We start from the raw sequence: 72,089 nt of genomic DNA on the forward strand, positions 1-72,089 counted from the left end.
CTTTCTTTTGGAGTTGATTTTTAACTCGAAAAATTTCACTCCCAACTCCCGAGTCCGTTAACTCCCTTAATTTTTTACAGTGTACTTACTTCAAGTATAAAATAGACTACCAATGCTAAAAAATAAAAAACTGGTAGTCTAAAATAGACTACCAGTAACGCTCCTGTATATAATTTGCTTGAATCTCACTCGCACTCATGCTTACTACTAATTCATAGTTTCTCTCTCTCTCTCTCTCCTCTCTCTATCTCTGCTCACTGGTCACTCAATAGACTGCCTACTGGTTGAAAGAAACCCTTCAAACAATAGACCAGGTACTCGAGCAGACCTTTCGTTTCTCTTTAAATTATATATATATATATATATATATATATATTTCAAATATCTTACTGTCTCCTTCTTTCTAGATACTAAATACCATTATCGGTCTCTGTTTATAACGCAGAAAATCTAACGCTATTGCTTTCTTCCTCTTTCGAAAGTAAATAACATTAGAATGTCTCTCTTTACCTAATTTGCATATCTACTGATTTCATATAAGGAATAATTTGGACAAAATTGCCTAATGGTCTGACCTTTTGCAGCACTTTTTTTTATCAAATTTTATAAAAATATAAATAAAAATCTGACTCCAAAATAAATTTTGTAAAATAGAAACTAAATTTTTAAAATTTATTTTAATGAATGAATAATTTGACTTTTTAGGACAAAAGTATATATTTCCGGTCTGAAAAACTTGTTAAAAAAAGTAAGAGACTTTAGAGGAAAATATTTCACTGTAATAGTTATAATTTTTTCGAAAATCAAAATTAATTGTTCTGCTCGTTGCGCGCTCATCACATAAACAATATTTTCTCGTATTAAGCGTCAATATTCAAAGCCTGCGCGCGCAACATTCGAAGAAGTAGGGATAGAGTCTTCCCCCACCATTCACTTCTTGCGCGCGCAACATTCGAAAAAGTGGGGATAGCGTCTTCCCCCACCGCTCCCTTCCTGCGCGCGCATTTTTCTCACATAATTCTCAAATTTTCGCATCATTCTCATCTCTCAGTAATTAATTGTCTTAATCATAAAAAAATGGCAAAATACACAAAGACCGTATAAATCCTTTCTTTCTCGAATATTGAGACGTTACTTGGAAATATATTTATTAGTCAGAATTGACGTCATTAAGTGAATCTTAAGTGAATTCTCCCCGAAATCCAGCAAAAAGGATTCTAATATATTAAAATCAGCTCACAGAAGGCCTATTTATATATCTCAGAATTGTATCTCGTATTGAAAATTGAATTAATAGCCGTATCTTTATATATTCTTTTTGTTAGAAGAGAACTTTCAGGCGGTTTATGTGCTTTGTATAATGGGTGGATAATTAAGTGGAAGAAACACGCCCAAAATGACATAGTTTGAAATATAAAAATGATACGGCAAAATGGAAATTTGCATATTTTTTTTCTCCACAAAAAAACAAAAAAAAAACGATATGAATTCTTATGATGAGCGAAAGATATTAAAATATAAACATGTATCGATATAATTTATCGACATTATATATACAAAGATATTGTTGATTTAAGAAAATTTCGCTTATATTATTTATGCAACTTATTGAATAATATATGTGTGTAATAAAAAAAAGAATATTCCCACAAAAAGGAGGTTTATTGGGGTTTAATATTTTAATTAAGATTTCATTAATTGATTATTTATGATATTTTTTGCTGAATTACTGGAATATATTTTGTCTATTTAATAAGCTATATGAAGAATGTGAGAGGACCAGTTAAAAAATCAAATTCAGATATTTCAATAGAAAATAAAATATATTTCAATCAAATTAATAAATATTTTATTATTATTAATATTTATTTAATAAAACATTGAATTTAGTTTTATTAAATATTTAAAACAACCGAGTGATAAAATCAAATATTTTTTTTATTAATTTTTATTGATTGATAATGATTATTAATTTCAATATTAAATCCTTCTATTTTTTATTTTCCATCTATTTAAATTTTCTATCCTCCTCTGATAAGAGAGTAAAAACCAAAACTTAATTTCTTAAAATTGGAATTAAAAATGGCGGAACTAATATGGCTGCAATTTTTATGTCCAAGGGGAAAAAAGGGGCCATTTTTGAACGGAGTAAAAATAATTTTGTTTAATAGAAAAAAAAGTAAAATAGTAAATAGTGCAGTGTAAGAAAGAGAAGAAAACTTTAAGAAAAAGGAGAAAAGAGAGAAAGAGATGAACGGGAATATATAAGACAGTTATTTATGAGGCAGTGTTGTGGTATAACGAGCGTCCACGAGGCCAAAAGACCACGAAGCGTCGCGCGGCGCGACACCGATCAGTTCAGGGCACTTCTCGTGAAATTCTGCGTAACAAATATGATTGCCTCAAAACATTCATGAGAGGGTCAAGTCTTTTGAAAAGATACTTTCGGTTCTTTCTCACGAACTTTACTTTCGACTTTTGTGTTCCTAAAACTTTTTTTTTTTTTTAAAGTTAGAAAATTCATATTTAATGCGCACAAAAAAAGGGAATATTTTTCTTCTAATAAAAGAAATAATTATAGAAGCTCTCTGTCTTTTATTTTTATATACAATATTTTCTCTCGCAACAACCCGCTTCTTTATTTCTATGAGATCCCAGATTGTGTTTAAGATTAAAACTTTTATGCTTTCCTGATTTTATGTCCGACGTGAATCTTACCTTTATAGTTCTTTGATATAAAGTTTAAGTGGCATAAAAAATATTTGTATTTTTTCGGAACTTTAAACTTTTCGAAGAATGAATATTAAATTCTAGAGGGGAATATTCGCATTTTTTTTGTTTATTTTTGAAAGAGAGAGAAATATTTTATGACTAGGAAGAGCAACTTCTGTGCTTGAATAATTTATTAAAGTTGATTATTTTACAGCAGCTATTTAAATTTATTTTATTTTAAATATTGCAGAAAACTTTTTGTATTATGAGAATTATTTTTCTCGCACTCCTGAGAAATGTGCGTGAGAAGCAAGAAATTTTAGGTTATGTTTATAATTTTTGGAATAAAAGTACAGAAAGAAAAACAATTGCTATTACAAAATATAGCGATGGTAAATTTTTTACTACATGGATAATATTCAAAAATCTATTTTTAAATTTAAATAATTAAAAATTAACTTTTAACGAAGATAATTCTAACACAAACATAACCTACAATTCATCTGCGCCTCACATATGTATAATGTATATTTATATAATTATTATTTATTTGTTAAAAATAAAAATTATAATTATTAAAAATATTTCTAACCTTTTTTTATGCAGTGGACTAACAATTTGCGGCTGCTAATTCGTCTTCAGAAAAATTGATGAAAACACTTCACACCTCACTTCGCACAATATCGAAACACTCGAAGATCACTTCTGAAATTTTAATAGAATCACTCAAAAAAATTTCGTCGATAAATTAAATTTAAATAAATAAATTAAACTTAAATAAATTAATTGAATTTAAATAAATAAATCAAATAAAATAAATCTAAAAATCGAATAAATTAAATCTAAAAATAAATTAAATTTAAAAATTAAATTAAATTAAAAGAAAATTAAAACCATAAATTTAATGGAAACTAAAGAGAAAAATATCTAACACTTAAAAGATAATTTTACAGAGAATTTACAAAATTTTCAAAATGATACCTAAATTTCTACTAAATAGACAAGTCTGAACATGTTTAATCGAAAAATACAACTGAGAATAATAGAATAAATTTTGTATTGATTTTGAGGGTAAAATATTTGTCTCTAAGTAAAAGGCCAAAGTTATGTTTATATCTGAAGGTAAATAATACTCAACTGTACAATTGCAGAAAATTACTCATAGAAATAATTTTTGAAAAAATTAGAAAAATAATATTTTCACTGATCACAAAAAAATTTTCTTATATACAAAATTTGAGAATTTTAAATTTATTTAAATTGATAATTAAAAATCTTATGAAAACAACAGACATATAAAAAGTTAAATTAATAAAAAGTAAATTAAAAACTAAAATAGAAACAGAAAATGTAATATAAAAGTAAAATAATTTAATAAAACGTAGTAGTGAAAAAATATGAATAATTAAATAACTATTCGTAAATAAATAAATAAATAAATAAATTTAGGCAAACACTACCAAAATTTAGAAATTCAACTGAGATTCGACGAAAATTTTTTGTTTTGAATTTGAGGGTAATTTTATACGACAAATTTCTAAGGAAGGACAAAACTATATGTTTATATCAGAATATAAACATACTCTGTATTGAAGGACATTATTTAAAAAAAATAATTTTAAATAAAAATTTTAGAAATATTCTCACTGCTGAAAAATAATTTGAAATTATAAAAATTTATAAATTTTAGATTTATTTAGATGAAAAGTTTAAAATCATAAAAATAACAAACAAATAGAATGTTAAATGAATTAACAAAAGTAAATTAAATAAAAAATAAAGTCAAGTATAATTTTAAAACATTAATAAAACTCTTGAACCAAAAAATTTACCTAAACTTTGAAATGAGTCAAATTCTGGTGCTGAAACTCTTGCGCCAAAAATTTGAACTCATACAGAAAAAACTCTTGAATTATACGAAATCAAGTATAATATAAAAAAATTAGTGAAACTCTTGCGCCAAAAAATTTGAACTTATACCGAAAGAGGCTTTGACACATTCGAAATCAAGTATTAATTTTTAAAAATTAGTAAAACTCTTGCGCCATAAAAACTTGTCTTGAACCAAAAATAAATTTTGAAACAAATAAAACTCTTGCACCTGAACTCTTGCGCCAAGAAAACTTATTGTCCTATTCGAAAAAAGATTGAAATATTCAAAATCAAGTAATTTTAAAACATTATTGAAAATTTTGCGCCAAAAAATTACCTTGTACAGAAATCAAACTTTGAAATGAGTTAAACTCTTGCGCCAAAAAGTTTTAACTCATAGGAGAAAAAACCTTGAAATGATTCGAAATCATGTATAATTTTAAAAAATTAGTTAAACTCTTGCGCCAAAAATTTTTGCCTTGGACCGAAACTAAACTTTGATATGAGTTTTGGTGCTGAAACTCTTGCACCAAAATAATTGAACTCATAAGGAAAAAGTCTTTGAAATATCCATCAAAGTATAATATTTTAAAAAATCAGTGAAAATCTTGCACCAAGAAAACTTGTCTTGTACCAAAAAAAATTTGAACTCTTGCGCCAAGAAATTGGCGCAAGAAATTGTCTCGAATATAAAAAAAAATTCGAAATATTAGAAATCAAGTAATTTCATAACTTTAGTGAAACTTGCAGCGAAAAAAAATTCTCGTACCATAACATTTTTCATGTCTGATACAAAAAAGAAATTATGATTATTAATTCAGAATAAATAAATTATTAATAATAAATAAATAGTTATATGATTATCAGTACCAGTTGTGTAATTAATTAACAGTAATAATTAACAACAAAACAAATTCAATAAAAATAAATAAAAAAAACTACAAATTCGAAAAAAAATTTCCTTGAATCGTCATCTCAGACCATACTGTTTCATTGATTCATTCTTTTGTCCTTACCTCTGGCTATATATCTATAATTATAAGTTAACGCAATATCCCATAAGAAATCGTCAGCGTTCAGGTAAGTTTGATGATTCCTTTTTTTGAAATTTATGATCTTTCATTTTATAATTTATTCACGGGAGTTGGTTAAGTTTATGCCCACTGGTGGCTAGAGTATAATTGATATAATTGATTGAATTAATTATATTTTCTAGATTATAATAATGACTACAATATAAATATATTTGATTAAGCACTCGTTAGATAAAAATCTTTCGATTTATATTATTTATATACTGCGTATTTGGGAATTTTTTGTTCTTGAATAAAATTATTTTCGTATTCTTTTAAATAAAGATGTTTAATTTTTTAAAATACAGAAGTTTTTTTTTAATTCTTTGATTCACTCGCATTTTTTTTTCTTTAAAGGAAATTGAACTTTTTTCCCACGGATCCGATCCGATTAAAATTCATAACCGATTTCGATGAAGAGCTGCGGTTTATTTTTTTCTTTTTCTAAATATCTCTCTTGGTATTATTTATGGACCACCGTGAAATACTTTTTCTACTGAAAACTATAGAATATTTCTTTTTTTCTCATCGTTACACAAATTTCTTTTTTCTGATTAAAATATTTTGATTGTATGATTTTTTTTCGGCCCATTTGCTTAAATTATTAAATTGTAACTAATAATTAAAAGTCATCAATTTATAACAATTATTTTATGTTTTCATTTTATTTTCTTTTTCGCAGCAATTGAAAATAATAATACTTTGAAAATAATTTTTATAAATGTAAAAAAATACTAACTTTTTGATATTTATAAAAATTATTTTTAAGGTTTGTAAATAATTTTTATAAATGTAAAAAAATAATTATTTTTTGACATTTATAAAAATTAGTTTCAAAGTTTTTTCATAAAAGACATGGAATGTTATAATGTGAAATTAAAAAAAAAAAAAAAAAAGAAGAAAGAGAGAAATGAACAAGTTGAAACTGGGCCCCAGTCGAATATTTATTATACGCGTCGATCGGATGAATCGCCAATCGATGCCATTCGAGTTGGGACACCCCGCGACGTTCGGTTTGACATGACCTAACAAATGGCTGTTTTACCGTCGAGAGAAAATGAAGCGAGCATGACGAGTTGATTTTCGTTCTATACACAGAACCGTCTGTAGATGAAACGAGAAAGAAAGGATATAAGGTGAACCACAAGGGGGACAAGAGATGTTTTTTTTTTTTATTTTTTTTTTTTGAGACTTTTGAAAAAAAGGGGTGGGAGAAAGAGAGTTCGTAAGAGAAGCAAGGAGACACTCCTACGCCAAGGGAACACGAGCCAAGAGGTGTTACTTGTCAGTCCTCAAGCCTCAGGCAATGACAGCCATATTCAGGAATTAGCATGGGATAATGAGACGAAGTTGGTACCCCTGCGGGGACCAGTGAGCACACATTTGATTTTTTTTTTCCCAACCAAGAAAACAGGAACAGTCACTCCGACAACAATCCCATTTCGAAATATCTCCAGACAGTCTTTTCTTCCCTTAATGAATAAATGACAGTCGGAAATATATTTACTATTCCCATACATTTGAGTCGTGTAATGAATAGAAATTTTGTTTAATAATAATTGTAGGTACTAATAGAAAATAACAATAAAAAAATAATAATTAATTATTTATAAAAAAAATAATCATAATGATAATGTTAATAATAATGATAATAGTAATAATAATAATAATGATAACGAAATATTAACTGCTAGTAGTAACAGTAGTAGTATAATTCCTATTTAAAAAAATTCTTTCCTGGTAGGGGGATCGAACCCTGGATGTTGGAGCAGAAGGTAAGTTACATTACCGCGCAGCTACTATACCTACTATTATTTATAATGATGAAAATAATAATACTAATTCTAAATTTAAATTAGTAAACATTTTTAATAGTCAGAATACTCTCTAAATCTGAATTAGTGCGGATTCGTTTACCAATTTGAATTAGTAACATTTTTTACTAATTTTTAGTAGTTTTTTTTACTAATTGCTAGTAGAAAATTAAACTAATTTAATTAGTAGAACGTATTTTTTACTATTTCAAATTAGTAAATTTTCTACTAATAATTAGTAAAAAAACTACTAAAAATTAGTAAAAACAGTTACTAATTCAATTGGTAAACGAATCCGCACTATTTCATTAGTAGAAAACTACTCATTCAGATTTAGAGAGTAAGTAACTGACTTTTTTCTTTGGAATTAGTAAATTTTACTAATAAATAGAAATTTCGATTAATTTATTTTTAAAATTTACTAATAAATAGAAATTTCTACTAATTTCTTTTTTAAATTTACTGATTCAAATGCAAAAAGTCTTTGCTTTTAAATTAGTAAATTTTACTAATAAATAGAAATTTCCATAATTTATTTTTAAAATTTACTAAAATTTAGAAATTTCTACTAATTTATTTAAAGAAGTTTACTAATAAATACCAACTATAATTTATTTTTTAAATTTACTATTTCAAAAGCAAAATTTTGTTTGCTTTTGAATTAGTTAATTTTACTAATAAATTGAAATTTCTGTTAATTTCTTTTTAAAATTTATCAATAAATATAAATTTCTACTGATTTATTTTTAAAATTTACTAAATTTCAAAAGCAACAAGTTTTTGCTTTTGAATTATAGTAAATTTGACTAATAATCAGAAATTTCCGTAATTTATTTTTAAAATTTACTAATAAATAGCAATTTCCATAATTTTATTTTAAAATTTACTAAAAATTAGAAATTTCCACAAATTTATTTTTAAAAATTTATTATTTCAAAAGCAGAAAGTTTTTGCTTTTTAATTTTAGTAAATTTGCCTAATAAATAGAAATTTCTATTAATTTATTTTTGAAATTTACTAATAAATAGAAATTCCTACTAATTTCTTTTATAAATTTACTCTGTCAAAAGCAGAAAGTTTTTGCGATTAAATTACTAAATTTGACAAATAAGTAGAAGTTTTTACTCATTTATTTTTTAAATTTACAAATTCAAAAGTAAAAACTCAGTCACTAATTCGAATTAGTAAACATTTTCAAAAATTAAAATTTAGAGAGTATACTTTTTCTTTTCCTGAAAAATACATTGCGAGAAATGGTCAATTATATAAAAAAATATCTGACTGTTTGTCAGAAATAATAATTTAATTATTATTATTGAAAATTAAATAATTTTTTATTTTTTATAAATAATTGAATATGGAAAAGTTGCAATTAGAAGTTCTATAATTATTTGTAATTTCACAAGAATTTAAATTGTAGGTATATATTTTTAAAAATAATTGAATTTCAAAATCCTTTGCATTCAAATTTTTTAAAATAATTGAATTTCAACAGGTTTTAATTAAAAATTTAAGTTTTGAAAATAATTGATTTTGGAGGAGTTAGAAATAGCACTTTTTATAAATAATTGAATTTCACAAGGTATAAAATTGATTTTTAAAAAATAAATTTGATAAGGATTGAAATTGAAATTTCTTAATATAATTAAATCTCGAAATGTTGAAGTTCGAAGTACTACAAGGAATTGAATTTCACAAGGTTTTAAATGGTATTTTTTTGAAAATAATTGAATTTTCTAAATACTTTGAGAAAATTTTAAATATATAATTGACTCCGCAGGAGTTAAAAATGTCAGTTTTTATAAATAATTGAATTTTTCAACGTTTTAAATTGTATTTTATAAATTTACTTTCACAAGGATTTGAATTTCTTAATATAATTGATTTTATATAAATAATTGAATTCCTTGAGGTTCAAAATTGAATTTTAAAAATGAGCTTTTAGGAGGTTTTAAATAGAAAATTTTAAGTATAATAAATAAATTGTTCTATATAAATTCTAAATAAATAAAAAAAAATAAGTGGCCGCGCGGTAATTTGCTTGCTTTAGGCATCCAACTTCTTGTGTTCGATTCCCCCTGGCTGGAAAAATTTTTTTTTTCTCTAAATCAAAAATTTTAAACTAAATTCAATGAAAAAAATAATAATCTACAAATTTCTACTTAATAATTATTCATTAACTAATTTATTAGTTATTTATTGACCAAATGAATAATTATTTATGAACTATTTAAATTAATCATTCTTTATATGATCTATAAAAGTTTTGAACGTTCAAATGACCAAAATATTTTTCATTAAAATTATTTCCACAAATTAGTCATTGCAATAAAAATTAAAAAATTTAGAAATTATAATCATAAAAAATTAACTTGAAGAGGAAATATATAAATTTCGTTCAGAACTTTAGGATCATTTCTTTACTATTACTAAATTATTAATTTCTTATTAACTGAACTGATAATTATTTAATTATTAAATTAATTATTATTTATTAACTAAATTAATAGTTATTTATTAACTGAATTCATAATTAATAAATATTCGAATTTATCACTCGGTTGAGCTTTAAAAATTCAACTTTTCTGCAGATATCAAATTGAGACAAAAAACGAATCGAAAGTGTTGCGAAGCAACGTTTTGATTCGCTTTTTGTCTCAATTTGATATCTGCAGAAAAACTGTGTTAATAATTATTTATATCAAACAAAAAGTTTTCTTATTCTTTTAGTTTGAAATGAGTGACAAAAAATAATTACTTTTTTTATGAAATGAATGATAAAAAATAATTACTTATTTTTTTAGATTTAAATGAGTGACAAAAAAAACTAAATAATAATCTAATTACATAATTAGGGTGAAAAATTTTGTGATGGAAAAAAAAATTGTGATTGAAGAAGATTGATGATTAAAAGATGTCAAAACTAAGCAATTCTAGTCGCATATGGACAAAATGTCATTCTTGTTGACGCCTTATCTAGACATACCTTGAGGCGCGAGATGCTGATGTTTTTCGTGCCCAGTATGCACTATCGAGATGAATAATCTGGGCTCGTCATTGGAGAATGTGGGAGTGTTGTACCCTCGAGTGTCGCTTTGACACAAAACTTCGTTCACAACAAGACGAATCATTCGCTACAAAATTGAAGCAAGTGTTGAAGGGGCGTTGACGATCGTCAGATGTCATCAAAAATGTCATCCTATCGAGTCCCCAGTGTCATTCTCCCCCCACAATGCACCAGCTCCTATAATGCCTCTCGCAACTCTTCCATTCTTCCAAGAACAAATGAATAATTTTTCAAATTTTTCAAATTTTTTCCAATTTTTTAATTTTTAAAAATTTAACTTTCAAAGAAAGTGTTGAAACTTTTGTTCTTTTCTTAACTTTCGCATATTTTGTTTCGACTTTTACTCTGGTCTGCGAATTAAGGAACTTGAAGGGGTGTTTAATGATACAAAAAGGGTTTTTTACTTAATAAAAAATAATAAATTTAAATATATTTATTATTTTTCTTCTTCTTTGGTTTCTAGTTGTTTTTTTATTCATTCACATTGAAACGAATTTATTATTTTTTATTAAGTAAATTTTTAAATTAAATAAATATTTTTTTTCTTGTTTGGTTTCTAGTTGTTTTTTTATTCATTCACTTTGAAACGAATTTATTATTTTCTATTAAGTAAATTTTTAAATTAAATTAAATAAATATTTTTTTTCTTTGTTTCTATTTATTTTTTTATTCATCCACTTTGAAACGAATTTATTATTTTTTATTAAGTAAATTCTTAAATTAAATAAATATTTTTTTCTTGTTTGGTTTCTAGTTGTTTTTTTATTTATTCACTACTTTGAAACAAATGGATAAAAAAAACAACTAAAAAGCAAAGAAGAAAAAAATATATTTAAAAAAAATGAAAATACTATTTTAAAGAAAATGAAAAAAAAAATAAAAAATAAAAATGAAAAAAGAAAAAAAGAAAAAAGTAAAATATTAAAAAAAATAAAAAGAGAGAATAACAAATAAAGGAACAATACAATAGAAAGTATTCTCATGAATAACATTGAGCACTTCTCTAGGTCATGGATTTGTATAATCTTCGCTAACAGCTTGTCACGTGAAAGCAGGTGTCAACGGTGGGCGACTGATTTATAAATCACACGATTAAAGGGAATTAGAACACACAACAGGACATGTGGGATCAGACGCATACCGTTGATGAATATAATACCTACGTGCTGATGGAATTATATCGGAATAGTCGAGCAGATGAAATCTATATTTTTTTCAAACTCTTGATCTCTCATTCAAAAGAGGGAATTCGAATTTTGGAAGCTGATTTCCTCCCGAAATTATAAAAATAAATATATCATTGTGGGCAGTTGTCAAAAAAAAGAAAATTTCCTAGAATATTTCAAGTTTTGTGGTCAACTTGCATTTACGTTTACCGTATTACGATGCGCGTAAGAAATTGAGTAATATGCGCATAAATCAACTCACTTTACACTCGCAATAAACAAGATATATTAATATTATTTGACCATAGGTGCAACACTTGGTTGGAAAGTATAAATATAAGAAAGTGAATTATTGTTATTTTAGAATTCGAATATCAAGGAAGTGTAATTACAAATTTTTTTTTTGTTTTGTTACCATTTTGGTAATTTTATTTCAATTTTAATTTTAATTTTAATTTTAATTTTAATTTTAATTTTAATTTTAATTTTAATTTTAATTTTAATTTTAAATTAATTTTTTATTTTAATTTTAATTTTAATTTAATTTTTTATTTTAATTTTATTTTATAGTATTTACGTATATATGAGACGAGTGTAACAAATTAAATACATTGAAAGTCTATAGATGAGGAGTGTATTAGGAGACAGAAAAGTGCGTATTGTTGGGCGCCGGTGTGCGCCTTTCATTCCGCGATAAATCATTGTTCACGCGGATTTTGCCGAGGCCGATCGTGAGCAGAGTGTATAAAGATCCTGATCGGCCGATCTGATAAGCAGAGTCATCGACTACAAAGAATCACAAATAGCCTCCAAAAAAGAAGAGACAAACAAAAAATATCTCATCTCTCTTATGCACACTATACAGAAATTTACAATTTCGCAATTCTTAAATTTACGGTAGGAACTTCCGGGTATAATAAATAAAATTTCGGTATTTATAAATTTTGAAAATTTGTACAAATTAACTATTCGCCCTTTTATATATAACCCCCTTTGCAAGGGGTACCCCTAGAAATCTTAAGAAACAAAATTTAATATATATGCAGTAGAGCTCGGATCGTATTTAAGACTCAAAAAAAGTCGCATTAATTTTTTTCTTTTAGTCGCATAAATTCAAAACAAAAGTCACGAAAAGTTGCATAAAATTTTCGAAAAATTCGGAAAAAAGTCGCATAAAATAATTTTAGAAAAGACGGTACAAGAAGAAACACACAAAATTATAAAAAAATTGTTTAAAAAATCACATTTTTCGAAAACACATATTTATTAATTTCAAACAATCCGGAGTACAATATTTAAATAAAATTCTTTGCAGAAATTCAATTATTTTCATAAATTTTTTTAAAAATCTTGTCAAAATTTCAATTATCTTTATAAATATTAAAATTCTTCTGCAAAATTCAATTGCTTCAAAAATTTTTTTTAAAAAGCTATTTAAAATTTCAATTATCTTTATAAATAATAAAATTCTTTGCAAAAAATTCAATTATTTTCAAAACTAATAAAATTCTTTGCAGAAATTCAATTATTTAAAAAAAATTTAATAAATTCTTGTCAAAATTTCAATTATCTTTATAAACAATAAAATTCATACTACAAATTCAATTATTTTCAAAAGTAATAAAATTCTTCGCAGAATTACAATTATTTTCAAAAACTTTTTTTTAATTTCTCGTCAAAATTTTAATTATCTTCATAAAGAACAAAATTCATCTCCTGGAAATTTAATTATTTTTAAAAGTTCTGATAAAATTCATTGCAAAATTCAATTATCTTTAAAAGTAATAAAATTCTTTGCAGAAATTCAATTATTTACAAAAATAATAAAATTCTTCACAGAAATTCAATTATTTTCATAATTTTTTTTTAAAATCTTGTCAAAATTTCAATTATCTTTATAAATATCAAAATTCTTCTGCAAAATTCAATTACTTTCAAAACTTTTCTTAAAAATCTGTTCAAAATTTCAATTATCTTTATAAATAATAAAATTCTTCTCCAAAATTCAATTATCTTCAAAAGTTCTGATAAAAATCTTTGCAAAATTCAATTATTTTCAAAAGTAATAAAATTTTTCTCTAAATTTCAATTATCTTCATAAATAATAAAATTCATCCTAGAAATTTAATTATTTTCAAAAGTAATAAAATTCTTCGCAAAAATTCAATTATTTTCAAAATTTTTTTAAATTTCTCGTCAAAATTTCAATTATCTTTATAAATAATAAAATTCTTCTCCAAAATTCAATTATCTTCAAAAGTTCTGATAAAAATCTTTGCAAAATTCAATTATTTTCAAAAGTAATAAAATTTTTCTCAAAATTTCAATTATCTTCATAAATAATAAAATTCATCCTAGAAATTCAATTATTTTCAAAAGTAATAAAATTCTTCGCAGAAATTCAATTATTTTCAATATTTTTTTTAATTTCTCGTCAAAATTTCAATTATCTATCTAAATATCAAAATTCTTCTGCAAAATTCAATTACTTTAAAAATTTTTTTAAAAATCTGTTTAAAATTTAAATTGTCTTTAGAAATAATAAAATTCTTCTCCAAAATTCAATTATCTTCAAAAGTTCTGATAAAATTCTTTGCTAAATTCAATTATTTTCAAAAGTAATAAAAATTTCACAGAATTTTCAATTACTTACTAACCTTTTTTATAAATTTCTTTGCAAGAATTCAATTATTTTCATAAAAAATAATAAAAAATTTTTTTTTATTTAAAGTCGTCGTATAATATAAATTAATGATTTTGTCACTCGCTCATCTTTAATTATTATAATACAAGAAGACATCGATTGCTCCGAGTCAAAGACTCGGAGTGATCGATTTCTTCATGTTGTATAACAATTTTTTATACAGTTCTTTAATTTTAAAAAGGTTTGATTTTTCATGTTTTAAAAATCTTAATTCCTACGAAAAAATAATTATAATTAAAATATTTATTTAAAAAAGAAATTATTATGATGTTATCGAAAAATTTGAAAGAAATTTGTAAATAAGTGTAACAGAATATTTTTTTGACTAAATTTTTTGCCTTTATTTTCTAAAAATTTAAAAAGTTTCAATTTCATTCTAAATTAAAATTTCTAATTGACAAATAGAATTTATAAACATTTTTTTTCATTTATTTTTAAAAAACTTTGAATTTTCATTAAAGCATCAATTGTACTTAAGAAATAGAAATGACACAAATTATTTCTTTATGTTTGAGAATTTCCTACAAAAATATTAAGAAACGGGAATATGTTATGTTTGTTTTCGCCCCGAAGAGAAGAATGATTTTGTGAACAATATTGTTTAGAAAAAAATATTTCTGCTATTTAAAATTTAAGACGAAAAGTATAATTGAAGAATGTGCAAAAAAGTCGTTTAGTCACATTTTACCAAAAAAAAATAATCTCGAAAAAGTCGATTAGTCACATTTTACTAAAGAAAAATCTCGAAAAAGTCGATTAGTAGCATTTTTTAACAAATTAGTCGTAAAAAGTCACATTTCCTTAGAATAGTTGAAAAAAAGTGGAAAAAGTCGTACAATCTGTGCCCTTTATATGACAATACGACCACAGCTAACGATTTCTGATTTTCTTAGTGAATTTCCCTTGGTATTCTTTAGCAATTAAAAACTTTAATTTTAAAGAGCAACATCCCAAAATAGAATTCCTAATGATTTAGAGGATTTCTTGAATTATTTTATTTTCACAGGAACGCAAATAAGACCGGAAGACCCAATGGCGTTTTGTTTCCAAAAAAAAAATAAAGAAAGAAAGAAAGAAAAAAAATTAAAAACTCGGAATCGATATAAAAATTGGTCCTTGACCGTCTTCCCTCCCGTGTGGGTGGACGTGTGAGAATCCGACGAGTGAGAGTTGAAGTCGTTGAAACATGTACAAGCAGCGTAATAAATTTTCTTTAAGGAACGAATATTGATGTTGCGAAGTAGTCGCGCCAGAATTGTTGGGTTGGAGGGGTTTTTATGAATACCAAAGGGGGGGGATACTAATCAGATTTGCATAAATATCGCTTGTAGCAACACTCTCTCAGTAGCCAAGATAAGTGTGCCAGATTCAACCAATTTTCTCAAATTTCTTCCTAAAGAATCTTCTTTTTTTTTTTTTTTTTTTTGTGTAAATCAGGGAAAATTTTTTCGCACGTGCCGCATAAAGGCGAGCATAAAGGCGATTACCTCGAGATGTAATGACATCTCTCCTACCGAAGGGATTCGTAAGTAGTAAAAAGAAAGGAAGAGATGAGAATAAGAGTTTTGAAGTACTTGTTTTCTCTCCCCTTTGGGTCGAGTGCGGTGCCAAGAAAATACCTTCCAAAGGGGCTTTAAATGTCAACGCCGATGGTCTACCGGCGTAAATAATTGTTATTATTAAAGTGGCAGTGCCTGGTAGGTGAGTCAGAATACTTGAGGCGAAGGCGGTCTTGCCTTGTAATTTATAGATCGAAACGAATCACTGAAGGAAAGAAGAAGAAGAAGACAACGAACGACGACGACGACAACAACGACGGGTTTTTCGTGGAGCCATTGCGGCGTCTCATCGGTTTAGATAACCGGCGGGTGCTATTTTTGCAGAATGTAATATGTAAATCCATGTCGTCGCTTTTGAATTGAGATCTGATATTTGTATTTATAGAAGGTCCTTCCAAAATCGCTTCATCTCAATTCATAAACATTCCCAATTTGTCAGCAATTTTCTTTTGTTATCTCATTTTTCCAAAGGGGGATCTTCAGAATCAGTTGGTACAATTTGAGGTGAAATTAATGATCCTCGACAGCAAAGGAAACGTATCCGGAAATTACGGGAGTTCCTAATTTCTACTTACTTTCGAAGCCTAATTAATGACCGTACCTTTCTAAATTTACTTTATTTATCTTTTATCAGGGTTGCCACGAATATTTAATTTTGTTTTGCCCTGATTTCCAAACTAAATTTTTATAATTAGAATCTTTATGTAAAATCTTTATAAAGAAACGAGAGACTATAAAAGAACAACATAAAGGAACGGGACAATATAAAGGAACGAGACATTATGAAGAAACGTTACACATATAAAAAGAACAAGACTACTATATATGACACGGGAGGAAATTGTCTTGACGTGGATAATAATTGTTCAGGAGTGTTGATCAGAAGTGATGCTGTAGGTAAAGTATAAGTATAAGCGATGATATTGTAGAAAATATATATATGTATATGCAAAGGCGAGAAGCAACAAGTATGCTTTCCTAAAGGTTATACTACCGCGGCATCATCGCCACGTCAAACTACCAGCTAGATTAGTCCCCTTTGGCGAACACGAGGTGTGTTTTACTCGACTGCTCTCTCACCCGCAGCACTTCATGATGTAGTAACTATGTTGCATTTGTTGGCTGCGGCTATATTAAATGATCCAGTCTAGAAATATGTATATACTCACACAGGGGAATATGCCCACACGGTTCGTTTCTTCAGAGATCTATGGAAGTGCCTTTCACCTAATTGTTCCTACAATATGCGAATATCCAAGATCAACGGTTCCCACCGACTTCTGGTCATTTCTCAAAAAAAGGAGAATGAAAAGAAGGACTACTACTGAGTTTGTAGGTTGTGTTCATTCATCAAGAGAGTATTCTGCATATCCTCTTGAAAATTCATTCCCCGCAGTTCTTTTATCAATACTTTTCTAAATGTAACTGTTTCCATGACAACTGGTGCTATGGTAATGGTTACCATACCAACTGGTTTGATTGCAACCGTTGCTATGGTTTTAGTTACCATAGCAACTGTTTTCTTATTAATCGTGGTTATGACAATGGTTACCATACTAACTGTTTCCATAGCAACTGTACCATAGCAACCGTTACCATGAAGATAGTAAACATAGTCCCTTTCTTCTTATTCATCTGTTTCTTCAGTTTTTGCTTCACCTCTTTCTACTCTTTCTTCAGCTCCTGCTTTTTCTTTTTCTTCTCTTTCTTCAGCTTCTGCTATTTGTTCCTTTTCTCTTTCTTCTTTTTTTCTTTTCTCTTTCTATACGGTTTCTCCTTTTAGTTTTACTACTTCTTCCATTTCTTCATATCTTTCTCCTTCTTCTTTTCTTTCTTCAGATTCTGCTGCTTCTCCTCTTTCTCTTTCTTCATCTCTTTCTCAGAGCTCGAAGCAGTGAAAGTACTTAAAAATACGGACTTTACAAACCAAAAATGAAAAATTACGGACATTGGTCAAAAATATAGCTAGTCTTGAATCAAATTAGAGAATTATTTTCATAAATAATAAATCGATTATTCGGAAATTCATTTTTAAATCAATTTTTATTAGAAAATTCTACGAGAATTCAATTATTTAAATTCAAAAATAAATGATATATTAAATAATTGAATTTTTGTTAAAATTATAAATTCTCATAAAGAATGTTATCAAACAAATTTTTAAATAATTTAATTCAATTAAATAATTGAATTCAATTAAACTTTTTTAAAAAAAATTAATTTCAAAATTCAATTGTTTCTAAAAACTTAAGCTATATTGCTGTTAATATTCAATTATTATATATAAAATTTTAACTGAAATTCATTTTTATACCAATTTCTATTAAAAAATTCTACGAGAATTCAATTATTTAAAACCAAACATAGAATGTTTTTTAAAATTCAACTCACATAAAGAATTTTATCAACAAATTTTTGAATAATTGAATTCTTTCAACGAAAATTCTATAGGGGAATTCAATTATTTAAAAAGTAACATATATAATTGATTAAATAATTGATTTTTTTAAAAATTCAATTCCCATAAAGAATTTTATCAACAAATTTTCAAATAATTGAATTCTTTCGACAAATTTTAATAAATTCTTGAAGCATAATTATATTTTTCGAGAAATTCGATTAAAATTGTATTAAAAATAATTGAAATTCTGCGATGAGTTTTATTATTTGTGAAAATAATTGAATACCGGCAGAAAAATTTTATTATTTTTCAACAATATTTAATTTTTGCGAAGAATATTATTACTCTTGAAAATAATTGAATTTCTGCAATAATTTGTAATTTTTCAAAAGTCATATTTTTGTTTCGTGTTTTTGACTAACATTTTTCTATAAATGCATTATTTTTAATAATTTTTTAAACAGTTCTTTGAGAATTTTCAAATTCATTTGTTTACAATTCAATTTTACAAAATTTCAATTATTCGCAAATTTTTTAATTAAATATAAATTAGAAAATAGAAATTTCAAATAATTCAAAAAAAAAAAAAATCCGTAATGAAACTTTCTCAAAAAAATTAATTCCACAGAATTGTTAGTTAAAAATATAAAAAATTTAAATTTTCTAAGATTTTAATTTGAACTATTTTCAAAATTCAATTATTTCTAAAACTTCAAGCTATATTGCTTCTAATATTCAATTATTATCTAAAATCCATTTTTAAATTAATTCTTTTATTAGAAAATTTTATTAGAATTCAATTAAAAATTTTGAAGAATAATTACATTTTTCGAGGAATTCGATTAAAATTGTATTAAGAATAATTGAAATTCTGCAATGAGTTTTATTATTTAAGTAAATAATTGAATGCTTAAAATGAATTTTATTATTTACGAAAATAATTGAAGAATTGCGAAGAAATTTATAAAAAATTTGTAAATAATTGAATTCTTGTGAAATTTTTATTATTTTGTGTAAATAATTTGTTTTTTCCTACCGATAAAATTACTAAAGTTTAGTAAAATCTTTATTAAATATATAATAATAATCCATAATAATTTGTATAGAATTAACTCTGTAATTCACACACTTTAATTAAGTATAGAAAACGATACTATTTCTTATTTAAAAAGTACAAAATAAAATTCTCAGGAAAATTGGAACGAAGAAAAATATGAACAGAATTTCTCTCGAATTTGACCTTATTTTGAAAAGAAAATTTTTTTTTCGTACTTGTTTCAATATCCGCTTGAATTATAATTTAGACTTATTTCGACCCCAATTAGAAGTGCCTTGAACTTTTATTACGGGAGTCGCGATTATATATTTATATACACGAGAAACTGTTCATTATAGATATAACTTTATAATCCGCGCACGTTTTATAATTAAAGGAAATAATTTACGAATGTATTGATAGAAAAATCGTACCTTATACTTGTATATATATGGAAATATTGCGCAAGACTTCATTTATTATGCAAATTAATATGAGCACAATTTTCACTCAACATCAGCTCCAATTACATTCTAAATGAAAACTGGTTCTTATTTTACTAAGTTCAAATTTTATTTATGATTTTTTTATTCAGTTTTTAATTTTTTTGGTTTTTTCATTTTTTATTTCTTTTGGATTTCATTTTTTTCGGCTTTCATTTGTTTCGGATTTTTATTTTGCTACTTTTTTATTTCTTTTGGATTTTATTTTTTTCGGCTTTCATTTGTTTTGGATTTTTATTTTGTTACATTTTTACTTCATTTGGATTTCATTTTTTTCGGTTTTCATTTGTTTTGGATTTTTATTTCTTTTGATTTTTTATTTTCTTTGGTTTTCATTTGTTTTGGATTTTTAATTCTTTTGGTTTTTTATTTTCTTCGGTTTTCACTTTTTCGGATTTTTATTTCTTTAGCTTCTTTATTTTTTTTGGTTTTTATTTTTACTTTTGATTTTCATATTTTTTGGATTTTTATTTTGTTACATTTTTATTACTTTTGATTTTTTATTTTTATGTTTTTTTTAATTCTATCGGTTTTTTATTTTCTTCGGTTTTCATTTTTTTTATTTTTATTTCTTTAACTTTTTAATTCTTTTTCGTTTTTATTTTTTTCGGTTTTCATATTTTTTTAATTTTCATTTTGATAGGTTTTTTTTTTTTTTTTTTTTTTTGAGGGAGAGGGTTTCCTATTCATTGGCTTTTATTTTTTTAATTTTTGCTTTCATTCGGTTTTTTATTTTTTTGGTTTTCATTTCTTGAGTTTTTTTATTTCTTTTGATTTTTTCGATTTTTATATTTTTTGGATTTTCATTTTGATAGATTTTTATTTCTTTTGGTTTTAAGTTTTATTTGGGTTTCATATTCTTTGGCTTTTATTTTTTTAATTTATTTTTTAACTTTATTTTAAAAAAACAAAAAGAAACAAAAAAACAAACAAACAAAAAATTTTTTGTTTGCATTCTTTTAGTTTTTTACTTTTCATATAGCTTCCTATTATTTCTTTTGTTTCATCCCTTCTTTTAATTTTTTTATCTATTTATTTTTGCAGTCTTTTTAGTCAATTTTTTTTCTTTAATATAGAAAATTATATTGAAGTAATTTGTTTTTTTTTATTAAAATAACGACCTTTGCGCCTAGCTGCGTATATGTATATGAAAGACGGCGATCTATTTTAATTCTTCCTTGAAGTGAAAGCGCGAGGCCCGTGGCATTGAAGCTATTTAGTAGCGATCGCTAAACAATTTTTTCTTCACCTTTCACCCTAAAATAATCGCACCCAGCATCCGCGCACATGTTGAAGTTCACTTTCCGCCCGCGGAGGTGAGAGTCCATGGGAAGCTTCTGCCCGCTACCTTAACTCTCACATATTTATAATTCTAGCATGATATTTTCTAGGAAACCTCGTCTCTGTGTTAGATATATCATTTATAATATTTTGACTCGATTCAACAATTGTTATCCACTTAATTTGTAATCTGAGAACAATTCAGTCACAATTGCGAAAACAAAAAAATGCTTCTCTTGTTATTTACTCGAAAAGAAAACAATTCTTCATATTTTTGTCATTTTTATTCTAATTTTCTCTTTAATCTCGATTTGTGACTTTATCGAAACAAATTCAAAATGGCGGATCCAATATGGCCACCAAAAACTTGAAAATGGACAAATCATTGACTTTTAGTTATTTATTTTTTATTTTTAGTCAGGATTGTCAACAAACGTTTCGAAAAATTCACTTTAGTGTTTTTTGTTGTTGTTATATATTGTGTTCTTTTTTATTTTTTTTTTATTATTATTATTGTTAACAAACGTTTCAAAAAATCCACTTCAGTTTATTTGTTATTGTTGTTATTCTATTTCTTTTTTATTTCTTCTATTATTATTTTTTTTTATTGTAAAATACTTTTTTATTATTATTTTTTTTATTGTAAAATACTTTTTTATTAATATTTTTTTATTGTAAATTACTTTTTTATTATTTTTTTTTATTGTAAAATACGTTTTTATTACTACTTTTTTATTATAAAATACTTTTTTATTAATATTTTTTTATTGTAAATTACTTTTTTATTATTTTTTTTTTATTGTAAAATACGTTTTTATTACTACGTTTTATTATAAAATACTTTATTATTATTATTTTTTATTGTAAAATACTTTTTATTACTATTTTTTTTATTGTAAAATACTTTTTTATTATTATTTTTTTTATTGTAAAATACTTTTTTTTATCCGCCGTATTTATGGTTTTCTTACACTTTCAATTTTACTAGCCCGAGGTAAAGGAGGAAGGAATAAAAAAATGGCAGGCAGGCAGGCAGGCAACACTTTTAGTGCTAGAAACAAATCGAGAAATCAAATCGTTAAGATTATGGAATATTCCCTCACAGTGGCATTAGGCTCACGACTTTTGCCCCAGGATGTGAGAGTGGCTCCCAGTTGAAGTTATAAAGTGAATAGATCGAATAGGATACATATGCATTTTGTTTGAAATGAGTATATCCTTCGTGCATCTCATTTGTCCGACCATTTAGAGAACACCTTTCTATAAAAGAAAAGGTAGCTTTTAAGTCGTTTCTTCAATAAAAAATATAAATATTTATACGAGAGAACAATAATAGATCAAATCGAGAGAAATAAATCATTACATATACTAACAAAAAAATATTACCTCAAAAATAAATAAAAAACCATTATTTTTCGTATATTAACAAATTCTTAAACTAAAATAAATTTCTTTAAATTTTAAATTTTTGAATTTGAAATTATTTTAATTTTGAATTTTTTAATTCGAAATTATTTGAATTTTGGATTTTTTAATTAGAAATTATTTGAATTTTTAATTTGTTAATTTAGTAAATTATTTATTTTGAATGTTTCAATTTGAAATATTTTTAATTTTACATGCTTTTAATTGAAATTGTTTTAATTTGGCGTTTTTTAATTAGAAATTATTTTAATTTTGAAATATTTTTGATTTTGAATATTTTAATTTGAAATATTTTTAATTTTACATTCTTTAAATTGAAATTATTTTAGTTTTAAGTTTTTTAATTCAAAATATTTTTGATTTTCAATATATATTTGAATTTGAAATGTTTTTGATTTTGAAATGTTTTTGATTTTGAATTTTGAAATTTTTTTGATTTTGAATGTTTTAATTTTAAATTGTTTTGGATTCTACATTTTTTTAGTTGAAATGTTTCGAATTTGAACTTTCTTAAATTTAAAATTAAAAATTTTTGCAATAATTATCAACAAAAATTTAAAATTAAAATTTATTCCAAAATTCGTGGAGAACAATATAATTATGATAAAAAATGATTATTTCTATTTATTCTCTATTTTAATTTTGAAAAATAAATGAAAAATTGAAAATTGAAAAAAACGCACAAGTTTCAACACTACCGTCGACAGACGTTAATTACAAATAAAGATAATTAAGTCACCGTGGCCGCACGTACGTCTCACTGTTGTGACAGGATGATATTTGAAAGCCAGCCACTTGACTTTCAACTCACGATACAACTCGTTCTCTACTACGGGGGGTCTTTCCCTTCTTCATATATATGTACATATTTAAAATCGTTTATACCAAAAAAATACAATTTTTTTATTTCCATTACTTAATAACTTATAATTATATAGTCACCAAGAAAAAAAAATTTTTTTTCTACAATTTTAATTTTCATATAGTAATAAATTGAAATATGCCAAAAAAATTGAAAATGACAAACAAAAAAATCTAAATGCCAAAAATATATTGAATTTGGCAAAAATAATTGAAAAAAATTGATGATGTAAACGAGGAAAAAAAATTGAACTGCAAAAAACAATAATTGAAATACGCAACAAAATTGAAGGAGAAAAATAAGGGAAAAAAATTAAAATGCAAAAAAAAAATTTGCAATAAAATTGAAGAAACAAACCAGGAAAAAAAAATTGAACTGTGAAAATAATTGAAATACTCTACAAAATTGAAGATAAAAACAAGGAAAAAAATTGAAATGCTCAAAAAAATAAAATGTGCAACAAAATTGAAGATACAAACAAGGAAAAAAAATTGAAATGCAAAATAGAATTGAAAATACTCAAAAAATTGAATTTACCAAAAGGGGAAAAAAAATTGAATGGCGAAAAAAATTGTAAATACAAAAAAACCGTTTTTTCAAAAAATAAAAAAAAAAGATGAAACATTTTGAAGAGAGGGAGAGAGAGAGAGAGAGAGAAATTATAACTGAGCGTAAATCAAAGTGATGAGCAAACGGTAAAAGTACTTGAAGATGAGAATAAAACGAAAAACAAGTTTTTAGGTCGTAATCATGAAAAGGTAGCTGAGGCTATTTGCATAAACGTGATAGTAACCAAATGCAGTATAAAATTTTTGATTACAAGTATAATTTGCATGCGACACTGATCCCTGGTGTGACTCGTCGAACAAGCTGTACCGTTTTTTGCGCTATAGAAATATTTTTTATTTACTTTTTTCCTTAAATAATATATTTTTTCTGTCAACTCCCATTCTCACATTACCTGTAATTTTTTGCGTCATTTGCTCTTCTTATTTCTTCTTTGGTATTCCTCAACTGCTGACACTAATATTGTAAAATTTACCATACCGCAGTCATCTCCATAAATATTTTTTTTTTGTCTGTTTTGAATAAAAAAAAATCTCAGTACGAGATTTGCATATTTAATTTTTTATCTACAAAAAAATAGAGTCAATTTTTTTATCTACAAAAAAAGGGTCAATTGTGTAATTTAATTTTTATTTTGACTTTCACTTTCATTTTGATAGATTTTTTATTTTTAGTTCTATTTTGGAAGACTTTTATTTTCTCTTTTAGTTTTACTCATATTGTAGAAGATTTTTATTTTTACTTTCATTTTTTACTTCTATTTTGGGAGATTTTTATTTTCACTTTCATTTTTACTTCTATTTTTGGTAGATTTTTATTTTCACTTTTATTTTCACTGTCACTTAGATAAATTTTTATTTTCATTTCTATTTTTACTTCTACTTTGGCAGATTTTTATTTTTACTTTTTTTTACTGTCACTTTGACAGAATTCTATTTTCACTTTTATTTTTGCTTCTATTTTGGTAAATTTTTATTTTCACTTTCACTTTTTTCACTTTCAGCTTGTTAGATTTTTATTTTCAGTTTCACTTCAACAGGAAGTTAAAATAAAAATCTATAAAAGTAAAAGTGAAAGTAGAGATAATAATCTTGTGTAAATGAAATAGAAGATACAAATTTATGAAAGTGAAAACGAAAGTGAAAATAAGTCTTTCAAAGTGAAAGTGAAAATAAAAATGAAAATCTATCAAAGTGACAGTGAAAATAAAAATCTACCAAAATAGAAGTAAAAGTGAAAGTGGAAATAAAAATATTTCAAAGTGAAAGTGAAAATGTAAGTCAAAGTAGAAGTGAAATTGCATAATCGATCCCCAGATGAACCTTATTTGTTAAAAAATAAATTTAGTGAAAATTTAATGAAGAAAAATGAAAAAAAAAAATTTTTTTACCATTTTTACGAATTCAGAAGAAGAAAATTAAGGATAAGGAAGGAAATAATAAACCAAATGTAACTAATTTTTTGTTCGACTGGAAAATTTATTGACAGGCCGATAAACACGACCGCAATTACAAATATTACATATTGACTGACCAAAAACGCACGCGGACATTTGTTACTTCTTTTTGAAAGTTTTCTAACAAAACATCATCATACAGCACGTGCATTCAATTCTCAATTTCTAAAAAATATATATAATATATCGCATATAAAATATTTATATAATATAAATATATTCTCGGTTCTCATGTGCGCAAAGTTAACGTACAACACACGATACGTTCATATATAATTAAAAAATGAAAATCGAATTTGAAAATAAAATTATTATCACTCCATAAGTACTATGTACTGAAAGAATCTCAAATCGTATGATTGAATTGAAATCCTAATTATCGAGTGCTAAAATAAATGACTAATTTCTATTATTTTATATATAAAATAATAATAATAATAATTAAAATAATAAAAATAATAATATATAATATATATTCATAGTGCTCGTAATATTTATAATATAATAATTATTATAATTATCAATTATCAATACACAATAATAATATTAAAAACACAGTAATACGTTAAGCTATTTACAAAGCGCGACTGCAGTCTCATTTTTTTGGAAGTTTTTTTTTAATAACATTTCTAAAAGGAAAGAAAGCGATTTTTTTCAATTAATAATTATAAACATTTTTTCTCCTGACGAAAAAAAAATCTGACAATAGATCACAATAATTTTTTTGTCATAAAAAAAAAATAATAGAAAGCGCGTTACGAGCAAAAGAAGGGAACTGATAAGCTTCTATCTCGATAGAATCGAGGCGCCATAGTTACTTCTTCTTCTTCTTCTTCTTCTTCTTCTTAATTTGCCAAATTAAAAAATTTCATTTTTCAAAAAAATGTGTCCATTTTGAAAAAAAATTTTTTTTTACCTTTTTCTTTACTTTTTCTTTACATTTTCTATTTCTATTTTATTTCTTTATATTTTCCCTCTTTTAAGGAAAATTCTGTGAGGAGAAGAAGAATTTTTTTCTTGAAAGGACGAAATATTTAAATTTGGCCAAATTTTTCTTTTTACTTCTTTGTGCTTTTCGAATTTTTTTTTTACATATTTTAATAATAAATATTCCACATTTTCAATGTTTTGGCTTTTTTCGAAGCAAAACGAGTATATATAAAGAAAAACGGATAAGAGGAACGAAAATTGAAAAATAATATAATCGCCGAGAAACGAAAAATAAATAATAGATTTTTAAGACTAATTTCTATGTATAGAATACAACTTTTTTTTTATTTTATTTACTTATAACGCAAATTTTCGAAACTGAAATATATTACAATAGTGGTGCAATATCAACATTTTGATATTTTTTTTATAACTGGAAAATATCAATTTTTTTTAATATCGAGAATAATAAAATATACAAAAGTATCACCGGGAAGAGTATATTCTCAATATTAGAAGATTCTTCTATTTTTTGTGTCATTTTTTTTTAAATCATTTTTTTCGATGTAAATAATAATATAATTAAGTGGGCAAATTTTCTAAAAAGAAATTTTTAATTTTCTAGTTATTATTATTTATTTTCTTCAAATCTAAAATTTTTTAATAAAATTCACTTTTTAATAAGTTTTTTGACTAAAAAAAGTTTCTCTCAAGTCTTTTCCATTTCATTCAAATTCAATTTCTGGAATTTTTTTTCAATAAATATTAATTTCTACTAATAAATATTTTCATTAGTATTAATATATATTAATTACAAAATTTTTAGTAATTTTTCTTAGAAAAATGGGTTCAAAAATATTTTCCCCGTTCAAATGAACGAAATTATGTTGTAAAAATATTTTCATTATAAATAGTTTCAAAAAATTAATGAAAATCCATAAAAAAATCAAAATTCTTTTAATATCGATAGTTTCAAAAAATTATTCACTGTAATGACAATGAAAAACATAAATTATTAATTTTGAAGATTTTATAAATTATTTTTTACTGCCTGGGATGCGATTTTGTAATTTTAATTTTTGACTATTGATCATTGCAAACAAAAATATAACTTTAAGAATAAATAAACTCCTTTATTTTTTTATTTACAAATTTTTTTGAATTAAATTTAATTTCTTTTAATTCAATTTTTATAAATTTTATTTTTTTTAATTTAAAATAATTCAATTTAATATTTTTTAAATTGTAATGTTTTAAATTTTGAAATTTTTATTTTAAAATGTTTTAGATTTTGAATCTTTTTATTTGAAAAATTTTTAATTTGGAAGTTTTTATTTTCAAATTTTTAATCTGAAATGTTTTTGACTTTCAATCATTTAATTTGAATCGTTTTTTAATATTTAATGTTTTTAATTTTATATTTTTTTATTTTGACTTTGACTTTCACGTTGACTTTCACGTTAACTTTGGCTTTCACTTAAAGTTTAAATTATTCAAAAATTATTTACAATAATATTTTTGAATTATGGAAAAGAAGGAATTAAATTTCGTTCATTAGAATGTTTACAAAAATAAATTTAAATTTAAAAATTTTACTCTGCTAGAGAAATTAATTTCAGAAATTGAAATTTTTACAAAAATACAATCAAAATTTGTTAAAAAAGTTTTAGAATTCACTTGTGAGAAAAAACCTTTTGAAAAACAAATTTTATTAAAGAAGATTTGAATATAAATTAAAATCCACCCATTTTAAGAAGCGGAATATTCCTCTCTCAAAAAAAAAAAACATAATTAAAAAAATTAAGAAAATAATTTTAAACACTGAGAGGAAATGTGACAATTTTCCGATATCGATATTGCATCACTGTCATTCATACACATTTCTATATATATTTATATGTTAATTGCATAAATACACTTTGTTGGATTTTTTCCTATCGCACAATATAAAGGGGAAAAAAAATAAAAATAAAACAGAATCATTGATATCCAGAACCTATTCGAATACAACAAGAAAGGGTTAAATAAGAAAAAAAAACCGGTTCTGCATTATCGAATCTTGTTCACTTTCTCCATGACAGTGGGAGGGCATATTAATTCACCGGTACAAAAATTCAAGTGCGTTGAAAGAAAAAAAAATTTTTTTTTTGTGCCTTGATAAGTGGGGGGCAGATTTTCGAAATCTAGAGGTCAAATATGAGAGAACCGTATGAATTCAAAAAAGAGGAGAAAAAAAATGAAAAAAAAAAAAAAAAAATGTCGCAAGATTAATCTGGGACCCACCGCGAACACGATCGGACGCGCGGTCATTTCTTGCTTGTGTGCTTTATAAATGCAATTAATTATTTGTGCCATTCCGCTTGATCGAGCTCGATGTCTACGCCGATCCTAGTGCTCGTCAGTTTATTGAGACCGGTCGAAATTGAAGTGACATTCTGCTCGCATGTTTATCCATTGGAAGCCAATGAGACACGGGACAATATGTGACTTTCGACGATGCTCTGTATGTTTCCAATTCTTCAAGGTCAATTTTTTCCCGTTTTGGAATTTTTGGTTTTGGAAAAATTTTCGTCTGCTTTCTTTTCCTTTTCTTCTTTCCCCCCTTTTTTTCTTTCCTCTCCTCTCAAAAAGGGGAGAAAGAAAATTAACCTCCCTTTCAAAAATAGAATAAGGAAAATATTCTTCCCCTAAAAAAAGGGGAAAAAGAAAATTCATCCCCCTAAAAAAGGGGAGAAAGAAAATTAATCCCCCTAAAAAATGGGAGAAAGGAAATTAATCTCCCTCTTAAAAATGGGGGAAAGAAAATTAATCTCCCCCTTAGAAATGGGAGAAAGAAAATTAATCCCCCCTAAAAAAGGGGAGAAAGAAAATTAATCTCCCCCTTAAAAATGGGAGAAAGGAAATTAATCTCCCTCTTAAAAATGGGGAAAAGAAAATTAATCTCCCCCTTAAAAATAGGAGAAAGAAAATTAATCCCCCCGAAAAATAGGGGGAAAGAAAATTATCTCCTCCTTAAAAATGGGAGAAAGAAAATTAATCGCCCTGAAAAAGGGGGGAAAGAAAATTAATCCCCCTAAAAAAGGGGGTGAAGAAAATTAATCTCCCCTTAAAAATGGAAAAATGAAAATTAATCCTCCTAAAAAAGGGGAGAAAGAAATTAATCTCCCCCTTAAAAATGGGAGAAGAAAAATTAAGCCCCCTGAAAAAGGTGGGGAGAGAATAATAACAAAAGGGAAAATTTATTTAGTACTTTTAATGAGGTATTAATTTCCTCCTTCTATTTTAAATTTTTTTGCTTTTAGACTTGATCTCACAGCTTCCGATAGATGGGTTATGGGTATCCGGTTGAAGAGAGCACGTCGCCTGGGGATTGGGCGTGGTTCACCAGTAGCTTAACATCACTAAACTTTGGTAGCATCTTCACCATCTCAACTGACCATTATTATGTAGTCCAATTTTGGACATGAGCCTCGAGGAGAACGTCCTTAATCTTCTTGTTTCTTCGGGGGACTTTAAAAAGATAGTCTTTGAGACTTTGTTCCTTTAAATATATATTTGTGTATTGTGGTTTTTTGTTTTGGAAATTTTTTTTATTTTTTAGTTCCTGTTGATTGTTTTTAAGTTTTTTTTTTTTTTTTTTTTTGGTTCGAAAGCTCTTCGTGTTCTTAGTAATGATTTTTGTGTCAATTTCAATTGAATTCAACAATTGAAAATTGTTTTTAGTGTTTGAATTTAGTTGGTATGAGGGATGAAGAAATTTAGCAATAGGTGCATCTCTTGTTCTTCTTTTTTTGCAACTAATTTCAAATTTTTAGTGATTTTTTAAACTCTTTTTCTCCTTTTGGTCCTTTTTCTCTTTTTTTTTTAAAGAAAAGAAGAGTTTTCTGAAAATTTTTGGATGGCTGATGATGATTGTAGCGAATGGTTAGAATCATAAATTTTAGGTGCATCCATTATTTGGTTTCATCTCGTTTTCCTTTCGCAATGTTCTTGGTGTTTCCTTTTTTTCTCTTGTTTACCTTTCTTCTCTTGTTCATCTTTTATCTCTTTTTTATCTTTCACCTCTCCTTTAGTTTTCTCCTCTTCCTTATTTTTCTCTTCTTCCTTATTTTTCTCCTCTTCTTTATTTTTCTCTTCTTCCTCATTTTTCTCTTCTTCCTTATTTTTCTCCTCTTCCTTATTTTTCTCTTCTTTATTTTTCTCCTTTTCTTTATTTTTTACTCCTCTTCTCCAGTTTTCTCCTCTTCTTCATGTTTCCTCTCTTCAACAACATTTTATCATGTTCCTCTTCTTTATTTTTCTCCTCTTCAATAATTGTCTCAAAATATTTGTAAATGATGATTTTAGAAAAGAAACTGAAACCAAAATTTTAGGTGCATCTACTATTTTTAATGATATCTTTTTAAAAATTTCTGAGTGCTTCTCTTTATTTTTCTCCTTCTTGTGTTTTTTCATCTTCTCAAATTTCTTTATCAAAGATTTTTAAAAATTTCTAAATAATGATTTTAAAAATGAAACTGGAACCAAAATTTTAGGTGCATCTACTATTTTTATTAATATCCTTTCAAAAATTTCTAAATGCTTCTTTTTATCCTTTTTGTTTTTTTCTCGTCTTCTTAAAAAAAACATTTCTTCATCAAAGATTTTTAAAAATTTCGAAATAATGATTATAGAAAAGAAAATGGAACCAAAATTTTAGGTGCATCTATTATTTTTATTGATATCCTTTCAAAAATTTCTAAATGCTTCTTCTTATTTTTCTTATATTTGTTTTTTTTTCGTCTTTTTAAAGAAAAAACATTTCATGATCAAAGATTTAAAAATTTCTAAATGATTTTGATAATTTTTTGCATACAAACTGAAACCAAAATTTTAGGTGCACCTCTATTTCGAATGATTTTCGTTCGTAATTTTTTTTTTTGTTTCTTTTTATTTTTCACCTTTTTGTTTTTCTCTTCACCTTCTTAAAAAAGTAATTCTTCATCATTCGAAAATTTTTACAGATTGGAACGAATAGTACATAGGTGCATCCATTATTTTTGATGATCTGGAACCAAATTTTAAGGTGCATCCATTAATTTTTCTTTCTTTTTGTAATATTTTTACTGCATCTACTTATTTCTTCAACTCTTCAACTTCAAAATTTTTAAGTGCATCCATTAATTTTTCTTTCTTTTCATAATATTTTTGCTGCATCCACTTATTTCTTCGGCTCTTCAACGAGTCAATTTTTTCCTCGTAGAAAATATTCAGAAAGGGTTTGAAAAAAAACTCAAAGTCCACTTTGCGATAATAGGTCCCAAAATTAATTAAACAAAAACTAAATAACAAAAAAAAATAAATCAACAAAAACAGATTTAAAAACTAATTTTTAATTCACCATGTCACTCGAATTTTAATAATTAAATTTCCATAAAGCTAAAAATATTTCACAACCGGTTCTCTCAATTTTTCCTTCAATTTCGATAATATTATAAATATAGTCGATTTTAAATAATTAATTTTCGAAAAAAATAAATTACAATTAATAAGTTATGCTTTCCTTATTAAAATTACACTTCATTTTTTCTCGGAAATTCCAATTTTTTTATTGAACTCAAGTTTACAAACGTCAAATCTGACGATTTACCATATGTAACAATATTGAAAATCGTCAGGTTTCACGTTGTAAACTTTCGTTCAATATTTTTCGAAATCAAATAGAAAAAAGAAAATAAAATTTAAAAAAGAATAATTTTTTTTTGGGCGAATAATTTTTGATGAATAGAAAATTGCACATTGGGATAAAATATATATATATATATATATATGTATAAATATAGTACAAAACATAGATACAAATCCAAGCGTTCGCAAAAAATCTTCCTCCATCCAAAATGAATATTATAATTGCTCGTAACGCATTTCCAAAATGGTTGTGATGTCTGCATTAATCCTTTGGACGTCGAACCTCACTGCATATGTTGATTCCCCGGGACTCGTTGAAGAAGGATCTTGGCTTTAGATTTATATAAACTGGTACGAAGCGGAGTGAATTGGTTTTTTCTTTTCAAGGAAATTACTAACGGAAATTGAATTAGGAATCAAAAATTATTTGAATAAGGATGAGGATATTATTTAAGGATGACAATTATTTTAGGATAATTATCTCAAAAAGTGAATCAATTCGAGGTACAATCTGAGAATCAAGAGAGCCGAATCCAAAGCAGAGGATTCAAAAATTTTGTTTCAAACAGGATTGAGTTAAAAAATGATTGATTCAGGCAGAATTGAATCGAAAATGATTGAGTCAAACAGGATTTAGTCAAAAACGATTGATTCAAACAGGATTGATTCAAAAACGATTGATTCTTACAGAATTGATTCGAAAACGATTGAATCTTACAGAATTGATTCGAAAACGATTGATTCAAACAAGATAGATTCAAAAAGGATTGATTCAAATAAGATTGATTCAAACAGGATTGATTCTGAAAGTATTGATTCAGAAAGGATTGATTTAAACAGTATTGATTCAGAAAGGATTGATTCAAAAATATTGATTGAAACATACTGATGGAAAATATTGATTCAAAGATATTGATTCAAAAATATTGAGTCAAAGATATTGAGTCAAAATATTGAGTCAAAGATATTGACTCAAAAATATTGAGTCAAATAGGAATCCACATAGCAAAAAGATTCTTTGCAAGGATTCTTTCTTTCGGATGATTCGTTCGAATGATTCGAATTTCACGACTCGAAAATGAGTCGAATCAATGATTCATATGGAGGATGACAAAAAGAAAAAAGGAAAATTGGAAACATTGATGGACTAGTGAGAAAGCTCAGGAGGACCTCGAAGAAAGAAGGAAACATCGAGGACAGAAGGAAGAATAGGGAAAGGAATATTAAAAATCTACATTTTCAAAAAAAAAAAAAAAATCTACGGAGTTTGTTGGAATGGCTGGATGGCTTCTAGTACCTAGAGTAGCCATTCGAATAGCCATTGGAGTAGCCGTTGGAGCCCTTGTAGGGAACGGAGTGTATACTTCTGGAACAAAGATTGACGAAAACGGAAGGTGAGGATGTGTGTTCAATTTTTTTCAAAATTTTTTTTTTTTTTTTTTTATAATCATAATAGTGCGTGTTAGTAAAACAGTGCAAAAAGGGCATGCTGGGAGGGATGCTGGGGGAGGAATCGAGGTGGCGGTTTCTTTTTCGATTCTTTTTCAAAATTTTTGTTTTCTTTGCTTTTTTTCTTTTTTTTTTGTTTGCTTTGCGGGAAAATTAGGGAGATCAGAGAAGAGTGCATTTTTTTGTGTGTGAAGACAGGAGGTTTCAGAGCTCCCGCTCACCGCCACCCACATCTACAACAGAACAGAAAACAAGACCGCCGCCATTACATATACAAGGTATCTATTAGTAACCACCATCAGAAATTTATTTTTTTTTTACTTTCTCTCTCTCTCCCTTAATTTCTACTATTACTGCCCATTTCCCGCAAAAAAAGTCTTTTTTTTTATTTAGCAATTATTTTTTAAGCGGAAAGAAAACAATTTTTTTAATTTATAGCAAATGTTCATTAAATGTAAAAAAAAAATTTTTTTATTTATAGCAAATGTTCTGTAAATGGAAAGAAAACGGTTTTCATTTGGCAAATAGTTTTTAAAGGGAAAGAAAACAATTTTTTTTTAAAAACAAATATTTTTTAAATGAAAAAAAAAACAATTTTCATTTGGCAAATATTTTTTAAATGGGAAGAAAATCATTTTCATTTGGCAAATATTTTTTAAAGGGAAAGAAAACAGTTTTTGTTTATAAAGATTAGAAAATTTGTTTTTAAGTCTTTTAGAGGAATGTGACAAATTTTCTTTTCTTTTCTTTCTCTTTTTTTATTTTTGGAATATTATTATGTACATAAAAAATATGCATATGAGATGAAATTCGAGACAGTGTGCTTGAAAGTGAAATGAACATTGGTTCGTGAAGGTTCGCGCGACTCAAAGGAAAGGATTCTCACAAAGTATTAAATGTAGTCATGTTATGAAGTTCCCATGCTGATCATTCCAGAAGAGACCGTTATTTTCCATTAAGAAGTAATTAATTGTGCAATGTTCGTGCATGTGCAATTCATTCTCAATGTACTCTTTCGATTGGTAGGCGTGCGAATCCATATACTCTTCTTTATTTTTTAAAAAATTTATTTAAAAAAAAGAAATTCTCTCCTTCTCCACTTTTAATGTCATCGAACGGACATAAAAAAGTCCGAAAGAATTATTAAGAAATAATTTTTAGAAAATAAAAAATTTTTTTTGAAAAAAACTTAAAAGTGAAGAAAATATGGAATCACAAACCTATAAACTAAATATTAATATTTTAAAGCAAAGCGTAGATCAAGTCACAGAATTCACTCGAAAAATGAGAAGATTATTCGTATTTACATTCTTTATTCTTCATTTTTTATTTTTTTATATTCTAAATAATAAAATACAAGTAAATATTTAATAACAATAATAATTTAATAATACTACTAATAATTTAATTATTATTTTAATTTTATTTGCCTTATTTTATAATTTAATAATAATAATAATAATAATAATAATAATAAAATCATAATTCAAAAATTTTGTAGAATTTTTTACATGTTAAATAATTGTTTGATTGTTAATTATTGAAATAAATTGATAAAATTATATTTTTACCAGTTCACCTTGAAAATAACAAATTTTTTCGATCGCGCACAGTAGGCAATGTGCAATAGTGCCTCTCTTTTTTTTTTGCAATAAATTATTTCAATCTAAACCGACAGGTTTTGTGTGCTCACGAATTGAACCGGAATTTATGATCCGATCTATCGTATTTTTATCTAGATTCGAATTAATATTCCATTGTCTTCTCTCAATTAAACACGTTATTCTAATTATGTAATATAAATCCTCCGATAAAAATTTCATTCAATGTAAATAATTCTTTAATAAATTTTTGTAAATTGACTATATAATTGATCGGAGTTAATAAATTGTATATTCAATTAGAATTAGTTGATGACAAATTACAATTATAAATTAATAATAAATAAATCTAATTAAGTAATTATTAATTATTAATTATTAATTATTAATTATTAATTATTAATTATTAATTATTAATTATTAATTATTAATTACTAAATATTAATTATTAATTATTAATTAACAATGATAATTCGAATATTCAGTAAATTATTATGTAAATTAATAAATAAATTACTATCAAGTGTTTAATATTTAATAATAAAAATAAAATATTTAAATATTTAATGACAACAAAATTAATAACAATAAAAGTGAATCAACGAATTTGTTTAGTGAATTTCATTAATAAGTATTATTAATAAAACTAATTAAATTTTTAATTTTTCTATTACATTGAATTGAATTTTTCTAAAAGAGAAAAAAATTATTTCACAACAATGGAATCAATTTTAAGTGACGAATTCGAATTTTGACCATTATTTTATAAATATTTATTTATTTATTTATTTACAAAGGAGAAAATTAGAATAAATGAAAAATACACAAAGAAAAGGAGAGTTTTTCAAAAAAAAAAAAAACTAGGTGAATTGAATTAACGAAGAAAAGAACAAAAAAATCGTGTTCTAAATTTCAAAAGAATAAGAAAGACTAGTGAAAAGATGGTATCGAATGAAAAAAAAAGTGATGGATGATGGCGAGAAGTTTCGAAGTTTACACGAATGAAAAAAAAAAAGATGTTTTAGACTGGACAGTGTCAGCTTTCCTCTCTATTTAAATTTTTGGGACCGCGGCTAGCCTTTATGTTGCTTTTGTCGACAGGAAATAATTCTTCACAATGCAGAAGAGCTAATTTCAATTTACAAACAAAAAGAAACTGAAAAAAAAAATTAAAAAAAAAGAAAGAAAAAAATGAATAAAGCTGTTTAACCGGTTTACATATGGAAGGTCTATCGATCTTGCGCCTTCTTTTCTTTTTTTTCTTCTTTTTTTTTCTTCATTTTAATCAATTGTCATTGCAAAACGGGAGTTTGATGTGTGTGCGCGTCGAAATTAAAATTTTTTAATTCAATTTTTACCTATATACCGCACAATTCTTTCTCATTTCACATTCTCTCATCAAAAAAGTTTCTCGTATCTTCAGTTTCGTGTGAATTCTGATTTTAAAATTTTAACCATTTTTCAATCCAGAGAGAAAAAAAAGAATCTTTCCCCTAAGTTTTACTATTTTTTTAAATTAAAAATTAAAAAATTTAAAAATTAAAATCAAAAAACAGAATTAAATGTTTAAAAAAATAAAATTCTACTCTTCTGAAATAAAATTTATTTTTTATTTATTTTTTACTAAATTTTCCAAAAAGTAATAAAATTGAGACAAAATAAAATTGAAAAATTAAGAAGCAAAAAAAAAAAAAAATAGGCAAAAAAATTACAAACGAGAACGATAAATTACTATTCAACGTTCCTCAACATGAAGGATCAAGCATTGATATTTTAATTACAGCGTATAAAAAACTCTCTTTGTTCTGAGGTGAAATTAATCATGAATGAAAAGTGAATCATTGGAAGTGTTCATCACTCATGACGAACATCATTAAATATATCTTATATTTATAAAGAAAAAAAAATTCTCGACTTAGATAGCGGAACAGCAAATAAAAACTTTTCTTCTCCCTGGATGAAAAATATGCAGCAATCTATTCGCAAATGACAATTCAAAACCAAATTACAAGAAAAAAAATTTTTTTACACCAAAAAGTGGGTTTAATTCCTCGACTACTGTGAATCAATTTTAATCAACCTTTTTGTTTTAATAATATTAATTTTAATAATTTTAATTTTAACAATTAATTGTAAATAATTAATTGTAAATAATTAATTTTAAATAAATTATTATAATTAATAAATTATACCCAATTAATTAATTTCTAATAGTTGGTTAATAAATTAATACTTATTGATTGACTAATTAATCATAATTGATAAATTATTTTAACATAATTGACTAATTTGTTAACAATCATGGATTAAGTAATTAATAACAATTGAATAATTAAATTATCAGAATTATTTAATTTGGTACTAAATTAATAACAATTGATTAATTAGTTAACAATAATTAATTTAGTAATTAATAAAAATCGACTAATTAAATTTTTAGAATTGATTAATTTGTTAATAATAAATAGTTAATAAATTAACAACAATTTATTAATTTATTAATTAAACATAATTGACCAATTTGTTACCAGTAATTGATTAAGTAATTAATAACTATTGATTAATTAAATGGTCAGAATTTCCCAATTTATTACCAATAATTAATTAAGGAATTAATAATAATTGATTAATTTATAATTAACTGATTCGTTAACAACAATTAATTAATTAATCATAATTTACTGATTTGAAAACAACAATTAATTAATTGATCATAATTGACTAATTTGTTAACAACAATTAATTAATTAATCATAATTGACTAATTTGTTAAAAATAATTAATTAATTAATCATAATTGACTAATTTGTGAAAAACAATTAATTAATTAACATTAATTTACTAATTTGTAAACAATAATTGATTAAGTAATTAAAAACAATTTATTAATTAATTTATCTGAATTAACTTATTAATTAACAATAATTGATTAAGTTACTAAAAACAATTGGTTAATTAAATTATCTGAATTAATTTATTGTTCAAAAAGGGATCAAATAATAAATAAATGATTAATTAATTCATAATAATTGACTAATTAATTTATTAATTAACCAAAAAGGTATCATCTAATAAGTAAATGATTAATTAATTCATACCTAATAATTGACAATTTAATTTATTAACTAACCAAAAAGGAATCAACTAATTAATAAATAATTAATAAATTCATAATAATTGACAAATTAATTTATTAATTAACCAAAAAGGAATCAAATGATAAATAAATAATTAATTAATTTATAATAATTAACTAATTAGTAACAATCATTTAATGATAACAATTATTTACTGAGAATTAACTAACTAATTATAATGAACTAATTTACAATAATTATCTAGCTAATGAATAATAGTAATTAATTAATTAATTAATTTATAATAATTGATTAATTTATTTATAATAATTATTTAATTGCTCAAAGAAAATGTTACATTCAAATTTAGAATTTATGAAATTCAGATAAATTTGCGACTAATTAATATATATGCAAATTAATTCAAACTTATAAATTAATAGCTATATAATTAAAAAAATATATTATCATTACTTAATGTAAATTAGTAATTTGATTCGTGTTAATATTTAGAATGTCATTATTATTAACCAATTAATGGTAATTAGTATTGGTAATTAATATCAATTAACGTCAACTAATTAGCAGAATTAATCGAATTATACTTATGGTTAATTTTAATTTGAGTGTATTTGAATTTAAAAAATTTGATTTTAACAAAATTGTGTTGGATAAAAAATAAATGTAAATAAAAAATATTTTACAAAATAATTACAAAAATATTAGAGTTGAGTATTTATAGATATTGGAGCAAGTAGATTAATTTTTCGATGATGCAACAAGTGACTTGAATTATTAATCACTTAATTATTCACTGCCGAGTCCTTTGTCCACTACATCCCCAACTTTCCCCATTCGCAAGCCACCATTATTTACTATTATTATTATTTCTTCTCAAAACAAAAAGAAAAAGAAATCTATAATTTATAGCCCCTCTTTACAAAAAGAAAAATTATTTATTATTATCATTACTATTTTTTATTATTATTAATAACATTATCATTGTCATTATTATTTTTATTATAATTACTATTATTATTACTGTTACTATCATTATAATCGGATCACCCTTATAATCACTATTTTTTAATAAATATCACTATTATTTTTATTATTAAAATTTGGCCGAGTGATAGTTTCAATTAATACTATATTATAATTATTATTATCACTATCAGTATTATTATTATTTTTTTTCTATTATCAGTATTATTATAGTGTTATTATCATTAGCAAATAGATTAGGAAGCATTGCGACGGCGTGCGAGTGTTTCTTAATAATTTTGGAATTCAGAAAAAAACTCTTTTGTTAAAAATGGAAAATTAAAGAAGAGGGAGGGTAGTTTTTGACCCAGTTTATATTGCGCAGCCGCCGTCGCAAAGTGCTTCTGAAAAATATTAAAATAGCGAAAAAAGCGTGAAAAAAGCTCATATCACAGAAGCCAACTATCTCGATTGTAGTTTGTTGACAGTACCTGTGTTGTTTGAGATTGTCCTGCCGCTTGAAGGATTTGCCGCAGACCTCGCAGGTGAAGGTCACGTCGTCCTTGTGACTGCGTTCGTGGATCATCAGGTTGTAGGGCTTTGTGAAACGTCGCTGGCAGTACTTGCAAACGAACTCGACGGTGCACTTGGCTCGCATCTTCTGCCGCCGGCCGAACTCCCTGCCCTGCCCCTCTGTCTCCATCGGCATTATCGCGAACATCCTTATAAATTCCCACCGCTCCCTGCTTGCTTGAGACTATATTGCTTTCTCTCTCTCTCTCTCTCTCTCTCTCTCTCTTTTGCTATCGCCTCGAGACTGTGTCTCTCCCTCTCCTCTTCTTTTAGTGGCTTCGCAGTCACTCTTTTGGGCAAAAGTCTCTTTCTCTCTCTCTCTCTCTTTTTCTCTCGCTTGCTTGGCCCCACGGCAATCCTCTCTCTTTATCTCCCCTCCCTCGCTTCTTGTCACGCTGACTGGTTGGCTGTTGGCTCCCGGGAGTGAGATCACACTGACTCGGTATTGCCAACGATGGATCGCACTTTGATCGCACGGCGAGCTACCTGTGGACAAGATCGAATTGACTATGTTTTATGGTGTTTATGTATACGCTTGTGGGATCGATTAATATGAACATGGTGCCACCGATCAGGGGGATCTATTGCTCTATACCCCAATGGTCAGAAGTTAACTTCCTACCAAGAGTCCCTTCGCTCTTTCTTTTACAACAAAAGTTGTTAACTTTAAAGTTAACTTAGCTTGCTTTAAAGCGAGCTTTAAAGTTAACAACTTTTGCTGTTAGGTCCCTTACGGACCTAAAGTCCATAAGAGACTTTACTTGTAAAGTTAACAATTTTTCTTGCCAATTTTTCTTATGTACAATACTCAAAGCAAAATTATTACTATTCTGTAAGAATAAGTATTAACACTGTTGAAAAACTAGCAATTTTTGCACCTCCGTGCGCAAAGTTGACTTTTACCCACTCTGAAGAGGGTGTAAAATGTCTTCTTATTACACAAGTGCGGAAAATAGTCGTTTTTCGCATTGGTGTACTCGTAGAGTGAGAAAAGCGTCCACTTTGCACAGTTTCAGAAGGAACAAACTTACCTAAGCGAATATTAAGTCCCTTAAAGCTTACTAATACCCCCTAAAGTTTCCTAATGTCCGCTAAAGTTTCCTCAAGTTCCTTAAAAATTCCTATTATCCACTAAAAGTTTCCTGAAGTTCCAAAAAATCTACCGAAGTTTCGCTTACTTCCCTATAAACTTCCTTAATGTTTTCTAAATTTCCTTAAAGTTTCCTACTGTTCGATAAAGTTTCCTGCAGTTCCATAAAGTAACCTATAAGGCACCATAAACTTTCCTAAAGTCCGCTAAGGCTTCCTGAAATCTTCTAAAGTTGCTTAACACTCGCAGAAGTTTTCTGAAGTCCTTCTAAAGTTCTCTAAAGTTTCCTGAAGTTTCAAAAAGTCTCCTAAAGTTGTATAATACTTACTAAAGTTTCATAAAGTCTCCTAATGTTGTCTAATACTCACTAAAGTCTACTAAAGTTCTTTAAAGTTTCCTAAAATTGCCTACAGTTGCCAAAACAATCCCTTAAATCTTCCTAAAGTTCCTTAAAGTATACCATAAAATTTCCTGAAGTCCCATTTAGCTTCATAAAGTGCCCTGAAGTTTCCTAAAGTACCCTATAAAGTCCTTTAATGTTTCCTAATATCCGCCAAAGTTTCCCTAAGTTCCCTAAAGTTGCTTAATATCCGCTCAAAGTTTCCTAAAATTTCATAAAGTCTCCTAAAGTTTCCTAATGTCCGCTAACGTTTTCCAATAATTGCTAAAGTTCCCTAAATTTACCTAAAGTGACCTTTAAAGTCCCCTACAGTTTCTTGAAGTTCCCTAAAAATCCATAAAGTCCCTAAAACTCTTTAAAGTTACCTAAAAATTCCTTAATGTTTCCTAAAGTTCCATAAAGTCATCTAAAGTTCCCTAAAGTTACCTGAAGTTACATATAAAGTACCCTAAAGCTTCCTAAAGGTCCTCGAAGATTTCTGATGTTCCCTAAAATCTCCTAATGTCCCCTAAAGTTTTCTAATATCCGTTGAAGTTTTCTTAAGTCCTCTAAAGTTTCTTAATATCCGCTCAAAGTTTCCTGAAGTTTTAAAAAGTCTCCTAAAAGTTTCCTAATGTCCGCTAAAGTTTCCTGAAGTTCCTTAAAAATTCCTATTATCCACTAAAAGTTTCCTGAAGTTTCACAAAGTCATCTAAAGTTCCCTAAAGTTTCCTAATATCCGCTAAAAGTTTCCTGAAGTTTAATAAATTCATCTAAAGTTCCCTGAAGTTACCTAAAGTCTCCTAAAAGTTTCCTAATGTCCGCTAAACTTTCCTGAAGTTCCTTAAAGATTTCTATTATCCACTAAAAGTTTCCTGAAGTTTAATAAATTCATCTAAAGTTCCCTGAAGTTACCTAAAGTTACATATAAAGTCCCTTTAAGTTTCCTAAAGTTCCTTAAAAAATTTGAAATTTCCTAAAATATCCTAATGTCCTCTAAAGTTTCCTAATATCCACCAAAGTTTCCCTAAGTTTCCCAAAGTTTCTTAATATCTGCTCAAAGTTTTCTGAAGTTTCAAAAAGTTACAAAAACTTTCCAATGTTCGCTAAAGTCTCCTAAAGTTTCATAAAGTTTCCAAATGTCTGCTTGAGTTTTCTTAAGTTTCCTAAACTTTCTTAATGATCGTTAAAGTTTCTTGAAGTTACCTAATGTTTCCTAAAGTCTGAAGTTGTCTAATACTCCCTAAGATTTCCTAGAGTCCCCTAAAGTTCCTTAAAGTTCCCTGAAGTTGTCTAAAGTTTCCTATAAATTCCCTTAAAGTTTCATAAAGTCCCCTAAAGTTTCCTAAAGTATACCCTAAAGTTTCATAGAGTTTCCATAAAGTTTCCACGTCAAAAAATTAATGAACCAGCCAGTTTCAGAAATAGCAAATTTCTAGGACGAAAAGTAAATACTTTGCCCACTTTCACATCAAAGTGAGTAAAATTGGAACTTTTCTAACTATATACCTCAAAACAAATATTGCTTAAAATTTCCCAAAGTTTATTAAAAAAAAATTGAAGTCAAATAAAATTTTTTATTTCACTGTCAATTACCCAAGAATTGAAGCAATAAGGAAATCACAAAAATAACAATATAACGTGTATCAAGATTTCTAAAAAAAACATTTTCACATTGTTTGCGGTTACAGTATCTCTATACTATTAAGTGTGTGGTTTCAAATCCGTAAAAATTTATTTATTATCCAAAGGATTTTACTTTATTTACTCTCAAGTATATATTTGACACTAAAGACGTACCAGACACATTTTTATGAATTAGTAAATTCTCATTTGTATAGTAATAAATTATATACAGTTGTGATTTAGTCAATTTAATTTTTGTCAGTTTTTTACCAAAAATAATTTTGAATCAAAAAAGTTGATCTAATAAATACAGAAGAAAATTGAACAATACAAAAAAAGAATTTTTTTGTAAAAAAATTTTTTTTCTTGTATTGTTCAATTTTCTTCTGTACTAAGTTAAATTTTCTGTTACGAAATTTTTGGAGAAAGGAAATATTAATTCCGAAACCAAATTATTTTTCACTGGCAGCTATAATTTTAAAGAAAGAAACATCTAAAAATGAAAATGATCTATGATCAACATATAATTAAAAGCGATATTTTTGCAAGTAATATCCTTTACAGTTCATAAATCACAAACGTGAGGTCAACATGTGTACCGCACAAGTGCTTATGAAACAGTAGAGATTATTATCATAATTCATATCATTGTATAATGTATTCGTTTATATATACTGTATATATTCATTTATACTAGAGTAATAAATTCTCTAATTAACACATTATTCAAAAAATTAGCTGAAAGGCAAAAAGAAAAAAATTTCCTTTTTATTTTCCCAAAAAAAAATATATATATATACTGTAAACCTTTCCTACCGAAAAATTTTATCATCATAAATCTAACACACTTATCGGATCCAGAGGACCATAAAAATCCCAATTCTACCAAAATAAAAAAAAATTCCGAATCTCTGATAACTGCATTCTCGAACTGTGGAAAAAAAAGATTGGAAGAATTTCTCGCCTAATTTTCTCTGACTAGTTATTCTCTTTTACATGCACCCTTTTACTTTTGGGTTTTTTTTTTGTTTGTTTTAGAATTGGGATTTTGGTTTGAAAAATTCTGTGTGTATAAATCAAGATTGTTTTTATTTTGATCAGAATTCAGCGATTAGAGGTTTGAAAATTGGAATGCGGTTTTCGTTGGGAGAAAAAAAAATGTGGGTTGTTCCGATGTGTTGGAGAGAGAATACAGTAATAAAAAGGCCCCTGGGGTCGATCGCGACCATTGTGCCAGGAACTAAACTTGAGCTACCGTCGGGTAAGCGCATACTCGAATAAAGTGGCGTGTCCGAATGAGTAATAAGCGTGCCGGGGCGTAGCCCGGTTGGTTAGTAAGCCTGACGGCGGTGCAGTGGGGTCTAATTGGGCAACCGTGTTACGCACGCTTCTGCAGTTTTCTCTCTCTTTCTCTCCTTCTCTCTCTCTCACACACTCTTTTCCTTACTCACTACCCTGCAGCCTTTCATTTCCCCTCAATTCACACTTAACCTTTCTCTCACCTCGATTCTCTTTTTCTTACTCTCTCCCACTACTTCTATCACCCTTTTTTCCCCATTATTTGCATTTTTCTAAAGTTCTCTCGTTTCACTTATACTTTCCTTTTTCTTTTTTTTCACACTTTCGTCCCTAAAGTCTTAGAGATTCATAAAATTCGACAAACTCACTTTTATACGGCTAAAGTTCATTGAGGTTCCCTAAGTTACCCAAAGTTCATTAAAGTTTCCTGAAGTTCCCTACAAGTTTCATAAAATTCCACAAAGTCACGTTTATATCATTAAAGTTCCTTGAGGTTTCCTAAAAAGTTCACTAAAGTTACCAAAAATTCCTTACAAGTTTCATAAAAACTTAATAAAAATTTGGCCCCTGAAGTTGCCAAAGTTATACCTACAAAGTACTCAAAAGTCCCTTAAAATTTTTTATATTCCCTTAAAATTCCCTAAACTTACTTAATGTTTCCTCAAGTCTCCAAAATTCTCCTAAAATTCCCTTAAGTTACCTAAAGTTCCTTAATGTTTCCTGAAGCTCCCTAAAGTCCCCTAAAATCTCCTAATGTCCGCAAAAATTGCCTGAAATTAACTAAAGTTTCTTAATGTCCCCTAAAAGTTTCCTTAAGTTTCATAAAGTCTCCTAAAGTTCCCTGAAGTTGTCTAAAGTTACATACAAAGTTTTCTAAAGTTCCTTAAAATTTCCTGAAATTGACTAAAGTTTCCTAATATCCGCTAATGTTCCCTAAATATTCGCTATAGATTCCTTAAAGCCGCTAAAGTTTCCTGAAGTTTCATAAAGTCTTCTGAAGTTCCCTGAAACTACCTACAGTTACCTTTAAAGTCCCCAACACTTTCTTGAAGTTGCCTTAAATTTCCTTAAGTTACCTAAAGTTCATTAATGATTACTGAAGTTCCCTCAAGTCCCCTAAAGTCTCCTAATGTCCACTAAAGTTCCCTAATATTCGCTAAAAGTTCACTGAAGTTTCACAAAGTCTTCTAAAGTTCCCTAAAGTTTTCTAATATCCACAAAAAGGTTCCTGAAGTTTCATAAAGTTTCCTAAAGCTCCCTGAAGTTACTTCAAGTTCAATAAAGTTACCTACAAAGTTCCCTAAAAGTCTAAAAAGTTACTTACAGTTTCCTAAAGTTACCTAAAGTTTTCTGAAGTATCCTAAAATTGTTTAACACTAGCTTATGTTTCCTATAGTTCTCATAAAGTTCTCTATAAAGTTCGTTAAAGTTTCCTAAAGCTTCTTAAAGTTTCATAAAGTATTCTAAAGTTGTCTAATGTACTCGCTAAAGTTTCCTAAAGCACCTTAAAGTCCCCTAAAGTTCTCTAAAGTACCTTGAAGTTTTCCATAGCTTCATTAAGTACTCTGAAGTTTTCTAAGTTCCCTATAAAGTCCCTTAAAGGTTCATAATGTTCGCTGAAGTTTCCTAAAGTACCCTAAAGTTTAATAATGTTTTATAAAGCCCTTTAAAGTTTCCTAAAGTTTCTAAAAGTTTTCTAAAGCTCCCTGCAGTTTCATAAAGTTTCCTAAAGTTTGGCTAATGGTCGCTAAAAATTCCTAAAGTTCCCTAAAGTTACCAATACAGTCCGTCCAAGCTTTTTTATTTCCCCTAAAGTTCTCTAAAGTACCTTTAAGTTTCCTAAAATTCCCTAAAGCTTCATAAAGTGCCCTAAAGTTTCCTAAATTCCCCTATAAAGTCCCTTTAAGTTTCCTAATGTTTGCTAAAATTTCCCAAAGTGTCTTAAAGTTCCTTAATGTTTTATAAAGTTCCTTAAAAGTCCCTTAAAGTTTCCTAAAGTTCTTTTATGTTTTATAAAGTTCCTTATGAAGTCCCTTAAAGTTTCCTAAAGTTCTTTAATGTTTTATAAAGTTCCTTATAAAGTCCCTTAAAGTTTCCTAAAGTTCTTTAATGTTTTATAAAGTTCCTTATAAAGTCCCTTAAAGTTTCCTAAAGTTTCTTAATGTTTGCTAAAGTTTCCTTAAGTTGCCTAATGTATCCTAAAGTCTCCTAAAGTTGCCTATTATTCACTAATGTTCCCTAAAGTTATTCCCAAAGTTAATTAAAGTTTCCAATGTCTGCCAAAGTTTCCTGAAGTACCCTTATGTTTACTAATATTTTCTAAAGTTTCCTGAAGTTTCATCTAATGTTTCATAGAGTCTCCTAAAGTTCCGTAAAGTTCACTAAAGTTACCTAAAGTTCTTTAAAGTTCCCTAAAGTTTCAGAAAGTTTTCTAAAGTTGTCTAAATAGTTCCTTAAAGTTCCCTAAAGTTTCCTAATGTCCGCTAAACTTCCTAATATTAGTTTGGTAGAATAGTAAAATATAATTAGTTTAATAGTTAATAATTAATTGTAAAAACAGTAGTATTATTTAGTGTTTTTCAAGTAAAGAAGTGAAAAAGTAATGAAGTGAAGAAGTGACTAGTGAATAGTAAAGAAAGTAAAGAATTATTATTATTGAATACAATTACAAAGTGAAGACAATTTTTTTTCTTTCTTTCTTTTTTTTTATTCATTTGAATCTCGGAGACTTTTTATAATAATACATTGTACCATAAATGCCGCGCTTTAATTCAAGAATAATTACAAATGTAATGGAAGGTCAACCACAAACCGATGACTATCAATCAAAAGAAATTACAATAAAAAAATAAAGAAGGCTCACTACAAGAGCTTCTTTATATCTATTAATTACAATCCAACTTGTATCACGCTTTATTATAACAAACAGTAGAGCCATGCATATAATACTCGACCTATGCGATTTCCAATGTAAAATTATATTTTCTCCATAGCAAAGCTCTTGACATTGCGTTTTAAACTCGAGATTTATTGCGCAACAAATTTCATTGCAACTGAAATTATATAGCGCAACTAAAATTACAGAATATATTCAAATAATGTTTGTAAACATTAATAATTATAAATATGTCAAAAATAATTATAAATAAGGCAAATATTGTTTTTTTCATCCAAAAAGTGATAGCAGAAAAAAAGGAGAGAGAAATAAGGACAGATTGAAAAAAGGACAGAATGAAAGAAAGTCATAAAGACAAAATGAATGTGAGTAAAAAGACAGATTGTAAGTGAGTAGAAAAGACACAATGAAAGTAATTAAAAATGAGAGATGAAGGTGAATAAGAAAGACAGAATGACAGTAAGTAAAAAAGACAGAATGAAAGTGAGTAAAAAGGACATAATGAAAATGATTAAAAACAAGAGAATGAAGAAGTATAAAAGACAGAATGAAAATGAGTAAAAAACAAAATGAAGATAAGTAAAAAAGACAGAATGAAAGTGAATAAAAAAGGCAGAATGAAAGTAAACAAGGACAGAATGAATGTAAGTAAAAAAAAGACAAAATGAAAGTAAGCAATAGAGACAGAATAAAGGATTAAAAGAGTGAAAGAATGAAGAAAGAATGAAAGAAGAAAAGAAAGGGCCAATCGTCAAAAATCAAAAGAGACAAGTGTATAAAACAATATAAGTGGGAGGGCGAATTGAATTCACTTCTGGCGTTTGTTATTTTTATTTCGTGTGCGCGCGATTGAATTGAAGGGAACCAACCGACGGTGTCGGTCGAAGGAACAGAGATTGTGACTCGTCCCTTGGATTGTGTATATATGTTGAATAAGACGGATAAGAAGGGAGCAAGCCAACCAAAGAACGGCTACTGTGCGTGCACCGCTTCACGGATAAGAAGGGAGCACTTCCTGTTGGCGGTCGCTGTTAGCCAACCAAAAGTGAGTAGCTGGCTACTGTGCACCGCCCTGTGCTAAAATCCCAGCTACCGGTTTTAGACCACTCGCTACCGACTACTATACTTCCAATGGGCCTGGACCACAATCTCCCCCCACCCCTCTTCTCTCTTTTTTTTTACTCCGTTCGATTCTGATTCCCAAAAGGGCCCCTCCACCCTGTTCCGAGACCCTTTTCTTTGATATCAAAAAGAAAAATGGTGGAGCCCCGACCATATCAATCGCGCTGAGAAAATGGAACATTTCTTTTAATCACTTTTATGCTTGTTGTTTTAGATTTTAAGTTAATATTTTTAATTTCTTAACGAATTTTAATTTAATTTATGCTAACATATTTTAAATAAAAAATAAAATTTACTCTTTGACAAAATAAATAAAGTTTTTTTTTAATTTTAGAATTTTACGGAGTAAACACTTTTTTGTACCCCTCGTAAACCCTAAAATCCTTAAATGCCACTTATTTAAAAGTGTTTACAATTTTTTTTAATCCCTTAAACCCTTTCTTTATACCCCTTAAACCCTCCTTTTATACTCTTTAAACCCAATTATTTTAAGGGGGTTTAGAATTTTTTGTAATCAATTCCAAATTGATGGACATAATTTTCAATTTTTATTTTTTTAATTTTCTAAAGGTTTGCAATTATTTTAAGCAAAAAATGTGGGAATATAATTTACACATATAAATAAATATTTCACTGAGAAGACTATATATTTAAATCAAATTTAATTGTCCTTGTTATACAGTTAAAACTAAAAATTATTTTTGATTCAATACATAGTATGTTTGATTCAATAAATAATAAGTTTGATTCAATACTAAAGTTTGATTCAATACTAAAGTTTGATTCAATACAAAAGGTTGATTCAATAGAAAACTTTGATTCAATACAAAACTTTGATTCAATAAAAAATACGTTCAATTTAAAATATCATAAAATGTGTTTAATTTAAAAAATATTTTTTTGATTGACTACTTATTTTTGAATTAAAAAAAAATTTTTTTCTCGGTGAAGAAAAATGAAGATGGTAGAATTTTTTAGAGGATGGAAGTTTTAAAATTTCTATTTGATCAAAGTATGATCTGTTCGATTGGATAATTTGGTGACAATTTCAAAAAGATCGAGGAGATGAAGTTCTGTTTTTAATAAACGCACTTTGTAATTAACACTGAATAATTATTGCAAATTTTTTTAAACCAATTCTACGCAATGGGAACTTGATTAATTGCCAGGTGATTAATTACATCGATTATAATTACTACCTATCGGAGAAATTATTTACAATTCAATTACACTGGGAAGTAATTATCCTCCTGTCAATAAGTATTCTAAATTTCTAATTAACTAGGAATAATTATAATTGTTTAAAATTATAATCCGTTAATTATTACTTTATGAATTTAATTATCAATTTCGCATTTAATAATTAATTTACGAATTAAATGATTAATTTACCAATTATAAATTTACGAATTATTAATTTACGAATTAAATAATTAATTCACCAATTATTAATTTACGCATTAAATAATTAATTTACTAATTAGTAATTTGCGAATTAAATAATTAATTTACCAATTATTAATTTACGAATTATTAATTCAGGAATTAAATAATTAATTTACCAATTATTAATTTGCAAATTAAATAATTAATTTACCAATTATTAATTTACGAATTATTAATTTGGGAATTTAATTATTAATTTCTAAATTGTATGATTAATTTACGAGTTGTACGATTAATGTACGAATCTAATTATTAATTTCCAAATTGTATTAATAATTCACGGGTTTTAATTACCAAGCGGTCAATTTCGCGGTTTGTAAATTAATTTACCAGACTATAGAGATAAATTGGGAAAATTGAGAAGGAACACTTTAGATTTAGATATTAATAATAAAAGAACTTACGAAAATTTTCGAATGCTGAAGAAGCGGTAAGTGAAAGGCACTAGTGATGAATGGCAAACAAACACGATGTGAAGTTTCGCAAAAAATTTCTCGATAACAAAAGAACGTGTTATAATCCTTTGACAGAATATTAAAATCGAAGCACGATTAAAAGGACTTGGGGATATGGTTTTTGCGTATGCGTAAGGAAAAGGCTGACAGGTCTGGACCGTTTGGGTGCGCGGCGTCGACTGAAACCTCCGGTTGGTTGGTACTTGGTAGCCCGAATAGTAGACCGAAGACGGTAGGTCGTAGTGTAACGCTAAAGGTCTCCGCTTCTTCTGGTTGGAGGACCGGGACCTCCCTACCGAACTCGGGCCTGGTGTTCTCCTGTAACCTTCCGCGCAGCGCGATCCCAAAGCTGCTGGATGATCGTAGTAGTGGTAGTAAAAGAAGAAGTAGTAGCGGTTTTTATCCCGACCAAAACTCTGTCCTTGTCTCACCGGTCGCCGAATAGCAGCGCGGTTACTCACAAATCCTTCGAGACTCAGCTTCTTGAGCTCCCGCTTAGGGCCCAGTCAGAGAGGATGGGAGCGGGGTCCCCTCCCCTCCTTTCGCCCCCTATTCACTCCTATCCCCACTTGAGCGTGGTTTAAGGACCGCCCTCCTAACCGTGAGACAAGAGCATCCCTCTTCTTCCTCTTCTTCTTCTTCTTGTTATTCTTCTTTTGCGCTGAAGAGATGATTGTGTGGCTCCAATATCAAGAGGGATCCCAATGATCAGAGGGTACTCCTACCCCCTGCGGGGGCGGTAGCCTCCACTACTCCCGCGACGAGTTAAACTTGGCTGCGGAGGTAGCACTCGTCCTAAAGGGCCCTCTCAGCCACCAGTGGAATCACCTCAATCTTAACATAAGTCAGAATCCTCAATCTTCTTTTTTTTCGCCACTTAAGTTCCAATTAACGAAACTGGGTCTTTACCAAATCTGCCATTTTCGATTTTGTACTATTTTGCTCTTAATTTTGATGAATTCGGATTATTGCACTGAGGAAAAAAAAACTTTAGGGAGCTTAAGGAAACTCATAACGGATAATAGTCATAACGGATAATAGGGAACTTTAGCGGACATTAGGAAACTATAGGGAACTTTAGAAGACTTTAAGGAACTCCAGGAAACATTAGAAAAACATTAAGAAACTTTAAGAGATTTTATAGGGAACTTTATAAAACATTAAAGAACTTTAGGAAACTTTAGCGGACATTAGAAAACTTTAGGGAACTTTAGAAGACTTTAAGGAACTCCAGAAAACATTAGAAAAACATTAAGAAACTTTAGGAAACTTCAAGAGATTTTATAGAGAACTTTATAAAACATTAAAGAACTTTAGGAAACTTTAGCGGACATTAGAAAACTTTAGGGAACTTTAGAAGACTTTAAGGAACTCCAGAAAACATTAGAAAAACATTAAGAAACTTTAGGAAACTTTAAGAGATTTTATAGGGAACTTTATAAAACATTAAAGAACTTTAGGAAACTTTAGCGGACATTAGGAATTTTTAAGGGACTTTATAGGAAACTTTAAGGAACTTCAGGAAACTTTAGGGAGCTTCAGGAAACTTTAAGAAACTTTGGGTAACCTTAGGAAACTTTAAGGGACTTTAGGGAACTTTGTAAGTAATTTTAGGCAACTTCAAGGAACATTATTAGACTCTATGAAACTTCAGGAAACATTAGCGGATATTAGGAAATTTTAGCAAATATTAGAAAACTTTAGCGGACATTAAAAAATTTTAGAGAACTTCAGGAAACTTTAAGGGACTTTATAGCGTACTTTATGAAACTTCAGGGAACTTTAGGAGACTTAAGTGAACTTTAGGAAACTTTAAGGAACTTTGGATAATCTTAGGAAACTTTAAGGGATCTTAAGGAACTTTATAGGTAACTTTAGTCAACTTAAAAGAACATTAGAAGACTCTATGAAACTTCAGGAAACTTTAGCGGATATTAGAAAACTTTAGCGAATATTAGAAAAGTTTATCGGACATTCAGAAACTTTAGGAGACTTGAGGAATTTTGAAGAAACTATGGAGAACTTCAGAGGACTTAATAAGTAACTTTAGGAAACCTTAGGGAACTTTTGAAGACTTTAGGGAACGTCAGATGAATTTATTAAACTTCAGGTATATTTTAGCGAATATTTGGAAACTTTAGGGAACTTTAGAAGACTTTGTAAAAGTTCGAGAAACTTTTAATGGTTAATAGGAAACTGTAAGGAACTTCAGGAAACTTTAGCGATTATCAGGGAACATTAGCGGACATTGGGAAACTTTGAGCGGATATTAAGAAACCTTATGGAACTTCAGGAAACTTTAGCAAACATTAGAAATCTTTAGGGAATTTTAAGGGACTTAATAGGGAACTTTATAAAACATTCATGAACGTTAAGATACTTTAAGGAACTGTAGCAAACTGTAGGAAACTTTAAGGGACTTTATAGGGAACTTTAGGAAACTTCAGGGAACTTTTGGAGACTTTAGGGAACTTCAGAAAACTTTAAGAAACTTTGGATAATCTTGGAAAACATTAAGGGACCTTAGGGAACTTTGTAGGTAACTTTAGGCAACTTAAAAGAACATTATAAGACTCTATGAAGTTTCAGGAAACTTTAGCGGATATTAGAAAACTTTAGCGAATATTAGAAAACTTTAGCGGACATTATGAAACTTTAGGAGAGTTCAGGAATCTTTAAGGAACAATATAGAACTTCAGAGGACTTGATAAGTAACTTCAAGAAACCTTAGGGAACTTTAGGAGACTCTAGGGAATTTCATAAAACTTTAAGAAACTTTAGGAAACTTTAGAGGATTTTATAAAACTTTAAGGGACTTTAGGAAACTTTGTAGGTAACTTTAGGATACTTCAGTAAACTTTAGGATACTTCAGTAAACTTTAGATAAGATTAGGAAACTTTAGAAGACTATAGAAACTTTAGGGGAGTTTAGGAAATTTTGTAGGTAAATTTAAGTATAACTTTAGGCAACTTCAAGGAATCTTAAGAGACTTTATGAAACTTTAGGAAACTTCAGGAAACTTTAAAGAACTTTGTAGGTAACGTTAGGCAACTTCATTGAGCATTAGGAGATTTTATGAAACTTTAGGAAACTTTAGCGAATATTAAAAAACTTTAGCGGATATTAGGAAACTTTAGGAGACTTAAGGAAACTTTAAGGAACTTTAGGGAAGTTCAGGGGACTTTATAAGTAACTTTATCGAACTTCAGCAAACTCTAAGTGACTTTAGGAAACTTTAAGGGATTTTATAGGAACTTCAGGAAACTTTATAGGTAACTTTAGTGAACTTCAGGAAACCTTAGGAAACTTTAGGCAACTTTAGGGAACTTCAGGAAATTTTTAAGAACTTCCTAGGTAACGTTAGGCAACTTCATTGAGCATTAGAAAACTTTATGAAACTTTATGAAACTTTAGCGAATATTTTAAAACTTTAGCGGATATTAGGAAACTTTAGAAGACTTCAGAGGAAACTTTAAGGAACGTTAGGGAATTTCAGGGGACTTTTTGAGTAACTTTAGCGAACTTTAGGAAACTTTAAGTAACTTTCGGAAACATATTTTTTTTATTTCGAAAAATTGATAATGTTTTTATGCGTCTAAAGTAATACAAAATAAAGATTTTATATTTTTTTAATTTAACTTTATCATAATGAAGTAATTAAAAGATTTTGTAAATATTTCGATTAAAATTTCCCTTTTTCCATAATTTATTCCATTCGAATTCCACATTCATGTTCCTCAATTGAATTCGAATTCGGTTTCATTCATAATTCCATGGAAAAAATTGAATTCGACAGAAATCATGAATGAAACCAAATCAATTATTGGAGTATAGTTGATTAATCAATTGGATTAGAGAAGAAATTTTTCTCGGAGAAAATACAAAAGAATATCAAAAGTATTGGTGATAGAATTTATAGAGAAAACAAGCAGAATAATACTTATGAAAAATTGACTATAATTAGATTTTTTAATACGAGATAAGAAAAAGAATTTTCCAATATAAGAAGAAAAAGAATCGTAAAAAACATTTTTTAAAAGAATTCGAAAGTAGATGACAGAGTTTATTGAAAAAAGGAAATATAATTCAATCTAGAATTGAACAGAATTAGATCCTTCGCTGTACAAAACAGAAGAGGAATTAAGAACTGCAAGAAGATGAAGATGCGAAGAAGGAGATGGAGAAAAAGAAGAAGTCATCCATAAAGGAATTCGAAATTAAGAGACAGGATTTATTGCGAAAATTAAGGATTTATTGCAGAATTCCATCAAGATGAAGCTGGAATGCACTGCAGATTGATTAAAATTCCATTTCGACGTTGAAGAAAACTACAGGATTTATTGCAATAAAAAAAATCTTTCCTTTTAAATAATCCTTTATTTTAAATGCAGAAAAATATATAATTAGCAAATTTTCTTGTCAGTTTCTATATATAATGAAACTATTCATCATAGAAATAAAACTTTCAGTTCCGTTGAAAATTAAAATTCTAATTTTTACTTCGTTATATATACTAAAGGAAAATTCGCTTTCATTCGTCTCGCGGTGATTGAAACTTAATAAAAAACTAAATATAGAAAGAAAGTAAAGAATTATCGTTTTTTTATCGCTTCGATTCTAAAAGTCGAGTCCGACTTTCTAAATTCGAGTTGATACTCATAGATTCGTAGAAATTTCGCTAATTTCAAATTTCCCTTTGACTTTGACTTTAACTTTGGCATTGATTTTCATTTTCATTTTCTCTTTGACTTTGACTATATAATTTTGACGTTGATTTTCATTTTCATTTTCACTCTGACTTTCATTTTAACCTTTGGTTTTAAATTTCGATTCGATTTTGACTTTGACGTTGATTTTCATTTTCATTTGCACTCTGACATACACTTTAACTTTGATGTTGATTTTCATGGTGAAAGTCAAAGTCAGAGTGAATTAGTAAAAATTAGTAAAATGAGTAAAAAATTATCAATTAATATAAATTAATAATAATTTCTACTAATTTTTAGCTAAATTTGATTCTCAGTTTTCTACGATTAAAACTATATATTTTCGTTAAAAACAGTAGAAGTTATGTTAATGTAATTTTCTCAAAAAAATTTTATTTAGGGACATGTCGAACACTACTTTAAATTTGTAATAATTTCTAGTATAATTCTTAGTAATTTTTTCTTTTCTATTTTCCGAGTTATTTTAGTTTAAAGCTACTGAATGAAACATTAAAAAATAATATAAATAATTAACCTTATAATTTTAAAGTAATTTACTATTTTTTACCATTTTGTTTACTATTTTTTACTACTTTTTGACATTTATTACTATTTTTGACATTGTTTTTTTTACTATTTCTCAATATCCATAAATCCACACTTGCTAATCAGATTTTTTGAAATTATCAAAAATTTACAAAAATTTAGCACAGTTCTCTTGAAAAAGTATCAAATTAATACTAAATTGATGCCAAAAATTTGGATCAATTTTTTATTCGATCTAAATTTTGGTATATGAAATTGATACACTTTAGTATCAATTTGATACTTTCAAAAAGATCGTGAACTTGAAAATATGTCTGAATTCGATTCTCTGATTAGGAACCAAAAGAAAATCAAATTATACGATTAACGATTTGATCCAAATTTTGGTATTAATTTGGTACTTTCAAAAAAATGTCTCCTTATTAAAAATTACAATGTCAAAAATGTTTTCTTTTGTATTATTTTCAACTAAATTCAGTGCGATATGTAATAAAAATCTCAACTTTCTAAATTAATAATTTTTAAAATGAAAACGAAAAATAATTTTTCGTTTTCATTTGAAAAATTAAGAATTTAGAAAGAAACAATTTAGAATTTAGAAACCAGAAAAACCACTATTTTTCGTTTTCATTTTAAAAACTACGCCGAAAAAAAATATATTTGAATCAAACATATATAATTATCTTTGTTATACAGTCAACCGAAAATTATTTTCGAATTAAACATAATAATTTTAATTTATTACTTAATATGTTTGATTCATGAAAAATTCCGTTTAATTCACTTGTAAAATAATATGTTTAATTCAAGAATATTTTATTCGATACTTATTTTTGAATTAAAAAGAATTTTGATGGTATTTTTTCTCAGTGTAAGAACAAAAATTTATTTTTGAATTAAACATAATAATTTAAATTCAATATCGAATAATTTGATTCAATAAAAATTCGGTTTAATGCAATTATAAAATGTGTTTAATTTAAGAATATTTTATTGGACAATTATTTTTGAATTAAAAGGAATTTTGGTATTTTTTCTCAGTGTAGGAACCAAAAATTATTTTTGAATAAAACACAATAATTTTAATTTAATACCTAATAATTTGATTCAATAAAAATTCGGTTTAATTCAATTATAAAATATGCCTAATTCAAGAATATTTTATTCGCTACTTATTTTTGAATTAAAAAGAATTTTAATAGTATTTTTTCTCAGTGTAGGAACAAAAAATTATTTTTGAATTAAACATAATAATTTTTATTCAATATCAAATAATTTGATTTAATAAAAATTCGGTTCAATTCAATTATAAAATATGTTTAATTCAAGAATATTTTATACGCTACTTATTTCTAATTTAAAAAGAATTTTGGAATTTTTCTCACTGTAAGAATTTAGTTAGTTTCAATAATAAGTAGTTCGATTTTTTGCTCCAGTTTTTTCGGGAATTTAAGACTTCGAATTGAAAATAATTGTGATGCGCAATGCCAAAAGGGGGAATTTCGACTTGTTAAATGAACACGCAGCAGAGGTAAAGCAAAGCGGTAGATGATTCAACCATTCCTGGCAAATTCCATAGTGACGGAATGAGATTTTCCCCCTTTTTTTCCACGTGAAGAATTCAGTAGCCGAGTTTGAGGAAGCTCATGGTGAAGATACGCTCTTCATTCAACAAGGCAGTGTGCCTAGCGGCATCCTCGTCTCTTATACACTTTTTGTCATTTTCTTTCTCACGAGTCTTCTCTTCGACTCTCGTGAGCAAGTCTCGACTTGAAAGATGAAAAGAGAGAGAGAGAGAAACAGAGAGAGAAGCCTTCGTCGAAGCTGAAGAAAGAGAAAGAGAGTGAAGAGCCTGGAAGGGAAGTGCGGGGGCCGCCTTACTGCCGCAAGGGTTCCCAGGGCACGTGGGAAATGAACAGTAGTCACTGTCAGGTGCCCCCACTCATCGCTTGGTCCAAGCACTATCCCTACTCTCTCTCTCTCTCTCTTTTTCTCAACATTCAAGAGATTCTCTCCGCGAGCCATCGTCAGGATTTTAAACTCCGCCTTTAAAGATCTCCTACTTCGCGGATTGGATGCACGATCAACGGATGATCACCTCCTCTATACATAAAGATGAGAGTAGGAATTCAAAACCGAATTTCGCTCCTTTTTTTACGAATTGACCAAAAGCGCGCTTTTGGGGTTGAAAAATATTTCAGAAATCGAATAAGTATGGAAATTCTGTAAAAGAAAAGGAAGAAAATTCTAGAGGCGAAGAGAGAGAGAGAAATGGGGATTATGAGAAGAAGCACAATGATGATGATGATGATAATGATGATGATGATGATGATGATGATGATAGTGAGGAAGAATTGTAGATGAAGAAAAGAGGTGGTTGGTCGAAATGGAGATGACGAAGAATAACTGCGCGTGGGTTGCGCAACCAATAGTGGAAGAATCCGCCATTGCAAGAAAGACCTACGCCTTCGACCACCACCACCCCCGCCAAACGTTACACTGTGCGAGACGTGACCACAGTATTTCGTATAATGAACCAAAAAGAGAGAGAAAGAGAGAATCGTATGGGAATCACGAGAAGCTTCATAGCGTTTAAGGCACATCTTCGTGATTTGCCCTCGGCGCGTATACGACTCTCTCGTCTGGATAACTTCGCTCTGCTTCCGTCGCGCTTTCTTCTTTTTCTCTCTCTCTCTCTCTGGCACTTTAACTAGAGAGAAAGTTTTTTTTCAGTCCAATATATCAGGAAGGAATCTAAATCTGAACGAGATCATTCATCCTTTTGTGAAAAGAAAATTATTCACTAATTTCCGAGTAATTTAGAGAGATTTTTCCTGTTCTGTCCTGAAGGTATCAAACTGGTACCAAATCTGATCGAGTTGGTACCAAAGATGTGAATCAATTAGTGATTTGATCCATATTTTTTGGTGTTAATTCATTGCGACTTGGTACTTCGAGTTCACAGTTTCCTTACAAGGAAAGTTAAATTTTCTATATATTTATATATTGTATATTTATTATTTATTATTTATTTATTTTATATATTTATTTTCTATATATTTTTCTATATATTAACTTGATAGTTGATCGAATTGATACCAAAAATTTGGCTCAATTTTTGATTTGATACACATTTTTGGCATCAATTCGCAAATCCATAAAAAATTTCTAAATGAAAAAATTGATTTTCATTGAGGCATTTTTTTTTTAAATAAATTTTTTTTGATTTTAGGCTAAAGATGCTAAAAAATACAATTATTATTCAATTTTTTATAAAAAAAAATTCATTTGTTTTTTTTCACTAATTTCAGATCATTTTTATAAATAAAAACAAAAATTAATATTAAAAAATATGATAAAATTATGATTTGAAATTCTACATATTCTACAAAATTACTCAAGGATTTCAAAATCTACCAATTTTCAAGTATAAAATAAAAATTCTAAAATGGTCAAAATATTCTTTGACCATTGAATTCCTCATAAAAAATTGCATTAAAAATAATTTTTTGTCGAATATTTAAATTAATTTCTTGATATAATTATAAAAATTTTCGTTAGAATTGTCTATAAATAAAGTGTGTTTTATTTCCAAAAAAAATTTTTAAATAAAAAATATTTTAATTCTATAAAATATAAACGACAAATCATGCAGCTCCGATAGATCTGCCCGAATTTGTGCTAAATTTAAAATTAGAAACTAACAAAGAAATTTTAAATTTTTGAACAAAAAGAATCGCAAATATTTTGCCTAAATACTACATTTTTATGGTCTTTGGGCAAAATCGTGCGTTTGCTTCTTCTTTTTTTTTTGAGGTGGGAAATAAATTTCAAAGACGAAGAAATTTAAACGAGAGCTTCTTGGAAACTTCTTGGAAGGAGATATATGTGAGAATGAATGGACGATCGTGTCGAATTGGAAGACGATGGTGGTCCTGTTTATCACACACGTTTCTAGCGCATATACTATGAATTGTGGCTTCCACGCCGCACAATATTCTTGGAAACAAAATGGAGGGACAAAACCGCAAAATGTACATCAAAAAGTATTTGTCTCGCCAAAGAGAAACATTTAAAAATATTAATTTCATGCATTTAAGTGAAAAGAGAACGATTTTACACCCACTATAGTAGAGTATATATAGTATATATATGTAGGTATTTAATTTCGAGAAAGTGGAATCATCGTACCCGCAGACATATAATTTTGCCACTTACTCGACTGAAACAAATTTTTTATTAACTTAGAATAAAAAATCAAGCTGATTAATTGAATTTTGGTGCCAATATTTTTGGTACCAATAGTCGCCGGTACCAAATTGGTACCAAGATGATAAAATTGATAACAAGAGTTAAAAAAAAATTGTTATCGGAAATGTATCAATGTGGTAATAAAAGTTTCATAGTGATACTAGAAATTTCAAATTGGTACCACAAGTATCAAATTAGTACGAAAAGTATTAAATTGGTACAAAAAGTATAAAATTGATATCAACAGCATCAAATTGATACGAAAAGTATTAAAATGGTACCAATGGTTTAGAAGTGATACCAAAAATATCAAATTGTTTCCAAAAGCATCAAATTCGTACGAAAAGTATAAAAATGGTACCAACGGTTTCAAATTGATACGACAAGTATCAAATTGGTACCAAAAACATCAAATTGGTACTAAAAGCCTCAGATGGATACGAAAAGTATTTTAATGGTACCAATGATTTCAAATTGGTAACAAAAATGTCAAATTGGTTCCAAAAGAATCAAAGTGGTACTAAAAGTACCAAAATGGTACCAATGGTTTCAAATTGGTACGACAAGTATCAAATTGGTACCAAAAGCATCAAATTGGTACCAAAAGCCTCAAATTGATACGAAAAGTATTTTAATGGTACCAATGATTTCAAATTGGTACCAAAAATATCAAATTGGTTCCAAAAGCATCAAATTGGTACTAAAAATATGAAAATGGTACAAACGGTTTCAAATTGGTACGACAAGTATCAAATTGGTACCAAAAGCCTCAAATTGATACGAAAAGTATTTTAATGGTACTAATGATTTCAAATTGGTACCAAAAATATCAAATTGGTTCCAAAAGCATCAAATTGGTACTAATAGTATCAAAATGGTACCAACGGTTTCAAATTGGTACGACAAGTATCAAATTGGTACCAAAAGCATCAAATTGGTACCAAAAGCCTCAAATTGATACGAAAAGTATTTTAATGGTACCAATGATTTTAAATTGGTACCAAAAATATCAAATTGGTTCCAAAAGCACCAAATTGGTACTAATAGTATCAAAATGGTACCAACGGTTTCAAATTGGTACCAAAACTTTCAAAATGGTACCAACGGTTCCAAATTGGTCCCTCAAGAATAAAATTGTTAAAAAAGTTGCAAAAGTGCGGTACCAAGTAACAAATTTGTATCAAAATTTTAAAAAATTTTCCGCAAAAAAAAATCTCGACCAAATTGAAACTTTTGTTATTAATTTCTTTAATTTTTTAATTTCTTCAAATTTATATTATAGACGCGTATAATAAAATTACAAAATTTCCAAAATCGGTCAAGAATTTTATGACTCAATTTCGTGTTTGGTGATAAAAATATAAGAGTTAGTGACGTGTCTCATATAATTTCGTGTTACTCATGTGACACATTCTCTGTTTCATAAAATTTTCGAAGAGCCAAACGATCAGAGGTGCCGCCATGTTTACAGGGACAGCGATAGCGCAGGAAACGGAAACTGAACGGAAACAAAGCTCGGCAAACAGAAGAACCGTCAACATTGAGGAATATTACCAGAACAAATACATATATGTATATAAACTCATCTCGTTATCGAAAAATCACTTCTCTATTTTCCAAGGCGACACACCTTAAAGTGCGAAAGATTTGTGTGAAGAAAAAAGAGAAACACAATTTTTAATTATTTTCATTATTTAGTTAAAAATTTTGATTAGTTTCTGGTTTTTTAATTTTTTAATGTTTAAAATCAATTTCTTCTTTTGTTCTTCATTTGTAGATCTTTCTAAAAATATAACTCGCAATTGTCTAAATTTATTTTTAAAAAAAATATATAAACGAAGTTTAAAATATATGATGAATCACTCTCTAATGAAGAATTGGTAAATTTTATTAAAATTGTTTCAAAAATAATTTAATGGTTCCAAAAAATTTTATAAAAAATTTTCGATAAAACTTAATTTCTTCCAGGATTTTTAATTTTTTACTAATTAAAATTCGATAGTAAATCAGACCCTCTACATTTGTAATATATTTCTTCCATACATGATGATTTATATTTGACTATTCATAAATTTATTTAACGAAACGCATTTGTCATATACAATAGTGCGCAATATTTTCAGAAAATGCGAAGGAATTGCAAATAGTATATAAACAAAGAGACGCAAAATCCAGTAAAATAGTTTTCTATGATTGCATAACAGAATATATACATAATACCGCGCGCCGGGTTTTAGTAACAAGACGCTTTTTTCTTTTAGCCACAGAGAACAAGGGAGATTTTCACATTATTTCACATAAATAATATAAGAAAGTACACCCGGTACGATTTCACAATCGAATAATTAATAGCATTACAGCTAGACTGTCTTGTAATTGCATTGTTTGGTTTAGTTTGAAAATTTCTAGATTTAAATTGCGACTCTTTTTTTGAAACTTATCGAAATAAAATGTTTCAGTGACGAAATAAAATTTTATAAGAAAATAAAAAAACTTGTATATGCTTATGTAAATTTATGTTTATTAAAAAACTAGCAAAACTACACACGCTAAATTTTTTTTAAATTCACTTATTATTTTCCAAATTTTTAATTAAAATTCTTCAAAAATACGATTACATTTTAAAATAATAAGTAAACAAATAAAATTTCTTGAAATATTAAATTTATTTCAATGAAATTTGACAAAATTTTCAAGTGTTTCAATTTTTTAAAATTATTTTCAGAAATACAATTAGTTTTAAAAAATTTTAATTACATTTTTTCAAGAAACAAATTTTTTTCTCAATTACTATAAATTAAATTATTCCATACTTTTTGTTTAAGAAAATAATTATAAACTTATTCTTACTTATTTTTCCACAGGAATTAAAATTTAAAATAATTTCAATAAACCTAATGAAATTTAATTATTTCTAAAAATTGCAACTGTAATTCTTTCAAAATTCAATTATTTTTTTTAAAATTTTTAAATAAAATTATTAAAAAAAACTTTAAGAATTTTTAAAGAAAAATAATGTAATTATTAATAATTTTTTTAAATAAAAATTTTAATATTTTAATATTTTTTTGTTTTCTTACCTACATTTTCAAAGAATTTATTTAAAAAAATTTTTAAATTTAATTAACTCCTAAAATTTCTGTTATAACGCTTTAAATATTCAATTATTTTCTAAAATTTTAAATCAATAAATTGAATTATTTAAATAGAATAATTTTTGTAAATTCATAAAATAATGTATTTTCAAATAAAATACATTATAATAAAATAATCTATAATTATAATATTTATAGATAATTTTTAAAGATGAAAAAATAAAATTCTTTAAAAATATAAAATTTTACAAAATTTCCAATTGTTTCAATTTTTTAAAATTATTTTTGTGAATAATATCTTCAAAAAATTTCAATTATTATTTTTCAAAAACCTAATTTTTTTCAGAATTTCGAAATTAAATCTTTCAAATTTTAATCATTTTTGCAAAATAAATATTTAAACACTTATTGTATTTAAATATAAATTAAAAATAAAAATTAAATAGAAATTTTTGAATAATATTATTCAAGAATTTTAACTTCTAAAGAAGCTAACAAATTAATAAATTTTTATATGTCGATTATTATTAAAAAATATTTGTTTAAAAATATTTATTTCTAATAATTTAGTTCTTCAGGAATATATTTTTTTACTTATAAATATTTAGTCCTTCGTAAATATTGTTTTGCTTATAAATATTTAGTTCTTCATAAATATTTTTTTGATTATAAATATATTTACTTATTCGTAAATATTTTTTTGGTTGTAAATATTTACTTATTCATAAATAATTTTTTGTTTATAAATATTTATTTCCTTTGTTTCAAATTTATTTTGTTTTACTGTTATTTTGTTTCAGTTTCATTTTGTTTTACTTTTATTTTGTTTTAGGTTTATTCTGTTTTTGTTTCATTTCAAAAACAAAAAAATTCCTTTCCTCTGAATTTTTCATTTTGACACCATCACTTTTTTTCTGTATTCTCTATATTATATATTTTCTCTCGACTGTTTCTCTTTAAGATAAAAAATGTTTTTTGAAAGATGCGATGGCAAATATTAATATACGAGTCGTGACAAATATTGTCATAAGCGAAATCCCCCTTCTGCGTGCGATGCGCCAAAGCATTTGAAAGTGTATAGAAGAAAATGGTGAGATAACGAGAGACGATTAACGACTCTTTGGGGCCTTCTGGTGAAACGTCAGGTAAGGCCCCGCGGGGATTTTTCTTTTCTTTCCTTTCTTTTTTGATTTTAAGATAAAAACCTTGAAAAGCGACAAAAAACTCATCAAAATAGAACAAAGTTATGAATTTTTTTTTCTTTTCTTTTGACACACGATGAATTATTCGAAAGCCACCCTGAAAATAGACGCACTTTCACAAAGAGAGAGAGAGGGGGGAGGGGAATGTGAGAAAAGAGGGGGGCACCCTCATCACATCAGTGGCTCGTGGCTCGCAGGTATGCAGCCGAAAAGTGAAAAGTCGATATATCTTCTTCCTCGGTTTTTTAATTTCAACATTTTTTTTTTCCCTCTGACTCTTCAGAGATGTTTCACTTATTCTTGTAATTCAAAATCATGATGAAGTTGTTTTAAAAAATTTTAATTTAGATGAAAAAGAATTTTTTTTTGTTTTGATGAAAAAGATTTTATTAAAAAAAAAAAAATTTTTTTTATAAATTAATTATTTTGTTCGTAAAAAACTAACTTTTTTGAAAATACAAAGACTTTTCTGTTTCTTGTTAAACAGAAATTTTATTTTTATAAAAAGAGAATTTTATTGTTTATAAGAGGGAAATTTTTCATTTAAAAATATGAACAATTTTAATATAAGACACTGAAAACGATTTTATTTTAGTTAATTTCTTTGGAATTATAATTTATAATTATATAATTACTATTAATTACTAATTATTATACTAATATTTAATTATATTTACTAGAACACGGAGAGAAATAAAAAGTAAATTTTTACTACTATCATAGTAAAACATTTCTGGTAAAGCGTTTTTTGTAACTTTTAATAATTTCGAAGTAAATTTTACTAGCGTGATAATCCATTTTTTATTATTAAGTATTATGCAAAATACAAATTTTTTTATTTTTAAATATGAATTTTTGAATAATTTTTTATTCAAAGTTTAAAAAATTTAATTATTAACTAATTTACAATATGTCATTATTTTTGTTTATTTATTTCAAAAATTTTAATAACATTTCTTCACAAGAAATCAATAATTTTCATAAATAATAACATTTTTTGTGAGAATTCAATTATTTTTATAAATAGTAAAATTTTTTGCAATAATTCGATTATTTTTTAACAAATTTTAATAACATTTCACGAAAGAATTCAATTTTTTCCAAAATTTTAATAAAATCTCTGAAACAATTCAATTTTATTTATATAACAAATTTCTTAGTAAAAATTCAATTATTTCTTAAACTTTAAAAAAACCCTTTGAAAAAATTCAATTATATTGAAAAAAATTTCGCGAAAGAATTCAATTATTTTCAATTATTTTTTTCATAATTCGTTATTAAAAAATTTTAATAGAATTCAATTACTTTAAAAAATTTTTATAAATCCTTCGAGAAACTTCAATTTCATTTATAAATATAGTAAAAATTTTTTGCAAAAGTTTAATTACTTTTTAATACAATTTTAATAACATTTCAAGACAGAATTAAATTTTTTTAATTTTTAATAATATTTTCCAAAAAAATTCAATTATTTTCTAAACCTTTAATAAATCCTTTGAGAAAATCCAATATTATATTTATAAATAGTAAAACTCTTTGCGCAAATTCAATTATATTGAAAAAATTTTACGAAAGAATTCAATTATTTTTAATTATTTTTTTCTTAATTCGTTATAAAAAAATTTCAATAGAATTCAATTATTTTCTAAAAATTTTTAAAATCCTTCGAAACAATTCAATTTTATTTATAAATATAGTAAAATTTTTTTGCAAAAGTTTAATTACTTTTAAATACAATTTTAATAACATTTAAAGACAGAATTAAATTTTTAAAAATTTTAAAAATATTTTGCAAAAAAATTCAATTATTTTCTTAATCTTAAGTAAATCCTTTAAAAAAATTCAATTATATTTATAAATAGTAAAATTCTTTGCAAAAATTCAATTATATTTAAAACAATTTCACAAAAGAATTAAATTTTTTTTTCTTAATTCGTTATAAAAAATTTCAATAGAATTCAATTATATTTTCTAAAAATTTTAAAAATCCTTCAAAAAAATTCAATTTTATTTATACATAGTAAAATTCTTTGCAAACATTCAATTATATTCAAAACAATTTCACCGATGAATTCAATTATTGTCATTTATTTTTTTTAATCCTTATAAAATGTTTCAATAGAACTCAATTATTTTCTAAAAATTTTTAAAATTCTTCGAAACAATTTAATTTTATTTATAAATAGTAAAATTCTTTGCAAAAATTCAATTACATTCAAAATAATTTCACGAAAGAAAATAAAAATTTTTAATTAAAATTATTAAAGAAACTCCATCATTTAAAAAAAATCAAAGAAATTCTTCAATAAGAATTAAATTATTTTCAAAAATTTTAACAAAATTCTCTACTAGAATTATAATTATTTTACTAAATAATAAAATTCTTGAATGGAATTCTATTATTATTAAACTTTTTGATAAAATTCTTTTCAATAATTCGAAGATTTTCGATAAATTAATTTTAAAATTGAAAATATTTGAATATTATTATTTTCTATTATCAACATTTACTAATATTTACTAATAATTTACTAATAACTTATAGTAACTATTAGAATAACTAATAATTACTATAATTACTGTAGTAATTAGTAATTATACTATAATTATAATTTTATAATTACTATAATTACTGTAGTAATTAGTAATTATTAATAATTATAATTTTATAATTACTATAATTACTGTAAAAATTAGTAATTATTAATAATTACTGATAATTTCATTGCTAATTTAATTATCACAGTTTTTGTGAGGATATCAAATTGATACAAAAAACGAATCAAAAGTTTTGCTTCGCAACATTTTGATTCGTTTTTTGTCTCAATTTAATATCCTTAAAAATATTTTTTTCTCTATAAACTTGAGAGAAAATCCAAAAATAAATAAATTCTAAATTAATTAAGTAAATCCTGAAGTAAATAAATAAATCCTAAAGTAAATCTCAAGGTAAATTCTCTTCTTCAGTACTAAACGAATGGCTCTAATTAATATTTAGAAAACAATTTTTTAGTCACGTGGAATATAAAACATGACAAGGTCGAATTTATAATTTTATATTTTATTCGTTTAAAGTGAATAAAATAAGAGTCGAGCAATTAATGCGGCTAGAAAAATCATTATATCTCCTTTTCAATTATGGAAAATGTATGTATATATGGAGAACTTTATGTACAGCAAGTGTTTCAGGTGTTAATATACCCGTTTTGATCGGATGGTGAAAACATGTATAACTAATGGGGCACGATAGCGCGATACCAATGCGTTGAAAATCCAGAAGCTGACAGAGAACTTGCAATGCGAAGATCTTATCCTAAGCGATTCATCATTTGTAACGAAGAAACTTTATCTCTCGCTACTGAGGCAATTTTTTTTTTTAAATTTTCAAATTACAATTATATATTTCATTCCTAATTATAGAAATTATCCTGTATAAAGATATATATTATCAGTGTGTAATAAATTTACAGCTAATTCCTCTATGTTTATTCGATTCGCAAGCAGGATCTATATATATAGTATTTTAGTTCGGAAGTAATCTAATTGCAGAAAGTATATCTTTTTCCTTTTTTTAATGGTCTTAAAAAGTTTCTTTTTTAAAGGAAAAAACTATTTTCTTTCTAAAAAGAGACTTTCTGCTAAAAAAGAAATTTTCTGCTTTTTTTTATTTTTCTAAAAAGTGTTTCTGTAAAAAGTCCTTTTTGTTACAAAGAAAAGAATTTTTTCTGTCTAAAAATTTTTAAACTAAAAAAAAAGTTATGTTTGAGGTAAAAATTGTCTGACTAAAAATAGACATTTCTACTAAAACATAATTCTTTTTTTCAAGGGGATAATTTAACTGACTAAGAAAGGAAAATTCTACTATAAAAATTGGGGAGAATGTATAGTAATAAGTAATTATATTATTCTAATTATAATTGTCTGACTAAAAAGTAGTAATTTCTACTGAAAAAATTGTGAAAACTTGTCATAAGTTATTATATATAATTATAATTGAATATGTCTGACTAAAAACTGATATTTCTACTGCAAATATTTTTATAGAATTTTAGGGAAAAACGTCTGATTAAAAACGGCAATTTCTACTTAAAAATAATTAAAAACAGTTGAAAGATCACAATATGTTGTTATATAATTATAATTAAATTTGTCTGACTAAAAACTGATATTTCTACTAAAAATATTTTTTGGAATTATTCAGGGGCATGTCTGACTAAAAACGGTAATTTCTACTAAAAATAGAAAAACTAGTAAGGAAATATTATATAATTATAATTTAATTTGTCCGACGAAAAACTGATATTTCTACTAAAAATATTTTTATAGAATTTTAGGGAAAAACGTCTGCTTAAAAACGGCAATTTCTACTTAAAAATAATTAAAAACAGTTGAAAGATCACAATATGTTGTTATATAATTATAATTAAATTTGTCTGACTAAAAACTGATATTTCTACTAAAAATATTTTTTGGAATTATTCAGGGGCATGTCTGACTAAAAACGGTAATTTCTACTAAAAATAGAAAAACTAGTAAGGAAATATTATATAATTATAATTTAATTTGTCCGACGAAAAACTGATATTTCTACTAAAAATATTTTTATAGAATTTTAGGGAAAAACATCTGACTAAAAACGGTAATTTCTACTTAAAAATAATTAAAAATAGTTGAAAGCTCGCAATATGTTGTTACATAATTATAATTAAATTTGTCTGACTAAAAACTAAAAATTCTACTAGAAATATTTTTTGGAATTATAGAGGGGAATGTCTGACTAAAAACAGTAATTTCTACTAAAAATAGAAAAACTAGTAAGAAAATATTACATAATTATAATTTGATTTGTCCGACGAAGAACTGATATTTCTACTAAAAATATTCGAAAGCTCGTCATATGTTATTATATAATTTTAATTTAATTTGTCTGACTAATAACTGATATTTCTACAAAAAAAATTTTTTTTTGAATTTTAGAACAAAAAACGTCTGACTAAAAACGGTAATTTTTACTTAAAAAAATTTAAAAACTAGTAATAAGTTATTCTATAGTTATAATTGAATTTGTCTGACTAAAAACTGATATTTCTACTACAAATATATTTTTTTTGTTTTAGGGGAAAAACGTCTGACTAAAATCGGTAGTTTCCACTCAAAAAGAAGGTGGGAAAACTCGTAATAAGTTATTATAAACTTATGAATAAATTTGTCTGACTGAATACTAATATTTCTACTAAAAAATATAGAAACTAGTAAAAAGTTATTATTTAATAGTAATTGAATATGTCTGACTAAAAAATGATATTTCTAATGCAAATATTTTTTTGGAATTTTAGGGGGAAAAACGTCAGGCTAAAAACGGTAATTTCTACTGAAAAAATTGTGAAAACTTGTCATAAGTTATTATATAATTATAATTAAAGTTTTCTGACTAAAAACAAATATTTCTACTTCAAATAATTTTTTTGAAGTTTGGGGAAAAAAGGTCTGACTGAAAATGGTAATATCTACTTAAAAAATATATAAACCAGTAATTAGTTATTATATAGTTATAATTGAATTTGTCTGACTAAAAACTGATATTTCTACTACAAATATTTTCATTGTAATGTTAGGGGAAAAAGGTCTGACTAAAATCGGTAGCTTTCACTCGAAAAGAATTTGGGAATTCGTAATAAGTTATTATAAAATTGTGAATGAATTTGTCTGACTAAAAAAGGTAATTTCTACTTAAAAAATTGTGAAAACTGGTAATAAGTTATTATATAATTATAATTGAATTTCTCTGACTAAAAATTGATATTTCTACTGCTAATAATTTTTTTAATTTTTTAGGAAAAAATAAAAAAAACGTCTGACTAAAAATGGTTATTTTTACTAAAAAATGAAAAAACAAATAATAAGTTATTATATAATTATAATTGAATTTATCTGACCAAATACTAATATTTCTACTAAAAATATTTTTTAGACTTTCGGCGGGAAAATCGTCTGACTAAAAACGGTAGTTTCTACTTAAAAATAATGTTGGAACTCGTCAATAAAAAAACTTGACAAAAATGAACTGTCTAACTAAAAATGGTAATTTCTACTAAAAAATGGAAAAACAAATAATAAGTTATTATATAATTATAATTGAATTTGTCTGACCAAATACTATTATTTCTACTAAAAATATTTTTTAAACTTTTGACGGGAAAATCGTCTGACTAAAAACGGTAGTTTCTACTTAAAAATAATGTGGGAACTCGTCAATAAAAAAAAAATTGACAGAAATGGACTGTCTGACTAAATAAAATTTGTCGTGTTGGTGGGAAAATTCGTCTGAATAATGAAAGTTATTTCTACTGAGATAATTTATCGTGTTTGGGTAAATTTGTAAAAAAAATCGTCTGACCAAAGACGGATATTTCTATTAATTAAATTTTGTACTTTTGGGTGAAAAATCGTCTGTCCAAAGACGGTAATTTCTACTGTCAAATTTTTACAAACTTGTAATAAGTAATTATAAAATTATAATTGTAATTTTGAGTTACAATTGCAATTGTCTGACTAAAAACAGTAATTTCTACTGAGATAATTCTTAAAAATCGTATATTAAATAATAAAAAGCATAATCACTATATGTAACTGAAATGGAAATGTTTCGAATGTAATACAACAGTGACAAAAAAGTGTGTCTTTTTAGAGAAAGTTCGTCTGACTAAATACGGGCATTTCTACTGCAGAAATAGTAAAAATTCGAAATAAGTAATTGTGTATTTGTAATTATTTCTCTATTTATAATTAATATAGAATATTAATTAAGTCGGATATTTTTTAAGTGAAATGCATCAGTGAAAAATTTTTTTGTGGTTTAGGGGAAAATTGTCTGACTAAATAAGGTTATTTCTACTGAATAGTGAAATCTCGTAATAAGTAGGTATATAATAATATTCACAATTATGACTACAGTGATAATTACAATAGAAAAATTAATGAAAAACGAAACTTTCGAAGTTGAATACAATCATAATTTTTTTCCAAGTTCCGAAAAAAATCAGTCCGACTAAAAACGACACTTTCCACTGAAAATTACAAGTGAAAACTCGTTTTACAAAACTAGCACGCGGAAATGAGGCAATATAGCGTATTTTCTAGTGAAATAACATTGTTTTGTATTATTACTTTTACCAATAGATTATAAAGAGATTGGAGTAGATAGACGTTGTCGTGTAGGAGAGAAAGAGTTTGAAATTGCAAATGCGGTGGTCATAATAAACTTTAAAGTCGCGCTTGTGTTTGCGGGCGGAGCATATAACGCACCACATATACGCGGCCAAGGTGCGGCTTCATCTACAATCTTTAAAATTCATCCTATATGGAGTCCCATTATGCGAAACGAACTCTTTCTCTCTTTCTCTCTCTTTTTCTCTCTTTTTCTCTCATCCACTGACTATTTTGCCCGAGGCTTTAAAGCCTGCCTCACAATAGGGCCTTCATCTCCTTCTCATCCATAATCATCGCGCCCCAACGCATACATATATATACATACAAGAAACAAAAAACATCCTCACTAAAATCACAATCCTCCACCGGAAAGTGCATTCTTTTAATTTCCCTCATGTTTCATATTACAAGCGCTTGTAGAAATTTTTTTCCTCCTCTTCTTCCTTCACATTATGATATGTAAAATCGATATCCCCAATAATTGTTATTATCATCGAAAATTGTATATGCATTTTATTCGCGGACGATTATGGAATTATTTTTTCTACATTCGAGAGGTTTTTTTTAACAAAAGGGGGGCGTACACGAAAAATTACCTAATATTGTGAATTTTCGTTTGTTTTTTTTAACTTTTGGGATTTTTTCTTTATTGGGGTAATATTTTTTTTTTAATGTTTCGATTTTATCACTTTAATCAAGTTTTTGGAATTTTTTTTACGAAAAGTTCGGAGAGCGGTGAAACAGAATGGGTTGGAACTACTTTTTCGACTCTATTTATAAAGAAATTGTTTCTAAATTGTATTTTACTCAGTCCCATATTTCAGTCTTATATTCACTATTGTGAGATATAAAATTAATTTTTTTTTCACATACACTCTTGCTTTTAACAAAACTAAAAATAATTTTTTTTCACTTATAGTCTAACTTTCATGAAAACTAAAATTAACTAATTTTTACTTAATTTTACTTTTGACAGAACTAAAATTA

The 72,089-nt window shown here is 26.4% G+C and overlaps 1 protein-coding gene across 2 annotated transcripts; it reads right to left on the reverse strand.

The window, feature by feature from the left end:
* Positions 1-28,045: 28,045 nt before the first annotated feature.
* On the reverse strand, positions 28,046-50,566 carry LOC122504285 (protein drumstick). Of its 2 annotated transcripts, none has more exons than XM_043615321.1 (3): positions 50,042-50,552; positions 39,698-40,265; positions 28,046-33,461 (listed from the first exon to the last, which is right to left on the reverse strand). In XM_043615321.1, exons 2-3 carry the CDS (start codon positions 39,925-39,927, stop codon positions 33,386-33,388), a joined length of 306 nt encoding a protein of 101 aa, XP_043471256.1. In that variant the 5' UTR covers positions 39,928-40,265; positions 50,042-50,552; the 3' UTR covers positions 28,046-33,385. The 2 variants fall into 2 exon arrangements, with proteins under 2 accessions (XP_043471256.1, XP_043471257.1); XM_043615322.1 differs by lacking the exon at positions 28,046-33,461 and adding an exon at positions 33,474-33,777 and having other exon boundaries at positions 50,042-50,566.
* Between the last annotated feature and the right edge of the window lie 21,523 nt (positions 50,567-72,089).

Source organism: Leptopilina heterotoma, unplaced genomic scaffold (genome assembly GCF_015476425.1).
Source record: "Leptopilina heterotoma isolate Lh14 unplaced genomic scaffold, ASM1547642v1 Lhet_287, whole genome shotgun sequence".
In the NCBI taxonomy this organism is placed as follows: Eukaryota; Metazoa; Arthropoda; class Insecta; order Hymenoptera; family Figitidae; genus Leptopilina; species Leptopilina heterotoma.

Coding starts and splice junctions, on each gene's coding strand:
- LOC122504285 (XM_043615321.1), bottom strand. CDS start 39,927: ATGTTCGCGATAATGCCGATGGAGACAGAGGGGCAGGGCAGGGAGTTC. Junction 33,462..39,697: donor GACAATCTCAAACAACACAG/GTACTGTCAACA, acceptor TCTTTGTTCCAG/AAGTATACACTCCGTTCCCT.